This window comes from Mytilus trossulus, chromosome 11 (assembly GCF_036588685.1).
Source record: "Mytilus trossulus isolate FHL-02 chromosome 11, PNRI_Mtr1.1.1.hap1, whole genome shotgun sequence".
Taxonomy (NCBI): Eukaryota; Metazoa; Mollusca; class Bivalvia; order Mytilida; family Mytilidae; genus Mytilus; species Mytilus trossulus.
Genome location: NC_086383.1, coordinates 20,265,619 through 20,337,707, shown reverse-complemented (window position 1 = coordinate 20,337,707; position 72,089 = coordinate 20,265,619). Strand labels below are relative to the sequence as shown.

General features: G+C 32.5%; 5 protein-coding genes across 6 annotated transcripts; 2 read left to right on the top strand and 3 right to left on the bottom strand.

Moving 5' to 3' along the window:
* Window positions 1–3,040: 3,040 nt before the first annotated feature.
* LOC134689822 (uncharacterized) lies at window positions 3,041–5,515 on the top strand. The gene has a single exon (XM_063549788.1). It carries the CDS (start codon window positions 3,041–3,043, stop codon window positions 5,513–5,515), a length of 2,475 nt encoding a protein of 824 aa, XP_063405858.1.
* A 6,962-nt stretch (window positions 5,516–12,477) lies between these two features.
* Window positions 12,478–22,062, bottom strand: LOC134690834 (cholecystokinin receptor type A-like). Of its 2 annotated transcripts, XM_063550939.1 has the most exons (3): window positions 21,812–22,062; window positions 14,485–14,541; window positions 12,478–14,174 (listed from the first exon to the last, which is right to left on the bottom strand). In XM_063550939.1, the coding sequence occupies exon 3, from the start codon at window positions 14,146–14,148 to the stop codon at window positions 12,715–12,717; it is 1,434 nt and encodes a 477-aa protein (XP_063407009.1). In that variant the 5' UTR covers window positions 14,149–14,174; window positions 14,485–14,541; window positions 21,812–22,062; the 3' UTR covers window positions 12,478–12,714. The 2 variants fall into 2 exon arrangements, with proteins under 2 accessions (XP_063407009.1, XP_063407008.1); XM_063550938.1 differs by lacking the exon at window positions 14,485–14,541.
* Window positions 19,476–21,338, bottom strand: LOC134689821 (uncharacterized). The gene is made up of 2 exons (XM_063549787.1): window positions 20,805–21,338; window positions 19,476–20,573 (listed from the first exon to the last, which is right to left on the bottom strand). Exons 1-2 carry the CDS (start codon window positions 20,916–20,918, stop codon window positions 19,476–19,478), a joined length of 1,212 nt encoding a protein of 403 aa, XP_063405857.1. The 5' UTR covers window positions 20,919–21,338.
* Window positions 22,063–31,715: 9,653 nt separating the features above from the next.
* Window positions 31,716–48,275, top strand: LOC134690832 (tyrosyl-DNA phosphodiesterase 2-like). Its single transcript, XM_063550937.1, has 6 exons — window positions 31,716–31,944; window positions 33,055–33,206; window positions 37,199–37,318; window positions 39,006–39,216; window positions 46,118–46,288; window positions 47,979–48,275. Exons 1-6 carry the CDS (start codon window positions 31,801–31,803, stop codon window positions 48,270–48,272), a joined length of 1,092 nt encoding a protein of 363 aa, XP_063407007.1. The 5' UTR covers window positions 31,716–31,800; the 3' UTR covers window positions 48,273–48,275.
* A 5,177-nt stretch (window positions 48,276–53,452) lies between these two features.
* LOC134689820 (uncharacterized) lies at window positions 53,453–56,601 on the bottom strand. Its single transcript, XM_063549785.1, has 2 exons — window positions 56,467–56,601; window positions 53,453–54,190 (listed from the first exon to the last, which is right to left on the bottom strand). The coding sequence occupies exons 1-2, from the start codon at window positions 56,599–56,601 to the stop codon at window positions 53,453–53,455; spliced, it is 873 nt and encodes a 290-aa protein (XP_063405855.1).
* Window positions 56,602–72,089: the final 15,488 nt, after the last annotated feature.

The following is a 72,089-nucleotide window of genomic DNA, read 5'->3' as shown; positions in this document are numbered from 1 at the left end:
TAACTATAAGAACCATTTGATTAATTTAAAAAGAATGCCCTTTTTCGTATTAAAGTAGGTTTTCTAGTCGAATTTGTGAAAAAATCATGTTTGTTTACATTTTTTATGTCATTGAAATGTCGAGAAGCAATCTGCCTTTTGTTGTTTTGTAATAACTATGTACTTTTAAAACTGGATATTCCCACATACCGATCATAATGTTGAACCATTTTGACAGACAGTTTAATTGTGTCGTAAATTTGTCTGTGTAATTAATTAAATTAGAATATGTATTGACCTTTCATATGTCTTCTCGATTAAATGTCTTTCACGATCCGTTACCAGAACTTTCACGATCGTCGCTCAATACTTGACCGCCGTTAAATATTCTTTCACGCTCATTTCTCTCGATAAACCGAATGACACCCGTGTTATAACTGCGATCATAAGCGATCATAAGCCGACAGAGCAAAATAAGCTTAAAAATATTGGTAGTTCATCGAGCTCTTTTTCGAGATATTTGATCTTTAAGATATGACAAGAAAAGGCTGACATTTACCTTTTATTGTATTGGTATTACTTAATTTGGTCTCAATTCAACTTGAAAGAAAGAGAAAGTTAAAAGTTTACGGCTGGCAATAATCTGCTTAAACTTTGCCGGGTCAGGCGCGGATCCAGCCATTTTAAAGGGGGGTTCCAGCTATATGCTCCCATTCCAACCCCCGGACCCCCCCCCCTGGATCCGCCAATGCGGCCGTTAAATAACCTTTTATGAGCTTTTGTGTGATGTCGGAATTATCAATTAACAGTTGAGTGCAATTTAGACAGTGCTTTACTGGGTCATGAACAATGATTCATAACAGAAGACTGTACAAGAACAAGTATGCTATTCATAGGTGCAATAGGTACCCATAGGAAAACCAACAACATGTCGATAAAATATATATATTGCCGAAACGTACATAAATATCAAAAAGGTGAAAATTATCAGGAGAGCCGTGGCCAGTATGGTGGTAAGACTACTAACACAAACGAGTTACTGGTTCGATCCCCGTTCCGGAGAGAAAATGGTCAGGGACTGATTTTTCAGCTCTCCTTTGACACCATTTGCGAGTATGGTCTTGAGAAACGATGACTGTCCTTCGGAAGGGGACGATGAATGATTGACCCGTGTTAAGAGAGAGCCATGATATCCCAGTCTTGCACGTTATTTAAAGACACCCTTGTAGATTTTGAAAAGAGACGTTTAATGCCGCTACCTGCAAAGTGGAAAGGGATTAATATTTGTTGCCAATTTGTCATAAATCTAATAATTTTTTCTTTGTTTGCAAAGGTAGTTTGACTAACGCGCAAGTAAAATATAGCCACTAAAATGAAATACTGAGTTTTCCAGTGCGTATTACTGTGTGTTTGTTTTTTCTACATTGGCTAGAGGTATAGAGGGATGGTTGTTTAACCCCACCGCTTTTTTTGCTCCTATCCTAAGTCAGGAGCTTCTGGCCATTATTAGTCTTGTATGATATTGAATTTTAGTTCATTATATTTTTCGGAGTTTAGTGTTGACGTCTATCGGCACTGAACTAGTACACGGTTTTGTTGAGGGGAAGAAGGTAAATACGCATACATGTATTTTTTGTTCAGGTCAGCACTATCCAACGGAGTGCTCTGAAGTAACAGACGCAAACGCTAGAAATCAAATAGTAAAACAGAAACAGCTATGTTTTAACTGTTTAGGGTCACACCGGGTGGCCGCATGTAAGTCTACAAAACGGTGTAAAAATTGTAATGGAATGCATCATACAAGCATATGTAAAGGGAAAGAGGTCATTACAGATACGAAGCAGGAGCCGAAAATACAGCAGACAGCTATCAACGTGGTTGAAACATCAGACACAACTAGTGTATTGCATGCATCACAAGTAAGTCCCGACATTCTCCTAAAAACAGCAACTGCACCAGTTATATATAACGACGTAAAAACAGAATGTAACATCTTATTTGACGAAGGAGCGCAACGTTCCTTTATCACTCAGAAATTAGCCGATAAACTTGAAATTAAAACAACGGGGAAAGTCAGCATTCAACTGTCTGCGTTCGGAGATTTATCTCAGAAAGTTCGTAACTTGGAAACTGCAACAATACAATTACAGACCGACACGGGAGAAAATGTGCGTATAAACACACTCATTGTGCCGGAAATTGCCGTCCCGATTCATAACAGTATTTCACATACTACAAGGAGCCTGCCACATTTGAGAGGACTTAAACTTGCACATTCTGTACACAGTGGAGAGCGTTTTGAGATCGACCTACTAATAGGAGCGGATTATTACTGGGAAATTATTGAGGACAAAATCATAAGAGGAAAAGGACCCACCGCTGTACAGTCAAAGATAGGATATCTGTTATCAGGACCAACTATTGGAAATATCAGCCAGCATTCAAGATCTACAGTTCTTTTAAACGTCATTTCATCCCATCAATTGGAGGAGACAGAGATCGAAAAGTTCTTGGAAGATCGTACATTACATTGGAGGATTTACAAACAATAGTCACCGAAATTGAAGCCGTGTTGAACGATCGGCCTTTAACGTATGTATCCACCGACATAGAGGATCAGGAACCTTTGACACCATCGCACCTGCTTTATGGGAGAAGGATTACAACTACACCGTATCCACGACAAGACATCGACGAAAATACAAGTTTCATAGACAGAAGCGACATTTCTAAGCGTGCTGAACTACAAACTTTCGTAATTGACCAATTTTGGTCGCGATGGAAATCAGAATATCTTACGTCGCTACGTGAATACCACACCCGAACAGGAGATAACGACCAGACAATTAAAGTGGGAGATGTTGTTCAAATCCATGTAGACAATATTCTGTCAAGCGTTGAGACTTATGACGAAGCCATTGCATATTTCAAGGATGCGAGAAATGTCATGTCAAAGGGAGGATTCAATTTGCGATCTTGGAGCTCAAATTGCAGTGATTTAACTGAAATTGCAAAAACCGAAAATTTAGCCGAAAAGAACATAACGGTAAAAATACTAGGAATGATATGGAACACTGAAAAGGATACAATTTCTTTTCATAAAGTTAATGTAACAGATATAAAGGAACCAAACATTACAAAACGTGAAATACTGAGTCAATCATCTCGAATCTACGATCCTATGGGATTACTTTCGCCAGTGTCCGTTAGGGCCAAAATCTTAATGCAAGACCTCTGGAAAGACAAATTTGAGTGGGATGAACCACTACCGTTAACCGTACAACAACAGTGGATGGAATTAGCTAGAGACTTAGAATTTTCAACAAACACAGAGTTAACGAGACAGATTTTAACTAAGAGTACAGATGAATCAACACAGTTACATGTTTTCGTTGATGCCAGCCAGAGAGCCTACGGATCAGCTGTTTATATTACAAATCGACATCAGTCAACAATAGTATTTGCTAAGAGCCGTGTTGCACCTATAAAGACTTTGACATTACCACAATTAGAACTAATGGCCGCTGTGATAGGAGCTAGAATTGCAGCACACGTAAAATCAGCTCTATCAATAAACAAAGTCACGTATTGGTCGGACAGTCAAATAGTTTTACACTGGTTAACAACGACTAAACATTTGAAAAAATTCCTTCATAACAGAATTACAGAAATTAAATGTTTAACACAGGATTCAGAGTGGAAATATTGTCCAACGAATGACAACCCTGCAGACCTATTGACAAGAGGGATCAGCGCTTCACAACTAGCAGATGCTAAACTGTGGTTTAATGGACCGGAATGGATCAATTGTTCAAAATCTTGGCCGCAGTGGACACCTAATACATGCATTCTTTTAACGAATATAGATCAAGAGGAGAAAGGTACAAATACAATTGAAGGGAATAATACACATGGCATTCATTGCATACTGGATATTATGAGATACAGTACATTAACAAAGATACTACGTGTTAGTTCGTGGATTTACCGATTCATAGCGAATTGCCGCAAATCACGCTCACAGAGAATACAGAGCAAATTTATCACATGCGAGGAACTACAAGATACAACAGAAAAATGGATAATAAGTGCTCAGAGTATTTCATTTGATAAAGAAATCAGGACTTTGAAGTCGCAATCGAACACACCCAATACTTTAATTCGACAATTACGACTATATATAGATGAGAAAGAAATTATTCGTTGCCGCGGGAGAATTCATAATGCTCCAATTAGTGAAAATTCAAGATTTCCGTGTTTATTACCAAATAATTATCATTTCACTGAATTGCTTATATCGGAAGTTCATAAGAATTTAAAACATTCAGGAGTATTAGCCACAGTCACCGAGATTCGCCAAAATTATTGGATACCTAAAATACGTCAACAAGTGAAAAAAGTTCTTCGTAAATGCGTTACTTGTCGTAAAGTAACCGGAAAACCGTACAGTGCGCCAGATCCTCCACCTCTACCAAAGACAAGACTAATGGAAGCACCACCGTTTACCGTCACAGGTGTTGATTTTACTGGAGCGTTATATGTTAAAGACAATAACGGACAAGGGAGCAAAGTATTCATATGCTTATTTACATGTGCGTCAACCCGCGCAGTGCATTTAGAGGTCGTCACAGATCTTAAAGAAAGATCTTTTTTACAAGCGTTCAGAAGATTTACAAGCCGCAAGTCTTTGCCGAGAGTGATGATATCTGACAATGCGTCAACATACATGGCCGCATCCGAGACTTTAGAGAGACTAACCAAATCTGAAACCTTAAATGATGCGTTATCCGTCTGTGGAACGACTTGGAAATTCATAATAAAACGAGCTCCCTGGTATGGTGGTTGGTGGGAGCGTTTAATAGGACTAACAAAAATGTGCTTACGAAAAGTTCTTGGAAGATCGTACATTACATTGGAGGATTTACAAACAATAGTCACCGAAATTGAAGCCGTGTTGAACGATCGGCCTTTAACGTATGTATCCACCGACATAGAGGATCAGGAACCTTTGACACCATCGCACCTGCTTTATGGGAGAAGGATTACAACTACACCGTATCCACGACAAGACATCGACGAAAATACAAGTTTCATAGACAGAAGCGACATTTCTAAGCGTGCTGAACTACAAACTTTCGTAATTGACCAATTTTGGTCGCGATGGAAATCAGAATATCTTACGTCGCTACGTGAATACCACACCCGAACAGGAGATAACGACCAGACAATTAAAGTGGGAGATGTTGTTCAAATCCATGAAGACAAGTATCCAAGAAACAAATGGACAATTGGAGTCGTTGATTCTTTAATAACTGGAAATGATGGACTTACAAGAGCAGCCGAAGTGAGAACAAAATCCGGACGGTTTTCTCGACCGATCGTCAAATTATATCCCTTAGAGATATGTGACAATATTCACCCAAAGGAAACACGTGAAACTCAACAACCGGGAACTAGTAACATACAAAGACGATTACCGTTTCGTGAAGCCGCCGTGTGTGCCAAAAAAAACATCCACGAATGGACCAAGAAATAAACTTTAATTGTGTTTATTTAAGGTTAAGGAAGATTATTTTATTTGAGATGGACATTAATTTTAAATATTTATTTATCTATATTGTGAATTTACATTTTTTAATATTTTCATATAAAATTTTCACTTTTGTCGGCCCCCAGAATGTCGGAAAATACGCGAAGTACTAACATTACGTTATGGTAACGTTGTTACCATAACGCTATACTGTGTGACGTTATATTATAGGCATTAGCTATCACAACGATTAAACGTATAGAAAACACAACGCATGATTTACTTAGATTATTCAACAGGGCCAGCTAAAGACGGTAACGCCTCTGGGGACGAGAATTTCTCGCTGTATTGAAGACCCATTGATGCCTTCAACTTGTTTTTTTCTGCTTTTTAGTCGGGTTGTTGTCTCTTTCAGACATCGGTTCATCCCCATTTCCATTTTCAATTTTATCATAACATTCAATACCACAGATCATTATGATGATTATGAACGAATTTTGCACAAGTTCGCTATTATAAAATTACGGCAAATGACCGGGAACTTACGAGAGGAACAAAGCCGATGATATATATATATATATAGTGTTAACGCAGAATTTGTGTTTACAAGGAGATAATCATAATAGATGACGATCTTTCGTTTAGCATGCAACTGAAATTAAAGACACACATAGACAATAATGCAAAACCTTTTTTTTAAGAACTCTTCTCATATGATACAATTCACATCAGTAGATATTTTAAGGAATCTGATGTTTGCTGCTCAGTTTCAAAATAAATACAAAATGTACCTTTCCATAACACTAGTAATTATTGATAGGTAATTAATTGAAGAATCTAAAAAGCAAACAAGAACTATCTTTAAAAAAGATATCCGACGTATTTTAATTTGAGTATATGTTTAAAACTATCATTTCGATAACCTTCAGAAGCACAATGACTTAATAATGCAGGACCTCTTTAATAAAATCTCCATCTGAATGTAGCTACAAGAAATTCTTTTTAAGTCTGGTTATAATATATACGAATATTGTGATGACACCTAAAAATTGTATTTGTCAAAAAATCCAGTGCAAATAACAAGAGACAAACATACATTTACTACTGTTTACATTAAACTTAATTCATGGTTAACAAAGCTAGAAGCTATATTGGTAGTATAAGTAGTATCTTTGTGTTTACATTCACCAAAACCCCGCGGAAATCTCACATGCGTAGGTGCGTTCTAAAAGTCATGTACGTTGGTACAAGAAAGTTTACATTAAAAATTATATAATTGTCCCGAATAAACAGCTGTCATGGGTGCAAAGAGCTATTGGAGAAACAATTATTTTAACAAAAATATAAATCTTTGTAAGATCTAGTTCAAATATTTATAGTTTTTCACTTGCTTTCCATCACGATATAATTTTCGAGACGTTTTTTCAAACACAACCATATTTCCCACCATGACAGCATTTTGTCCAATCAAAGAAAGGATTTTCGAGCAATCGTATTCTGTTGCCATAGTTAAGCGTCTTTAAGTTCAAAGGATACAAACCGAAACTATACCGACTACGTCGGAAAAATATATAGGGGTCAATATGCTTGTTTTTGAGATATTAGCTATTGGAATAGTGGCGGGAAAATATTCTTTCTGGATTTTTCATAGCTTTATCATTGTCCAGATAAATTTCTCAAAAACTATTAAAAAATGAATAAGATTATATTTTATAAGACTTTTTCAAATGCCGGCTTATAATCATACCGTGACGTAAAAGATTTATAAAAAGAAAAATGGTGGTCCATGGACACATTTTTTTAAGGCATTCAAATGGATAAAACCAAAAGATTTCGAAAATCAGACAAAAATTCCAAAACATGACAATCAAACATCCTTAATAATCTAGCCATCTCGTGTCAAAATGACATTCGCATTTCAGCGGATAGACTATCGCACTTCGACGTAGACATCATTTATTTCTCTTTTCATACTTATAACTTTAAATTTCTCTGTTTTTGCGGAATATTAATTGAGTACTTACATCTCCGACAATTTTGCTATAACTCCCGCCATTATATGAGAATGCAGAATAAATCTTCAGTTGACTACTGCAATATGCAGAAATATTAATTGTTACCGGGGTGTTGTTATATATATATATGGAGTTAAAATACAGCTGGAAGCCGAGTGCTGATGAGTAGAGGTTTGGCCTCTAGATCTACTGACCCGCCAACCGGAAGATGTAATGGTACAGGGTCGAAACATCTGGTAAAGGTTGGAACAATCTGAAGACATCAAAGCACCGGCAGAGAGCGACAGCGATTCAGAGATGAAGGAAGATGTACAGTCAAGAGAATATGACAGCAGAAAAGCAGAATACCACCATCTGTTAGTAATGACCAGCCGTTTATCAAATCATAAATTAGAAAAAATAAACTACAGATTATGTAATTATTGAAGTTCTAAGAAAAAAGGACTTACTAAAGTGAATACACAAGGTAGGAAAGTAATGATATTTAATACCTGTCAATGCGCAATAAAGTAAAATTGGGAATGTGTCAAAGAGACAATAACCCAACCATACAACTTTGAGTTTAATGATTGAGACGTTACGCGCGATCTTCGTGCCTGTAAGCGTAACAGACGTTATCGCTAAACTCGGACGTTTTTATGGTTCAGACCACAGGTATTTGGGGAATGGACCCCTCTTTTTTTTGGACCTCACTAAAATAAAATTTTGGCGTTTTTTTTATTCATTTACAATTTTCTACAATGTATAAACATATATCAAGTCTCAACAATCCATTGCTAGTTGATTACAATATTTTTTTTACTAAAAAATATTTTTAGTAAAATAGTTAACAATAATGGGTTGTCTGATTCATCTGAAAATTTCAGGGCAGATAGATCTTGACCTGATAAACAATTTAACTCCATGTCAGATTTGCTCCAAATGCTTTGGTTTTTGAGTTATAAGCCAACAACTGCATTTTACCCCTATGTTCTATTTTTAGCCATGGCAGCCATCTTGGTTGGTTGGCCGGGTAAAAAAACACAAATTTTAAACTAGATACATCAATGATGATTGTGGTCAAGTTTGGTTTAATTTGGTCCAGTTGATTCAGAGGAAAATTTTTTTGTAAAAGTTAACTAAGATTTACGAAAAATGGTTAAAAATTGACTATAAAGGGCAATAACTCCTAAAGAGGTCAACTGACCATTTGGTCATGTTGACTTATTTGTAAATCTTACGTTGCTGAACATTATTGCTGTTTACAGTTTATCTCCATCTATAATAATATTCAAGATAATAACCAAAAACAGTAATATTTCCTTAAAATTACCAATTTAGGGGCAGCAACCCAACAATGGGTTGTCTGATTCATCTGAAAATTTCAGGGCAGATAGATCTTGACCTGATAAACAATTTAACACCGTGTCAGATTTGCTCTTAATGCTTTGGTCTTGAGTAAAAGCCAAAAACTGCATTTTACCCCTATGTTCTATTTTTAGCCATGGCGGCCATCTTGGTTGGTTGGCCGGGTCAAAAAACACAAATTTTAAACTAGATACATCAATGATGATTATGGCTAAGTTTAGTTTAATTTGGCCCAGTAGTTTCAGAGAAGAAGATTTTTGTAAAAGTTAACGACAGACGACGGACGCCAAGTGATGAGAAAAGCTCACTAGGCCCTTCGGGTCCGCTGAGCTAAAAATGCACAAAAAAATTGGCACTATTAAGGCTACCTCAAATTTAACTAAGTTTGTTGTCTTAATTTTTCATCCATACATAAAATTTTGTGAAAGTGTTAGTTATTTTCCCAAAATTGGAAAAATTCCCCCTTTTTTAAGCATAAAAATTCATAACACGGAAATGTAAAATCTGAAATTTATAAAAATTGAAAGGGAGCTTACATCAATAGATATAAATAATTCACTAAAGGTTCACGGACATTGGTGAAAGCCTTTTTGAGTCACTGTCCGAAGTGTTGAAAATCCCCCCTTTTTTATTAATAAAGCCCCATAAATCCAAAACTTAAAATCTGAAATAAAAAAAAACGAAAGGGAGCTTACATCAATAGATCTAAACAATTCACTTAAGTTTCATGGAAATTGGTGAAAGTGTTTTTGAGTTATTGTCCGAAGTGTGTACGACGGACGGATGGACGGACGGACAGGCGGACAACGGTATACCATAATACGTCCCGTCCCGGGCGTATAAAAATGAGAAACATCAAAATATTCTGATAAGAAATTGTTCCAATTGAAAAAACGACACATCATACAGCATGTCACAATTCGAAGTATAAAACAGTATACTGTTTGCATGTTTCGCACAATATCGTATTCTTTTATTGGTATTTTAAATATTAAAAAAATAGGTCCTGTGAAAATCTTGTTGAAACCTTTCCTTTATCCATATCTGATTATCTGTTTTAAAATCTATATTTGTAATCTATACGTATGATTGCTTGATATATAATTACTCCGTCCATACACTTTTTAATTAAAATATATATTTCAATAAAGTTGCACATTCACGGTATGATTGATTTCATTGAGAAAAAAAATCTGTATTTTCCAGCAGTAGCAGTGCCTTGTGGTGTCCTATCATTAACTGTCTTGTCACGTAAAATCTTGTTGAATTCTTTTCTATATAATAACTCCAGCCATACACTTTTTAAAATATATACCGAAAAGTTGCACATTGTATAATTGATTTCGTTGATATACTTTTCTGTATTTTTCAATTATATTTTGTAGCAGTGGTATCTTTGCGTTGACCTATCACAGCGGTTTCATTAACATTTCCAGCATTGAGATTTATGGACAAAACGTGCAGAATAAAGGATAAAAATTATAAAGAATACAAAAATATAAAAAAAAATAGGTCAAAAGACAAAGATTAGAATAGTGAATAATTAAACTCATCATAGATACCAGGATTAAATTTTATATTTACGCCAGACTTGCGTTTCGTCTACCAAAGACTCATTAGTGACGCTCGAATCAAAAAAATGTTTTCAATTCAATTCAATTCTTTATTAACCAAATTTTTTACAACATATAGGTATAAAATAAAGTACGAAGTTGAAGAGCATTTAGGACCAAAAATTCTTAAAAGTTTTGCCAAATACAGCTAAATTTTTAATTTTGCATTTATTATGAGAAAAACACTTTTTGTATAGGAACAATCAAACATGAATTCTAATTTTGTCCGCTGTTTATTGATTATTTTTGCTGTATCAGTGTTTAATAAAAAGTGACTAAAAATTCCTAAAAGTTTTGCCAAATACAGCTAATGTAATGTATTCCTGAGTTAGATAAGCCTTAGAATATTGGATTGCTAAAATAAAAAGAACAGAGAATAGCAGCAAAACAGGGGCGAATCCAGCCATTTTAAAAGGGTGGTTCCTAACCCAGGACATAAGGGTGGTGGTGTTCCAACTACATGTCCCCATTCAAATGGATTGTTCGTCCAAGACAAGGGGAATTTCGCCAACCCCCGGACCTCCCGGGATCCGCCCGGCACTGCAAAATTTATAAAGAATAGAGAGAAAAAACTTTCAAAACATTAAGAACACAGTAATAGAAGACCAAAATTCCTCTTCAAATATTTCGGCTAAAAAGTGTGACGAAAGTTTTTGACATTTAATATTAATCAGTGCTTATATGAGAAGTAAACGATTAGGTCCGAGTACACAGTTATCGTCCCTTGATTTTACGAATATAGTCCCTAGTGTGGACAGTGTACGTGTTACTTGTCAAATTTTTTTTCATACCCCTTCCAAATTTTTTTCTTTATTTTTTATGCCTCAAGTAGCAAGAAGGGGGATAAAATTACACTATATAAAAAATTGGTTCATGAATTATAATGTAAAGTAGAGATTTGGTCCAGTTAAAAAAGATCAAAAATTAGCATTTCGGAAGCTGTCAAAAACTTCCTAGACCCCCTTTTCATAAAATTGTCCATATTTTGAGTTAGAGCTGATGAAGTTTTCTATAATTTTGATATAATTTGTCCCAAAAGTAGTACAGCACACTGTAAAAATATTATTGAGAAAGCGCAGGTGGGATTTTTTTATTTCCATTTATTGTCTAAAAGAAATGCACTACAAAATAACTGTACTCGGAGTCTCGGACCATTATGAGATCATTAGGACGAACACCAAACATTGATTCTCCGCAACCAGGAACACATATATATATTAGATATACTGTTCCAAGCCGCAACAGATCAATAATAATGATAATATTTAAAACACACACGTGCACACACACACACAATTAAATGACAAATCCTCTGCCCTTTTGATGGAGTTACTAAATTATTTCCTCTGCAAGTTTTAATCACGGCACCAATAAAATAGTGTGAAGTTTCTCCCATCAGAAATATTTTAACCAATACATATAATCATAGAAGTAATAATACCTAGGTTTTCAGTTCTTATCATCTATTGCAAAACTTTGAACTGACTAGTCTCTTTGACGACATCTTTTTTTCTGGTGAGGCTATTTATGAGGGCTATACAAGTAATCAGATAATCAAATATGTTTTACCAATATAATCTCATGTGTCTTTCTATGTTGTGATGTTATGCTATTGTTTCAGAAAAAGGGAGAAGGTTTGGATGCATTAAAACGTGTAATCTCGCTGCAAATGTTTGCACCTGTCCTATTAAGTCAGGAATATGATATACAGTAGTTGTCGTTTGTTTATGTAATTTATACGTGTTTCTCGTTTCTGTTTTTTTTTATATAGATTAGACCGTTGGTTTTCCTGTTTGAATGTTTTTACACAGTAATTTTGAGGCCCTTTATAGATTGCTGTTCGGTGTGATCCAAGTCTCCGTGGTGAAGGCTGTACATTGACCTATAATGGTTTACTTTTTTTGGATGAAGAGTTGTCTCATTGGCACTCACACCACATCTTCCTATATCTATCATAATCATTATCCATTTTTTAAAAGAATATAAACAAATAATTAGAAATACAGTCTTAATTTATCGAATAATCAAATAATCATGAAATCTTTTGTCTGGTAATTAAACATGTCAAATAATCACTTTAAAAACGACCAAGTAGTCACATAATCAAACACTCCATGACGAGGCTCAATGGTAAAAACGACCAAGTAGTCACATAACCAAACACTCCATGACGAGGCTCAATGGTAAAAACGACCAAGTAGTCACATAACCAAACACTCCATGACGAGGCTCAATGGTTTATGCATAACACCTTGTTAAAAATGTTTTTAAGTATGATTTTACTACGACTCTTAAAAGACTGATTGAGAAAGCTGTATATAATCGGATTGATTGCACTGCTTAGAAAATAAGATCTCAAGAAAAGTTGATACACGGTCTTTTGAATGTCTGTCAATTTAGAATAATATCCAACACCTTCCAAATTCCTCAACAAAGCCACAATGCAATACGGTGCAAATGTCACCATGAAAGCCAGTGTTACTATGAATAGCATAAAAGTAGTCCGGCTTGCTTTATAGGTCCTTCCATGAACGTTTGTTTCATTGGCAAATGAGCTGCCTAAGCGCAATGATTTACAGCTACGCCTAGAGTACGCAGTGGATGTACTTGATGATTTCTTCCTTCCGGCTATCTTTATTGGTTTAATTATTCTTTTGTTCAGAGCGGGGCTCTGTTGTCCATATTCATTGCCATCTTCGGCGATATGATCTAAGAATACGTCATCGTACTTAGTTTTGTCGGATGCAGTATTTGTAAGTGAAACGTTTTCATTTTGGTTTCCTTCATTTGACAGAACTATCGTTTTCGATTCGATCGATTGTTCCTGTGAACGATTAGAACTGTTATTTCTGATAATTGTTGAAAATGTACGTTTATTGCTGACAACTTTTCCACTAATTAGTCCATAAAAAGTTATAAATAGAATATCAAAAAGCAAGTGAATCACAGTTAAGCAAACGATTGTTACAAATGGATAATTTGTTTCTGCATATTCATTGACAATCAAACACGTACTAGCTGTTACCCCAGCGGTTAAAGGGAGTGTATATGTCCCATAAAGAACAAGTACGGGAGATGATAGTGCTAAGGCGATAAGAACGGAAACAACCACTATTATTTTAGCATGCAATGTTGTGATCGTAATGTTTAGAGAACGTAGTCTTATTCCAACAAATCGGGACACCGCAATCGCTAGCAGAACGAACGATGTTGATATCGTACAAAACATAGAAATAAATCTGGAAATTTTACATAACCATGGATAATCAAATGTTAAGAAATTACGCAGTAAAAATAGTTCCATTGGCATTGCTAGTAAACAGCTGATCAAATCAAAACATGCTAGAGAAATAATGAAGATGTCTGTCGTTTTCAATTTTGAAGATTTATTTCTTCCTCGGAAGCTTCTTGTCGTTCTTTGGCATCTTTTCTGATAAAATAAATAAATATAGCAAACGAGTAAGTTTCCAGAAATTCCAATAATCATTAATAGAAGAATATAAATAAACGACAACAAAAGATTGTTTTGAAAAACTAAATTGTTGTATGTATCTAAGGTAAGAAAAGACACATTTTCTGTTTCATTTCTTATATATTCGGAAATATTCCGTCCAATTATTCCAACGATGTTTGTACTCGTTTCCCAAGTGACATTCAAATGCATTGTGCAATCTGCTTGAGTTATGAAATCTGTAAAAAAAAATATTTAATAAATTATTGCCAAAATATATTAATTTCAGATTTTTCTCTACATATTAATATCTGCAGCAGAAATTTTCTGTACAACTTTCTATGTAATGACGCCTTCCGCCATTGTTACTTTGAAAACAATTTGTTAATTTATTCTGATTTTATTAAATTCTGGTTACTTTGAATACGTTTTGGCAAGATGGTCCTTTTACATATCATGCATATACATGTCTTTTCATAAGATCAAATGCACGGCATCTTAATCGAAATAAATATGTAACAACAAATAATCTTCGGATCTAATTCATACCTGCCAACTTTTCAAAATGCCCATGGTGGTTTTGCGTTCAAGATGGCTGTTATATTCCTAAAAAAACAATCAAGGGGGCCTTCAAATACATTTTAATGTTGTTTTTTTGGCTTCTTCATACTTTTATAAGCCTAAATTCATTGTAAAATAAGTGTTTTGTTTAAATTTTGGACAAAATTGCTCTTTCAAAATTTAAATTTGGGAGCCTCCATGGGGGAAATCCCCCGCAAATAGTGACAGTTGGCAGGTATGCTAATTGGTTGCTTTTGGCTGTCGCCAAGGAATTGCAATTTCTTGCTGTGGCTGATATTTGATTTGTTTGAATGAGCTGGGACACACGACAAAACGGACAGGGAATTACATATAGATAGTCTGACGGTATTGGAATTAACTAAAATTGAATCAGTGAATTCAAACTAATTATTGACATATCCAAGGGGGGTCCGGGGGTTTGAAACCCTTTTTTTTGGCCGATCAATGCATTTGAATGGGGACATATAGTTGCAACCCCCTCCCCCATGTCCTGGGTTAGGAACTCCCTTTTTAAACTGGCTGGATCCGCCCCTGCTGGTGGTGTTTATATATAAGTATACAATGTATATAATGTATATAGACATCGAGGGCTTACCAGACAGTCAAGGTACAGTTAAACACCACCAGTTAGCTAGAATTCACGTTCGCGAATAGGTTCTAACATGATAGTACGTACAGTGACCTATAGTTGTTATATTTTATGTCGCTGGGACCCTGGTGAAGAATTGTATCAATATCAATTATATCATACATGTATCTTGTTATTTTTATATTCATTAAAATTTGCATTCGAGGACCATTCGCACTCTTTTTTTTTTAAATATTCATTCCTAAAATGTATATATATAGATATATATGTTATCAGTTGAAGATATCAAATTTTATGCATGTTTAAGACATTTACAGCATACTAGTCTTTATTCAAACCTGTACTCAGGGTTTTGTAATATCCCTAGTCATATTTTGAGTGAAAATCCCTGAACAAAATCACTGAAACTGTTAGTGATTTTACAAAATCAATAATTATTACAGGGATTTTACAAAATCCCTGATTTAATAAATTCACTGTAACATATATATATTCTTTTCGTGGAAAGTCACACAATATATTAAACTAAGGTGTTTTAAAAAAGATATACGAGTATAACTGGCGAACTTCCGTTGTCCCTTTTCTATTTCCTGGAAAATCACATTATCTTTTGAGATCTTTTTAAACATTTTACCTGGTGAACAATAGAAACTGATCCACTTCCACTTAACGAAGGATTGTATCTGATTGTTTTCAATGAACCTGATACCACGGATACGCTTATTTCTAATATATATGGTTTAGCCATTTTGTTTTGAAATAATTTAGTGTATAGATGTTAAACTCTTTACATTAACCATATACAAAACTATGTATACGCTTATTTATTATATAAATGATTAAGCCATTTTGTTTTGAAAGAATTTCACATACAGATGCTAATTAATATCCATGATTCTCGGAAAAGGGGGGGGGGGGGGGGTGAGGGGGAGTTTATTGATACTAGTATACCTGATCCAAAACTGGTAAATATGTACCCCGCTTAAGTACGTATACACTATTCATTTTTCAATTTTCAAAATTCAATAATGAATAATGAAATTATAGTTAATTTTTCACTATTCAACGTTTAATGATTAATGATGAATAATGGAATTATTAGAGTTTACATTACAGTATTCAAGTTGAAAAGTGAATAATGAAATAGTTTATATTACAGTCAGACAGTATTAAAGTTAAAAAGTGAATAATAAAATCGAAAATTATTTTTTTAGGATTTGACTGTGACACTATATGTATACCGTGCCTATTTCTGAATTCGTCATGTTGATAATATTAAACAAATATTCAAATTAATATCATAAAAAATAATCAAAACACTCTTTGAAATTTTTTTCTTTATTATTTACCAAGTTTATGAGGAAAAACGAGTGGGTTTCCCCCTAACTACTTTAAACAGTTATTCCCTGTTTTAATGTATGGACGACCTGAATACCAAAACATAAGAATTAAAATACTATATACATTGTCTATCGTATTTTCACAAGACCTTTGCTATTCCTCATTCCTGGTTATAGCTTTAACTTGTCGATTGTGCCGAGATGCCCATTAGAGGTGTTAGAGAGGACCTAAATGCCAAAATACGCGTCCAAATTAAGAAATATAGCTGCGACCCTTCAGCCCCTAATTACAGATATTCGAAAGATTATGAAAAGAGGAACAAGGTATATATAGTCAATATGTTTCTCAGCGCAGAGTTTCGGAGGACGAAATACCGTGAACATTAAGAAATAGGTTATTCTGAATAATGGAATGAACTGCTGCGACCCGTCAGTCCTTTATTACAGAAACATGTATATACTATTTGGAAGCTGATTGATTTTAATGACAGACGAACAAAATGGTTATAAACAATTTGTGCCGCAATGCCCAAAAGGAAAAAATGGTTATAAACAATATATGCCGCAATGCCCAGTAGAGGAAAAAATGGTTATAAACAATATGTGCCGCAATGCCCATTAGATGCAAAAATTGTTAAAAACAATGTGTGCCGCAATGCCCATTAGATGAAGAAAAATGTTATAAATAGTATGTGCCGCAATGCCCCTTATAGAGGGGTAACGGAGATCCTAAATGCCAAAATACGCGTGAAAATTAATAAATAACCAATTTTGAATAACGGAATGGATAGTTTGAATAATGGAATGGACAGCCGCGACCCTTCCTCCCCTATTTAAAGATAAACATTACACATCAATCTAAAGCTTATGAAAAGAGGAACAGATCGTATATACTAGTAGTCAATATGTGAAGAAATACATGTAACTTATTTTGAATAAAGGAACGAACTGCTGTGAACCGTTAGTCCCTAATTGCAGAAAACTTTATACTTTTATTTGAAAGCTTATTGATAAAGGAACAATTAGAAAATGGTTATAAAGTAAAACAACATGTGCCACGATGTCCATTAGAGGGGTTACGGAAGACCTAAATATCAAAATACGAGTGAAAATTAAGAAATAGCCAATCAGTTTGAATAACGGAATGAATATTTTGAATAATGGAATGGACTGCTGCGACCCTTCATCACGTTTAAATTACAGACAAACCTTATGCATCATTCGAAAGTTTTCAAAAGAAGAACAAAAGATATATATATCAATATGTTCCGCAGTGCCCATTATAGAGGTTAATGACAAATTGATAAATACGGGATATAATGTTACAGTAAATTTTCCTTTTTAAATTTCATTATTCACTTTTCAACTTGCAATACTGAAATATAAACTATTTCATTATTTATTATTCATCAAGTAGAGACCCCCTTCCGAGAGAAAAACACCGAATTAGAGGGTATCGACTTTGGACAGGCGCATATATATGTTAAACATGTTTATAACCACAGCCTTTCAAGGTCACGTGAAGATCATAAGTCACAATTGTAGGTGACCATAAAGACCGATAATACTCTTTGTGGATTCTTTGGTAAATTTGAAGAGTCTAAATTGCTTCAATTCTATTCTCGATCTTGAATGTTTCTCATGCGTCTTGATTACATACGATTTAAAGCCGATTGCATTGAGTGTGTAGGCAAATGTAATGTTTTTGGTTAGCTTGCTTGCTTACGAAACGTGAAGTCATTATAAGGTAAGATATACTACCCTCCTTTTGAAGTAGCCTAGCCCTACATACAAATATATTGGTTATCTGTCGGACTAGTCTTCTCTTAAAGGAGGATAGTTTACCTCACCTTATAATGACTTCACTGTTCAGCTAGCAAGCAAGCAAGCTAACAAAAGCTATTACCTTTGCCTATACACACCCAATGCAATCGACTGTAAACATAATAACATTATCGATACTATATTAAACCGGAAAACTTCCGAGGGTTCGTTGAAAAAAATGCCAAATAAACATAAATAATTAAACCACATGTTTCTCCCAGTCATACGTACTATTTAGATAGGAAGTAAACACTCGAATACTTACGTGCTTTTTAAGTATAGGGACTTGATTACAGGGTCAGATTAAACATGTATATAGCTCGTTATAATATCTTCTCCGTCTTTGACAAAATAATCCAGTTTTATTAAACGGTATAATTATACATCTTTTGGTTAATGCCCGTAGTTTATTTATGGGCAATTCTGACCTGTAATCAAGTCCTATGGTCTTTACATTTTAAGAGCAAAGATATGATAATGCTTATCCTTCAACATTGATCTCTTAACATCTATTTTGATTAGTCAACTTAAAAATGAGTCATCCATATGATACTGTTTTATGTCTCCAGCAGTGCTGCGTTTTGTAAATCACTAATGTCACAACAATCTTGCTAATGTTGCCTTGGTCATATTAACTCCTCACTGCACAAAACATGCATGTATATATATTATAGTTAAACTGAAGTCATTATCTTGTTTATATAGCTGAATGTAGTTTTTTGTCAAAACATATATGATAAGATTAATAAAAGTCTTTTAATATTCGAAGTATCATAGATTGGTATACTGAATACATCTGGTGCTTATATCGGCAATGGACATTTGAGCGCATTGACAGGACATTTGAGCGAAAAAAAAAGGACGTTTGAGCGCCAAAGTATAGGACATTTGAGCGCCTAAATTTTAGGACATTTGAGCGAAAATAAGAATAAGCGTAGGACATTTGAGCGAAAACAAGTCTTGGATAGAGAATTGTCTTATTGGCAATCATACCACATTTTCTTACGAATATAGTTCATTAAATGAGGAGTTTACCAACAAAAAGATTAAAACATATTTTAATTGTAAAAAACAAAGCACTAAAAACAAAGCACAGTCATAAAACAGGAGTTTACCAACAAAAAGATTAAAACATCTTTTAATTGTAAACAAAGCACTAAAAACAAAGCACTGTCATAAAACATAAAACTCGGCAACGGCATTATTTACAAGTCTGTTCGGGCTTGGAACTTATATCCCAGGCTTCTGACATAAAAATCCCTCGTAATTTCCTGCTGGCAGTATTTCGAATGCAAATCCCGGAGATTCTGTTCCTTCTCCTTTTCTGTTCGGCTCTGCGGTGCATCAATGTTCAAACTCCGAATTTTTATGTAAGTCACAGATTGCAATTTGATAATAGTGTCAAGGAAAGTATAAATTGATGGATGACTGTGATAGAACTGCTCGTTATAATGGGCATGAAATGATTCGGGCCCATTGTTAGTACGTTTTAACGAGGATGGAACTTCGGCCCAGAGATGAGGGGGAAATAACGATTCATCTGTTATATAAGTATCAGTCAGGTAATCTGCAAATTCTATACAAGGCTTGTCGTTAGGTACAACGGCCATAAAATCTTCTACGAAACAGTCCTTCATAACTTTCATTACCCGTTCTTCAAAATCGACGTGTACTGCTTTCGGTTGAAGTGTGTGACCTTGATCGGAACATAGCTTGACAATTGAGGAAAAGCAATTCACGTAAATTTCTTCAGACTTTCCAGGAAGTAAGCAGAATACAAGAGGGACATAATTTCCTTTGTTATAGCCATGAATAGTATATAACTGTTTAAAGAACTTTGGGCAATATTTGTAAGTACCATCCATAAAAATTTCCGGCACACTGCATAAACATTCAAGATTGGTTGGACACGTAAGAATAATTATACCAGTTTGTTCATCATTAAACTGCACAAAATTTTCAAATTTATTTGACTGAATATTAATCTTCTTTAATGATTGGTGTGTTTCCTCTCTAGATTTAGGAAGTGCAGGGTGAGATTTACGCCTCTTTCTATATATAGCCTTTGAAACGCTGCCAATGTCTTCAGACTTTAGATTTGCTTCATCCATGTTCTGTAACTCTGTACGGATAATTTTTGAAGGACGTTGAGCAATATCATCATCCGCTTTTCTTTTTGATCGTACCCGCAGCAAGTGACGTTCATTGTCACGATCACTGGTATCATGGTTATGAGTATTTTTCTGTTGAATTATAACGGTTCCGGTACAATCCGTCCTCAGTCTTGCTTTGCAACCTTTTGCCTGAAAAATATTGAAAGGACAAATACAATTGAAGTGTTTAAATGCTTTTTCATTTGCTATATGTGGTAGCTTATATTCAAATGTGTTAAAAAAATTAATCTAAAGGAGGTATAAGATAGACATATAATGATATAGATATAAATCAAAATTAAAAGAAGTTATGGAAGTTGAAGCGTAACAGACGAACAAGTAGTTTACATTAACATTAAATTTGTAAAAAAAGGTACTTACTGTACATCTCCAGGATATTTCTTCTCCTTTTAGTGTTTTGTCCACTCTATATCGGAAACTGTCACAAACAAGGCTTCTTTTTCCCTTATTAGTCTCGGTCAAAATAATATCCATTTTAACACGTACATGTATTATTAGTATTAAGATTTCAAGTGCCAAGGGACATTTCACTTAATAGATATATATATAAGAATTTTAGAACAAAGAAAATTTGCATAGCCAATGAATTATAGTAGAATTGATTGGTAAATAGAGATCAACTTAGGATTTCACTTACATAAACCAGCCAGAACCGGTCGAATTACTCGGGTGTGAAATAAAATAAAAAATATTTATAACTAAATCTTACTTTTTTTTCTTACTTTTAAAAAAAAATCTTAATTCGTGTAAAATTATCAGGGAAAATTTCGCTCAAATGTCCTGTCTGAAAACTCAGGTAAGGTTAATATCCCGGCGCTCAAATGTCCTATGAAGTCGGCGCTCAAATGACCCTATGTGCTTTTTTCTTTTTCGCTCAAATGTCCTATGCCCGCTCACCCATACCACGAAAAAAACATGAGCCCCCCAAACCCCCTACGGCACTGTGATTTGATTTTGGCAAATACCATATATTGTTTTATTGGTTGTCACAAAATTGTATCATAATCAGCCTGATCTAGAATAAATTCTTTATTGTTCAACTTTTATTAATCATGATTAATACTAAACGGAAAATGAGTTTCAAATATAATAATTGAAGTTTGAGATACTTCTTAAATATACTTTCGTCATTTAGTTGTTTATAAATAGTAGTCTAAGATCTCGAATAAACTTTCGGTTTTATTTCAATATTTTATTATTTTTCTAGTCGTTTTATTTTAAAATACTGCTAGAGACATTTATAAATATAAAACATAACTTGTAAAAGGCAGAACATCTGATTTAAAATGTGTTTTGTTAATATGTGATCATCCAAACCACAAAAAAAAGAAAATAATAAAGAAAAACAAATGACCAAACTTGCTTACCACACTAATGTATATGCCATTTTCACTCTGAGAAATGATAGTTTCATGTTTAAAATTCCTGATGGTTCAGTACGAAGTATAGTTAAAATGGTTTTCCCGTGGTTAAACATTATGCAACCGATACACACAGGATATATAATTATAGAGTATGATACTAAATACTAGTGACTTAAGTCTATATAATATATCATCATAAATACATTATGTCAATGTGTGTAAACATGTGTGTAAATAAAATAAACAAAAATATAAGGTGTGCTTCTACTGGAGCATGTAATATTTCACTTTTAAGAAGAAACGTTTGATTATGAATCATTGTGAAAATTTGACTTTTCCACTCCTTTTATTTTTTATTGCCGGTTTAATCGACATAGCCAATGAAAAAAATATGAAATATACGTATAAGATTATATTTATAGAAATGTAACATGATAATAGATTAATAAGTTATGATTTTGATAACAAAAGATAACCTTTAAATTTGAATTACCTGTTGTCATCTGTGTCAAAAGTGAGGATACCTGTTGTATTGTAGATTCTGCTAGATGTTCATTTCAATGTTTTATTTTAGTTTTGGCTATTATAAAGTTTTGATCTATTATAAAGTTTTGGTCTATTATAAAGTTTGGGTCTATTATAAAGTTTTGGTCTATTATAAAGTTTGGGTCTATTATAAAGTTTTGGTCTATTATAAAGTTTGGGTCTTTTATAAAGTTTTGGCTATTATAAAGTTTTGATCTATGAGAAAGTTTTGATCTATGAGAAAGTTTTGATCTATGAGAAAGTTTTGATCTATGAGAAAGTTTTGATCTATGAGAAAGTTTTGGTCTATGAGAAAGTTTTGGTCTTTTATAACGTTTTGGCTATTATAAAGTTTTGGTCTATTATAAAGTTTTGGTCTATTATAAAGTTTTGATATATGAGAAAGTTTTGATCTATGAGAAAGTTTTGGTCTTATAACGTTTTGGCTATTATAAAGTTTTGGTCTATTATAAAGTTTTGGTCTATTATAAAGTTTTGATATATGAGAAAGTTTTGATCTATGAGAAAGTTTTGGTCTTTTATAACGTTTTGGCTATTATAAAGTTTTGGTCTATTATAAAGTTTTGGTCTATTATATAACGTTTTGGCTATTATAAAGTTTTGGTCTATGAGAAAGTTTTGGTCTTATAACGTTTTGGCTATTATAAAGTTTTGGTCTATTATAAAGTTTTGGTCTATTATATAACGTTTTGGCTATTATAAAGTTTTGGTCTATGAGACAGTTTTGGTCTTATAACGTTTTGGCTATTATAAAGTTTTGGTCTATTATATAACGTTTTGGCTATTATAAAGTTTTGATATATGAGAAAGTTTTGGTCTTTTATAACGTTTTGGCTATTATAAAGTTTTGGTCTATTATAAAGTTTTGGTCTATTATATAACGTTTTGGCTATTATAAAGTTTTGGTCTATGAGACAGTTTTGGTCTAGTATAAAGTTTTGGCTATTATAAAGTTTTAGTCTATTATAAAGTTTTAGTCTATTATGAAGTTTTGATATATGAGAAAGTTTTGATCTATGAGAAAGTTTTGGTCTTTTATAACGTTTTGGCTATTATAAAGTTTTGGTCTATTATAAAGTTTTGGTCTATTATATAACGTTTTGGCTATTATAAAGTTTTGGTCTATGAGAAAGTTTTGGTCTTATAACGTTTTGGCTATTATAAAGTTTTGGTCTATTATAAAGTTTTGGCTATTATAAAGTTTTGGTCTATTATAAAGTTTTGGTCTATGAGAAAGTTTTGGTCTAGTATAAAGTTTTGGCTATTAAACGTTTTGGCTATTATAAAGTTTTGGTCTATTATAAAGTTTTGGCTATTATAACGTTTTGGCTATTATAAAGTTTTGATCTATGAGAAAGTTTTGGTCTTTTATAACGTTTTGGCTATTATAAAGTTTTGGTCTATTATAAAGTTTTGGTCTATTATATAACGTTTTGGCTATTATAAAGTTTTGATATATGAGAAAGTTTTGATCTATGAGAAAGTTTTGGTCTTTTATAACGTTGTGGCTATTATAAAGTTTTGGTCTTATAACGTTTTGGCTATTATAAAGTTTTGATATATGAGAAAGTTTTGATCTATGAGAAAGTTTTGGTCTTTTATAACGTTGTGGCTATTATAAAGTTTTGGTCTATTAAAAAGTTTTGGTCTATTATATAACGTTTTGGCTATTATAAAGTTTTGGTCTATTATAAAGTTTTGGTCTATGAGAAAGTTTTGGTCTTTTATAACGTTGTGGCTATTATAAAGTTTTGGTCTATTAAAAAGTTTTGGTCTATTATATAACGTTTTGGCTATTAAAAAGTTTTGATATATGAGAAAGTTTTGATCTATGAGAAAGTTTTGGTCTTTTATAACGTTGTGGCTATTATAAAGTTTTGGTCTATTAAAAAGTTTTGGTCTATTATATAACGTTTTGGCTATTATAAAGTTTTGATATATGAGAAAGTTTTGATCTATGAGAAAGTTTTGGTCTTTTATAACGTTGTGGCTATTATAAAGTTTTGGTCTATTAAAAAGTTTTGGTCTATTATATAACGTTTTGGCTATTATAAAGTTTTGGTCTATTATAAAGTTTTGGTCTATGAGAAAGTTTTGGTCTTTTATAACGTTGTGGCTATTATAAAGTTTTGGTCTATTAAAAAGTTTTGGTCTATTATATAACGTTTTGGCTATTATAAAGTTTTGATATATGAGAAAGTTTTGATCTATGAGAAAGTTTTGGTCTTTTATAACGTTGTGGCTATTATAAAGTTTTGGTCTATTAAAAAGTTTTGGTCTATTATATAACGTTTTGGCTATTATAAAGTTTTGATATATGAGAAAGTTTTGATCTATGAGAAAGTTTTGGTCTTTTATAACGTTTTGGCTATTATAAAGTTTTGGTCTATTAAAAAGTTTTGGTCTATTATATAACGTTTTGGCTATTATAAAGTTTTGATATATGAGAAAGTTTTGATCTATGAGAAAGTTTTGGTCTTTTATAACGTTTTGGCTATTATAAAGTTTTGGTCTATTATAAAGTTTTGGTCTATTATATAACGTTTTGGCTATTATAAAGTTTTGGTCTATGAGAAAGTTTTGGTCTTATAACGTTTTGGCTATTATAAAGTTTTGGTCTATTATAAAGTTTTGGCTATTATAAAGTTTTGGTCTATTATAAAGTTTTGGTCTATGAGAAAGTTTTGGTCTTTTATAACGTTTTGGCTATTATAAAGTTTTGGTCTATTATAAAGTTTTGGTCTATTATATAACGTTTTGGCTATTATAAAGTTTTGGTCTATGAGAAAGTTTTTGTCTTATAACGTTTTGGCTATTATAAAGTTTTGGTCTATTATAAAGTTTTGGCTAGTATAAAGTTTTGGTCTATTATAAAGTTTTGGTATATTATAAGTTTTGGTCTATTATAAAGTTTTGGCTATTATAAAGTTTTGGCTATTATAAAGTTTTGGTCTATTATAAAGTTTTGGCTATTATAAAGTTTTGGTCTATTATAAAGTTTTGGTCTATGAGAAAGTTTTGGTCTAGTATAAAGTTTTGGCTATTATAAAGTTTTGGTCCATTAAAAAGTTTTGGTCTATTATAAAGTTTTGGTCTATTATAAAGTTTTGGTCTATTATAAAGTTTTGGTCTATAATAAAGTTTTGATCTATTTATCTCGATTCTTGATTAATTATGCTCATTATTCTCCGCTTTATTCTCTGTTAGTTATATTTGTAAGCACCCCTTTATTCATTTTATATTGGTTTTTTTTTCCCGTTTAGATCCTCATGCAAAACCCCGCAACAACTTATTACTATTAACCGAAAGAGACTTTTTCTAGCTTTAAAAATAGTTAGAATTTTTATTAAAAATGATTAATATAGTTTATTTAGATATTTTAAGACCCCAAACTACGTAGACTTTACAAAAAAAATCGGTACAAGAAAGACTGCGAGTGATTTAAAACAATATGAAACCAGAGGCAGATTAAGGGGGGGCCAGGGGGCCCTCCCCCCCCCCTTTTGGAAAAAAAATGGTTGCTTATATGGGGAATCACTGAAGCGTGACTGGAGCGGGCCCCCTCTTAGGTCAGTCAGTGGCCTGAGGCCCCCACTTATGAAAATTTCTGGATTCGCCACTAGAAACGGTAAAATCTTTTAATTAAAGCGGTCACGTGTAGCAGGGCGAAGGCATTTTAATATGTTTATCCTTTGGTTCGTGCCATTTTCCTGTGATTTGAAGAGCAAATGCAAAATTTCTAAAGTCATTCAGTTTACGCTATACTACCAAATATAAAACAAATACGACATAAATCATTTCAACACCTATCAACTAAATCCGAACCGGGTAAATTAAAACTGCTTAAACCCTTTCAACTCTGATACTTGTTTAAACCAACTGTTTGGAACTACAGACTGAAATCTCAATATATTGAACGTTTGGTTGAAACCTAAATTTATACGAAACCTTGTAAATATATATATATATATATCACTGCCGGAACAACAGGGTAGCACTTAGGCATGGTTTATCACCAAACATTAACTGCAAATGTGAGAGATGTGTAACTATTTTAACCACAAAAATCACCAGCTCTGTTTGGAGAAATTTGAACCGAACCAACTGTCTCCTATCATATCTATATTCTGTCAGCAGGATTTCGAAAAATTCATTTCGTATTTTAGCGTTTTCGCTTTCGTGTTTTCGCTTTCATGTTTTCGTGTTTTCGCGTTTTATGCTTTCTCAATTTCTCGTTTTCCAGATTTCTTGATTTCCCAATTTTTGGATTTCCATTTCTCAATTTCCCTATTTCTCGATTTCCCTATTTCTGGATTTCCCTATTTCTCGATTTCCCGATTTCCCGATTTCTCAACTTCTTGATTTCGCTTTCTCGATTTCCCGAACTTTGACTACAGTACTGATTACGTGTAGCTGTCCTTGTATAGGTAAAGCGTCTTAAAGCAACCAACGATAAAGAGATGCATGATTTTCAATGATAAAAAAATCCAATGGGAAAATTCATAGAGAAATCGGAAAATACATAACTTTAGAAATATCATTACATTCGCAACACTAACTAACCAAGGTGACTGGTCGTAGGGACATTATTGAGGTCAATATTTGTTCATATCGTAAAACTTAAACATTTTAAGAGTAACCTAAATATATATAAAAATTTCAACTTTTTTTTTAATTTGAAGTTTCATAAGACTTTCATGTTCTTTAATTAATTGCCTCCAACTCCTCAGATGTACTTGAATTGATTTCCGGTTTGTTTTCTTAATGTAAATGGACTTTTTTTAAGGAGTACTTAAATTTTATAGGGTGAATCCCCAATCGGATTATATTGACGAGAAAATTCCCAATTTGAATTCCAAGAAAACATATATATTAATTAGTTACACTGTTAGTTGCATTAGTTCAATGTAATCTGTCGTCATTCATGCACGATAAAACCTGATCACACCATAATATTATTATGCGTGTATTCTATATTATTACAGCAAAACATAGAATACATTCATATATCATTACATTAAGCACATTATCATATAATTCAACTTAGTACAGTAATATACTAGGTGCATTCTTATATCACTACATGCATTCTTATAGTAATACACTATTTACTTTCTTATAGTTAAACTCTGAAATGATTCGTATAGTAATACACTATATACATTCTTATAGCATAACACTAGATACATTATTGAGGCCCCTCATGGGGGGTCCTAGTAATCACATAATCACCATTTTTTTGCCAATATAATCACATAATCATTAAATATTTGCTTATCTTTAGTAATCAAATAATCATAAACTAAAAATACAGTCCTAGGTAATCAAATAATCATGAAATATTTGGCTTAATAATCAAATAATCATTAAAAAAACGGCCAAGTAATCACATAATCAAAAACCCCATGAGGGCCCTCATTATTTTAGATATACGCTAAGTTCATTCTTACAGCCGATGATAGGAATAGGTCAAGTTTTATAGCATAGCACCAGGTCCATTCTTTTAGCATATAACTTGGTCCATTCTTATAGCATAGCACTAGGTCCATTCTTTTAGCATAACACTATGTCCATTCTTATAGCATGGCATTAGGTACATTTTATAGCATATCATACGATTTATGTTTATAGCATATAGCATTAATTTTATGAACAGTCTTATAGCATAGCACTATAGATACATTATATGTTATATTAATACATTAAGTAGGTAACACTAGGTACATTTTCATTATAATTTACCTGTATATAAAATTATTGCAAATGTTTAATGTTTTTCTGAAATTGTTTTAAAACATTTCACAGCGGTATAATACTTTTACTTTTATTATTCATCCCTTATTATTATAAATTTTGTATTTACATTGTATCATGAATCAAATTTATTCGTTCTGCTTATTATCATTTGTGTTACTATGTCTTTTGGTTGAGTTAAGCCAATTCAATGATATGTAATAGTGTGTCGTTCTATGTTGTGATGTTAAACTATTGGTTCAGATAAGGGTGAATGTTTGGTATCACTTAAAACGTTTATCCCGCTGCAATTTTTAGCACCTGTCCTAAGTCAGGAATCTAATTTTCAGTAGTTTTCATTTGTTGGAGTTGTTTAAAGTGTTTCTCGAATCTTTTTTTATTAGAAAGTTTTTTTTTTCCCCTGTTTGAATCGTTTTACAGTAGTATTTTCTTTTGGGAGAGGCATTATAGCTTGCTGTTCGTTGTGAGACAAGGCTCCGTGTTGAAAACCGTACTTTGACCTATAATGGATTACTTTTATAAATTGTGACTTGGATTGAGAGCATTATTAACATTCGTATAGCATCGTATTATGATTGTTCTTATAGATAACATTGCATCATTCTGACATTCTATACCTATATGGAGTTTTTTTTCTCTCTCTCAGAACAACAGGTCCTTCTTTTGAAGAAGCCATCCGGACGATACCAAGTTTCAATTAAATTTGCTTCAAGGCATAACTTAATAATATGTAAGGTCTTTATATTTCTGATGCAAACTTTCATTTGCTGAAAGTTTTTTAATTCGTTTGATATCTACCATGTCTATCATGTGTTGTTGTCAATTGAGGTAATCGCTGTACTTATACATTTTTCCATATTTCGCTGGTTTTAGGCAAAAACAATCCTTTCTTTCGGTCTTTTGTCACTAATAATATGGTAACATATAAAGACATACATAATATGTATGTACCTGTCCCAAGTCAGGAGCCTGTAATTCAGTGGTTGTCGTTTGTTTATGTGTTACATATTTTTTTTCGTTATTTTTTTTACATAAATAAGGCCGTTAGTTTCTCGTTTGAATTGTTTTACATTGTCTTATCGGGGCCTTTTAAAGCTGACTAGGGCTTTGCTCATTGTTGAAGGTCGTACGATGACATATAGTTGTTAATGTTTGTGTCATTTTGGTCTTTCGTGGATAGTTGTCTCATTGGCAATCATACCACATCTTCTTTTTTTTTTATAAAGATGGTGTTATACAACCGTGTTGCCAAATATCTCAATACTGATATATTTCATATTGATATATAACTATTACCATCTTATATTATAGTACCGCAGGGGCGGATGCAGGAATTTTCGAAAGGGGGGTGCTAACCCAGGGCAAAGGGGGGGTGAAAAACATATGTCCCGATACAAATGCATTGATCGGCAAAAATAAAGGGGGGGGGGGTGCGCAGCCCCGGAACCCCCCCCCCCTCTGGATCCGCCACTGTACCGTTGTGCAAATCTTTAGACTTATATATATATTTATTCCTTTACCATCGAAGCATTGTTTATTCTAGACGATCATGCAAACATGTATATGTACATATTACATTAGTCCAAATAATTATGACGTCTTGAAAGGCTATTATAATTTTTTTCTTTGACGCCTTACATCAACGTCGAAGTAAGGCGTCAAAGAAAAAAATTATAATAGCCTTTCAAGACGTCATAATTATTTGGACTAATATTACATTTGCCTGTTGGTCTTTTTTAAAGACTTCGTATATATCTGTCGTGTACAAGTTACGATTGTGTTTGTCAGATATAATAATATAGCATATATACTATTGTACATGTTATAAAATGTGAAATGCAAAAAAAATGTCAGTTATAAATAAACTTATCATAGATACCAGAACTAAATTTATGTATACGCCAGACGCGCGTTTCGTCTACAAAAGACTCACCAGTGACGCTCGAATCCAAAAAAGTTATAAAAAAGGGCAAAAAAAAAGTACGAATTTGAAGAGCAATTGAGATCCAAAATTCCTAAAAGTGTTGCAAAATACATGTACTAATTATTGCTTAAATTGGTTTGAACTTGACAATGGACACAATCTTAAATAAAGATGTATTTCTGATATTATCATTTCATTTTTTATGATCAATTATGTAAGTGTGTATTATCCTTTTTGATACAGTTATTGACTAGATGAATAGGTTTTTTTTTATTATTACTAATACCTTTTGCAACACACATTGCAACACACACACATTTTTCAGTATTCTAAACTGATGAGTTATAATAGCAAGTTTCTACTTTGAAGGATATTCAGTGTACAATATCTGCATGTGTCAGTGCCATTGGAGAAAAGTATGCCAATATATATAATTGCGTCACATTACTATAGGCCATGATCATATGGACTGTTAATAACACATATAAGTCCATTTATTTCATATCGGTTAAAAATAAGCTTCTCTTATTGGATAAAAAGAGGCCACATGACATTCATTAATCTTCAGTAATTAATTCCAGCGGTCACTAACAGAACAAAAGTTTTAAACGGACCGGAAAACCGGTCATTAACAATAACTTTTACATGATATGGACCGGTGGGGCGTGGTTTGTCTGTTTGAGTGACGTAACGTAATAAAACGCAATCGCGATTCAGACAGTTTTATCAGTGAGTCTGCAGACTTTGATCAAGTACTAAAAGAAATGAGTTCGTCTCAAACCAATACATGTGCAAAACAATTACTAAAAAAAAGAGTCCATGAGCAACAGAAATGATCATAGCATTAATATTCAAAATGTGTCTGGAGGAGTCTTTAATTTCTATGTTTCAAAAGACTAAATTTATACATGTACTATGGATTTATTCCAGTTGAACATTTTCCTGTTTTCATTTTATATTGCAGTTGTTGTTGAATTGTTAACCATATAATGTTTTTGTTACTTATAAAGTTATAGAAAATTTCATTTTGTATTTCATATACTGAAAATTGCACTCAAATGAATGGCATTGACTTATAGTCATTTAAAACTATGACCGGTCTTCACTCTTTCTTATATAAATACATACACATGAGGTTACTTTGAATTTATGAATTATTTTGAAAACATGGTTTCTCAATGAAATAAACATAATAGTTCTAGAAAAACTGGTCATTATCGTGATATATGGACAGCCCGTAGGACAGTGGTATTGACTGCGACAGCGATAATGACCTCGCCTTCGGCTCAGTCATTATCACTATCTTAGTCAATACCACTGTCCTGTGGGCAGTCCATATATCACGATAATGACCAGTTTTTCAAGAACTATTATATAAATAATGCCTGACATCCCAGAACCCGGCGAACGTAAGCTCTGTAAACACTACAGGTTAACAAATTGCTGAAACGTTGTGATCTTTGATCACTGTGGTCTTTAGTGACTGTATAAACAGTATACAAATTCTTGTTTTCAGTTATAAGTAAATTTATTTGCAAATTTTGTACAAGTTAAAACCATAAAAAGATATAGTTATGTCCCTTAATTGATTGAAAATTAAAAAAATGTATATTTAGCATGGTATGTAATCATGACGTCGACTATTTTCCGAGAAGTTTAACTAGGGCGGTCCGGGATTGGTTTCATTTTTCGTTTAAACTAGGGGAGGTAATCTGAAATAAAACTGCGGGAAATCGGAAATAATTAGAAATAATCACACAATTTTGAAATGAGTGATTCTGATTCAGTTGATGAATCTAAGATACCAAGCAGAGAAGAATGTGAAAACAGATGTCAAAAGTTTGCAGAAATAACAGGCACTGATTCTGCTTTGGCCATGTTTTACCTACAAGACAGAGATTGGGAGTTAGATGTCAGTATAACTGTATAAACAGTATATAAACAGATAAACAGATAAATATAATTTATACTGATATATACATCCAAAAATACTTTTTTTACTGACAGTAGTGTGAAGTAATACCAGTGAGGCATCTAGAAATTTTCTTAACGGGGTAGGGGAGGCACAGACTGCCTCAGAGTGTCCCTATTGAAATGGCATGTTGATTGAAAATCCTCTAAATCCGCTTTCTGAATACAATGTAACGTTAACTTGTCTACTGAAAAACGGAAAGAACTTCTTCCACTTTTAAAATATTCAATCATCTTGTTCCACTTTCAATATAAACTTAACCGCACTTTAAGCATGTTAAGTATTAACAAATGATTAATGAAAATTACTTCATGATACATTGTAATCACGCTGAATATCATGAATATACATGATATAGTCCTGCCACCTTGGTTTAAAGTAAACGGGTAAAGTTTGACTCACAGCTATATTGTACAGAGTTAGTTTGTTTTTTCGACTAATGATAGATATTAGAAGATGTGATATCCATTGGCCAATCCAGGGGGGGATGTTCCGGGGGTTGGAACCGCCTTTTTTGGGCGATCAATGTATTTGAATGGGGACATGTAGTTGGAACCCCCTTTGTCCTAGGTTAGGACCCCCTACCCCTTTTTGAAATGTCTGGATCTGTCCCTGATATGAGTGCCAATGAGGCAACTCTCCATCCAAGTAACAATTTTTAAAAGTAAACCATTATAGCCTTAGGTGAAGGTACAGTCTTCAACACAGAGCCTTGGCTCACACCAAACATTAAGATATCAAGGGTCACAAAAATGATCAGGGTAGAATTTGAATATAATGAGAACTTACTATCGTAAATTCAGAAATTATTAGGTGCTGCATGCATTTATTATTATTGCGATTATATCATTTTTGACAAAAATGAGATTTTAATTAATTTTTCAATATTGAGAAAAATCCGGTTTAATTAAATTAATATAAAAAAATTTAAATGCAAACCATATGTACAATATATTAATATCAAAATGTTCCCATCAAGTTTGAACTATTGAGATATTGATGCATTTTTAAATAATTTCTGAATTGACAGTTTAGATTTATTGTTTTCAGAGGTCTGTCAATGCATACTTTGAAGAAACAGGAGAAAATATTGGATCTGCTCCACTGAAGAAGAAAATCAAAATAGATGGCCTAAGCTTCAGTGGTAGATCTGATGTCAACAACTCTAGCAGTTCAACTTCTTCTGTTATTAAAACTGAGTGGTATATATAACTAAGCGGATATCATTTTATTTTTTCGATCCATTTTTATACATAGGTTGATATACAACTTACAATGTATTAATATCAAAATGTTCCCATCATCTAAATGAATAGAGAATATCATATGGCTTTTTCAATATCCCATCCAAATCAACGGGAGATACCATTATAATTCTACTTGAAGGATTATTTTGGTTGAATGTTAATTTATACACAAAGGTTCCTGGTTCCTGGTTCGATTCCCGTTTGGGATGAAAATTTCTGGAACTCAATTTTCGGCTCTCCCTTGACACCATTTGCGAGTATGGTCTTGAGGAAACGATGATAGTCCGTCAGACGGGGACGATAAATGGCTGACCCGTGTTAAGAGAGAGCCATATCTCTTGCACGTTAAAGACACCCTTGTAGATTTCGAAAAAGAGTAGGCTAATGCCGCTACAAGGCAGTACTCGCACCCGCAAAGTGGAAAGGGATTAATATAAGTTGTAAAAACTTGTTTCCCAATCCACTATAAACAAATATGTTTAAACTAAACTAAACTAATACATGTGTGTGATATTGAGAAAGCCAAATTTCATATACACTTTACCTTACATACATTTGAATTTGTTCATCTTAAGCTCAAGTTGATGTTTTTTTTATGTGACATGACTTTATACAGATTAGGGGTTTTAAAAAAACTTTTCAACAGTGACTGCTATGAATGTCTTGACGTCATTATAAACCATGTTAATAGGTGAAAGGTGTGATAAAGCCTTTGCAACCGTGCTGATATCAATATCATCACAGGTGATATCTGGCTAATATAGCAAGATAACTAACTGTTGACTGTTTTACACGCACAATTTATCTGTATTTACTATAAAGTGTTAACATGTAATAAATCAAATCAAATCAAATAATTTTATTGGTGTAAATTCCTATACAGAAATGATACCAGCCGACATTTACAAAATACAGATACAAATACAAAAATAAACAAACCAACAGACAAAAGCAAAAAAAACCAAAACAACATATTTTCTCAATGATAAGAGATACATATTTTATATTTACATTGCGTGGAGGTGTTATTCATACAAAATTATTAATTCAAGCTATTAACAATTAGCTTTAATACTATAAAAGTTCTTAACAACATTATGTTTGCTTTAAATGAATGTTCAAATCATACATATCGCTTATTCCAGCTACACTTACAGTACTAATGTAATATAATATATATGCAGAGGGTAGAAAGGCAGGCATTTTTTTAAAATTGTCAGATGTTTTATTTAAGTCTTCATGCCTTTCGGTCATATTTAAAAAAAAAATCACATCATGACAATAATTGATAAGTAGGCAGATATTTCCTGTGTATGTACTTGTCGTAATGCCAGTGTAGTTGATTATTGTATAAGCACTCCTGAACTTTTGAAAACGTTTAAGGACTTTGAAGTTTTAGATTCAAGTAAGTTATTGTCAGATGTTCATAACCCACTCTCTATTACTTTTTTCTGTGATAAAAACTTGGCAATTGCCCATGCGGAAAATGTCGATTATTTTAGTAACAAGAATACGTTTACGAAGATAAAAAGATGGAATTCTGAAAAGATAAAAGATTTTCAAAATAATATTGATGTAGAAAAAATAGCAGAACTTGAATACAAACTTACAAATACTGATTTAACTGTAGTGAATAAGAACATCATTAATTCACTTATAGATGGTCTGTGTAATATTTTTGTCAAGTCTGGGCAGACAACTTTTGGTACTTATACTGTAAAACAGAATAAGAAAAGGGGAGATTTTGGAAATAAGAATAAACCCTGGTTTGATGAGGAATGTAAATTTGCACGTCAAAATTACAGGAAATTAAAAAGACGTTTCAAGTCCAAAAATCATTCTAAAAACCATTCAGACATGTTAAATGCCGAAAAAGCGTATAAAAAAACATTCTCGATAGCAAATTTAGAAACTTTAGAAAAGATCTTTCAGATAAAATTCAAAATTTGCGTGGCAAAAATCCGAAAGAATATTGGAAAATTTTAAATCAGAATAAAAGAAAGAAACAACCCGATATTGACATTGGAAAATTACACGATTTTTTCAAAAATTTAAACACTGCACCGGAAGATGAAAAAAATGTGCAACTTCCAGAGATCAATCCCATGCAATGTGAACAGATGATTTTTCAGAAGAGTTTACCTTAATACAAGAAAATCAAAGTGGTTTTCGGCAAAAATATTCTACTACAGATAATATTTTTACCTTGTATTCTTTTTTTGAATTATTGAAATGTAGGAAAAAGAAATTATATTGTGCCTTTATAGATTTTGAGAAGGCTTTTGACACTGTATGGCGAGATGGTTTGTTTTATAAAATGTTGTTAAATAATATAAATGGTAAGATGTATAAGGTTATAACTAATATGTACTGTGATACTAAATCTCGTATATCATACAATAATTGTAATTCAGAATACTTTGCTTGTGACAACGGCGTACGACAAGGAGAAAACTTATCACCTTTCCTATTTTCTTTATTTTTAAACGATTTAGAAGATTTCTTGGTTAGTAAAAATATTACAGGACTAAAAACCTTATTAGAAGACCTTGAAAGAGAATTAGAAATACATCTAAAACTTTTTATCATATTATACGCAGATGACACGGTGCTGTTGGCCGAAACAGCACAGGATTTGCAGACGCAACTCAATGCCTTTCATGACTATTGTAAGGTTTGGAAACTGAAAGTAAATGTTGACAAAACTAAAACCCTAGTATTTGGTTTTGGACGTTAGCCAAAAAATCTCCAATTTACTTATAATGGCATAAGCATTGAGTTAGTAAAGCAGTTTAACTATTTGGGTATTGTTTTTACTAAAACAGGAAACTTTAATATGACTAAAAAATATTTATCCGATAAGGCCTTAAAAGCCATGTACGAAGTCCTGAAAATAGGAAGGATGTATCAGCTTTCTGTTAAATGTCAGCTTGACCTTTTTGACAAAATGATCAAGCCCATTCTATTGTATGGGTGCGAAATATCGGGCTTTGGTAATAATGATATCCTGGAAAAGATTCATTTAAAATTTTGTAAAATTCTTTTAAACTTGAAATCCTCAACGCCAAATTATATGGTTTACGGGGAACTAGGTCGTCATCCGATCGAAATAGATATTAAAGTTCGAACAGTACTATTCTGGGCAAATTTGATATCCGGTAAACAAGCAAAGTTTTCCTTCATATTATATCAACTTTCTCGTCATATGAACAAGCACCATAATGTCCAGATAAAATGGATCCTGTTTATACAAAAAATATTTCAAGATTGTGGTTTCTCATACATATGGGAGTCACAAAATGTTGTTAATAAAGAATGGTTAAAAACTGTTATAAAGCAGAGATTGCTAGATCAATATATTCAGAACTGGAATTCCCTCATTCAAAATTCACCAAAAGGTATTAACTACAAAATTTTTAAGAAAAACTTGGAATTCAAAGAATATTTTAATATTTTGGACTTCAAAGACGCTATTGTTTTTTGTCGATTTAGAACGACTAATACTAAGCTGCCGATTGAAACAGGAAGATGGCAAAACGTGATCAGAGAAAACTGCTTTTGCAGTCTATGTAACAATCGACAAATAGGCGACGAATATCATTTTATATTTGAATGCAATTTTTTCCATCAAAAACGCAAAGAGTTTTTAACTGAATATTTTACAAAACGGCAAAATACAGTTAAATTCTCTGAACTTATGTCAAGTACAAGAAAACCAGTTCTGAAGAAGCTTTGTTCTTTTATAAAAAATATAAATACTAGTGTTTGTACTCCTGGCTTGTAACTTTTGTAACCTCTCTCGCTTGTTTTGTACATATTGTAAATATTTATTGTTGTATTTGTTATCTCTGTACCGATGTAATGCATTGGCTTTATGAGAATAAAGATATATACTGTCAGGGAAAACAAACATATTTTTTTTTTATGGCCTGATAGATATATTACAGGAAGCCTGATGTTACTAATCCTCAACCAAACAGAATAAAACTGATGTCCTGGAACATTGATGGTCTCTGTGAGAAGGCAAAGGTCAAGAGAACACAGACAGTCTGTGACATCATCAATAAGTAAGGAACTACTGTATATTCAGCTGGCCTCTTATCAAACATGTCCAGTTCAGTGAAAATGGACGTCACAACATATAAATGAACTAAGTATTAAAAAAAACATACAAGACTAACAAAGGCTAGAGGCTCCTGACCAGGGACAAGTGAAAAAATGAACCATTGCTATACCATAAATATTTCCATATAATTAGGAAAATTAATTTACAAATTGACTAGAATGTTAGAGATACATCTACCTACAATATACACAAAATAAAAAGGCTCAAGTCAATTACTGCTGGTGTTGGGTAATATGTTGAAAAACAATGGGGTGTCTGTTAAAAAAAGTTGATAACAATGAATAAGCACATGTACATTTTAGCTTATTATAAAGCGAGAACATTATTTTGCAGATAGGTTTGTACATGTAGACACAGAACAGTTCCAGTTTTCAATTGTATGATAATTGTGTGGAAATGATAGTGATCATGATGATGCTTGTATCCATTCCAATATGATTATTTCTAGGTCATTAGCCAAGGTTATAAAATATAAGTCTTGTTTTCAATCTCAAACATACATGTGTGTATATATATATATATATATATATACAACTCGTCTAAACATCTACCCAACAATGTTAGATCTGTAAATTTGCGAAAAATGTTTGGTTCTTCCCTCGGCTGGGTTTCGAACCCATGCTGCTGTGATATCGTGACACCAAATCGCCTGCACTGCAGCCGTCCCGCTAGACCATATATCTAGAATACTAAAATTACGAGGTCCAATTTGTCAGCCGTCATCACGTAAAAACGACGAATCAAAGAATTCAACTTTATATATAACTAATATAGTACAAAGGTGTAGATTAAAAATTACACTACTCCAGGCCCTTTTGTTTTCCACGTAATTAATATTGCCAATAATTAAGAAGTTCCGGGTCGAGTCCGATACCGATACCATGAATAGTATATTCACCTTTTACCTATTACCTTATCTGTACGTTCCGCATCTGACAGGCGCACCAACAAACGGTGAATATGCTATATACACGGGTCATAATCACTAAACTAAATTGTCAAATTGTTACCTATTGTAGTATTTTAATCAGTAAGACTTTCTAAGATAACAATACGAATACTAAAAATCTGGACTAAAAATAAGGCGTATAGGTACAGTTTTCAATTTGGTAGCCGGCATGACGTAAAACAGCGAACCAAAGAATTCAACTTTATTTATAACTAATATAGGACAATGCTGTTGATTAAAAAATACTCCATTCCAGGACCTTTTGTTTTCCAAATAATTAATATTACCAATAATTGATAAGTTCCAGTTCGACGGGTTCAAACAGAGAGATTTGAAAGCAGAGTAAGTGATAAGTTCCAGTTCGACGGGTTCAAACAGAGAGATTTGAAAGCAGAGTAAGTGATAAGTTCCAGTTCGACGGGTTCAAACAGAAAGATTTGAAAGCAGAGAAAACTGTGTATCTTATAATCGGCATGACTTTATCAGATGACAATACTAATACTAAAATAAGGCTTGCTCATAGTTATATACTTCAATTCAGTCACGTACCCGCGATATCACGGGTGTGTTCTAGTATATATATATATATATGCATTATCAAAATCTTCATAATGGGCTTGAATACCTGAAACTGTTCTTAAATATCACCTTTTTTTTTTTAACTTTTGTATCTTTGTAGAGAAAATCCTCATGCAGTATTTCTGCAAGAAGTAGTCTCAGAAACTTTAGAGGTACTAACAACTAAATGTCCAACCTACCACATCATAGAGGCAGCCAATCAGGAGTACTTTACAGCTGTCATGTTAAAAGTGGGCGTGGCTGAAATGACAGAGTCAAAAGTTATCCCCTTTACATCAAGTTTAATGTTGAGAACACTGCAAAAGATTGAAGTAAGTTTATTGAGAAAAGCACAAGGTTCATTGTAGGCCAGATATATGACTTTGAACTTCAACTTCATCACACAATTTCAAAAATGCAGTTATGTATTTCTTAAAGGAATTTATTTAAAGAGCCTTACTACTACCATAATGCTGGTTATTTTTCATAGCGTTTGAAAACGATATTGGCTATGTAAATATATTTGGAAATCATATTGATGCTACTGTGGATTCATTATTATTCGCTGGATACTAATTTTCATGGATTTCGTGGGTACAGGTAAACCACAAAGGAGTAGGTCCGGTCCGGTAAGTGTCCTTTTTGGCCCCAAAATATAGCAGTTTTACAAAATTGTTAAAATGTAAACTTTTAGTTATTTATTGGATAGTAGAATGGTTCTGCTACATAAATATTGGCTGTTTTTGGCAATACAATGCACATATATTGAGTACTAGCACCATTAAGTCATGCTAAATTACTGAAATCATCAAAATTCAGGCATTTTATTTTAATATTAGACGGTTTCCGTGTAAAACGAAAGTGGCCACATTCGTGTTCATCCAAAATATTAAAATGGAAGTTGTATTTGATGATAATACATAACATATATAAAGATTGAGGATGAACACGGATGCGGCCACTTTCATTTTTGACAAAAACCATCTGAAAAGTGACATTTTTTCGCATATTTGGTAGATTTTTCATATTTTAGCTTGAATCGAATCGTTTTTTAAGACTAAATGAGTTAAAATCTTTAACAAAAAATAATTGAAACAAATGAAATAGACACTTAAGTGTTTAAAAAGTGGTCAAAATCTTTCGTCAGATGAAACTGAAATTTGAGGCCAAAATCGATCCTTACCGGACCTACTCCTTTAAATGTCAGGGATGATTTCAGGTGTTTTCAAATGGGTCCCTTGAACAATAAATTTGGAATTTTTATCCCAATTTGGAATTTTTTATGCATAAAATCAAAGACGAAATCATATCATTTTCCTGTAAAAACAGAAAATGTAAATTAAGTTTAACCTCTACACTGATTTAAGAAGTTGCAACATTTTGAATAATTATTGATAGTTTATAAGATATCTTATATAATCTATAAGATATATGTTATATAAATTATTAGATATCTCTTATATTTTATGAAATTATTTTAAAAATTGTAAATTTCATAAACTTTATAAGATATCTTATATAATCTGTAAAATATTTCATATAATATCTTATAAACTATACAAGATGTCTTATAAAGTGTATAAGATATCTTGAAATTAAATTAAAAGCAAAATGGCTTGCCATATAAACCAATGAAAAAAAATCATCCATTTGGTATTTTTTCAGGTCATCTTTATAGGTTTACCTTGATTAAAATGAATTTCAAATTGAACTGGTCCATTGTCGTATTCAGAAAGACAATTACAAAAGTTTATATACTTAAAAGATAAGATATTTAAAGCAATTGACCAGTGAACTTTAAAATTATTAAGAAATATAGCAGATTTCATAAATAAATGAAAGAAAATTTGAAATTAACTTAAAACGATTTATGCATGCGCCAGCAAGTAATTCTCAAAAAGTTGATGGTATTCTAAAGAAGAAGAAAGGATCATTTCATAACTTTTGAACCAGTTCCATATTAAATGGTGACATATCGTATTTCATGAATGGTCTAATCATCTACATTATTTTTCAAAAACGCTCAAACTTTTGTCTTTTGATGAAAAAGAGCAAAACATAAAATAATTTATTTTCATCAAATTATCCAACCATGCAGCTCTTCTGGGCGATCTGCTTTTATGAGATCGGCGCCAATTAAAATGGATTTATCAATATTTTATCAAAATTTGAATTTGCTCTTAGCCGAGGTCTGCTTTCCCACCAATTTTGACAAACATGTTTTTGATCAAACTGCTGGGCGATCTACTTTTACGAGATCAAATAAATAATCCCATAATATTGTAATCAATTGAATCCGGCTGCTATAATTGTTTACCACATGTTGACATAATCATAGATATCTATAACATAATCAAATCGTCCACTGAAGTCAAAATATAGGACACTTCATAAACATCTATACTTTGCCTATATTTTTCAACCTTTAACAAATAAAGTCCTAAACTTTTTCGAAAATATTTTTTGGGGTCGCTGTCTGATTTCAGGGCCGCCAAGCGGCCCTAAACTATATAGTGGAATCATCCCTGAATGTTCAACAAATATCTAATTTTCTATAGGCTTGTGTGCAGACTACGACAAGACCACGAAATTAAATATCCATGAACATGTATGTTTTCCTTAATCCACGAAAATTGGTACCCACGAAAATAAATCAGTCCACAGTATGTTGCTATTTTTAAATATATAGTAACTTCGAGTCAATATGTCACAATAGTGGAAAAATACAATATATATTGGAAAACATTTTCCTATATAAAGTCACAGAAGTGCGTTGTTATGATTTTTAAGCAGTTAAGCTGCTTTATGCGAGCATAAAGATTTATGTTCTACCCAATAAATGCTGAAATATGTGCCACTTTTATTATCTGGCTGGCTATCATGTTATTTATAACTAATTGGACACTTTATTCATACTTTTTATTCTGGAATATAAAAAATATTACCAGAAAAACGTTAATTGGTCGTCGATTTTCCAAAAAGTTTTGAAGTTGCACATAGGAAGTAGTGCTCGATAGAAATCCTTCTATAGTTTATTATCACCTGTGCTGTTGGCTAAGATGTCAAAGATCAATTGTATGAAATATTTGATCGCCGAAAAATCTATAAAGATGAGTCGTTTACATTTCATATATGGCAAAAGTCGTAGGAATATTGTTGGTCATCGATACGTATTACATACGTCAGTAGTCTATTAATCAGCTGATATAAGTTGGTGGCAATTTCAAATTACATAGAAAACGAAATTTACGTACCTTTTAAATTGGGAGAATTCTGATGATACATACATACATGTGAACATCCTAACGGGAGTACAAAACTCCCATTTTCAGGGGTCCCCTCCCGTCCTTCCGTCGAAGAGGAAAAACTCCCGTGCAGAAACAATTTCATGAATGAAAATTTTCAGTCGCCATTTTTACTATTTTGTTTACAAAATATTTCATTGAGATCGTAAAAACCTGAGATTTTTAAGTCGTAAAAACCCGAGGTTTATCGAACGTATTCGGTGTAACCTGATTACGCAACATGAGGAGATTTTAATCCTTGCTAAAGGCTAATTTTTAAGTGATAATAGTTTGATTGAACAATCAAAAGGTGTTGGATTATCAATTACTCTATGTGGCTTCTGTATGGAACACGCCAAGGATGATTAAATTGACAACTAATATTGTTTGGCGAAAGGTGCTTTATTATAGTAATGCATATATAGTTATACCAAGCATGGTATCAATAAGCTACAAAATGTGAATATGAAGCACCTGAACCCCAATGTGTGTAATAATAAAAGTAATTAGAAAAAATGAACAATAAAAAGAAAAAGAAAAAAAAAATGTTTTATATCAATTACATAATAAAAGTGGCCTGGAACATGCTCTTTGGCTTAAAACCACATGGTAATATAAACCCAGATGAAGTATCAAAGGGAAGCAATTTTTACAAGGTGTTATCAATTATGTACAATGAGAGTTGCCTCCCATTGTACGCAATTGACAACTAATATTGTTTGGCGAAAGGTGCTTTATTATAGTAATGCATATATAGTTATACCAAGCATGGTATCAATAAGCTACAAAATGTTAATATGAAGCACCTGAACCCAAACGAAGTCGCCAAACATGGGGGTTAATAATATATACATAAAAAAAAAAAAAAAACAAAAAAAAAAAAAACAACAACAACATCAAATCAAGAATATAAAAATACACCGGCGAAAATACCATAACACTAACTACCAATCAAATAATTCGTAGCTGACGTAACCCGATACATATCAACACTAGCTTGTTTAATGTAAGTCTGAAAACAATCAGATCTCCAGTCTCCGTGATGTTTCAATAAAATCTCAGGAATGCCAGCCTTGGTGGCTAATGTAGCCCCTCCGTGTCTCAGCGAATGAAAAGAATAAACTGAAGGGTCTAAACCAACAAGAACAATTAACTCTCTAAAACGGTTCAACAAAACGGATCTAGATAAAGGCAATAATTTACCATGAACAATTAAAGCAAAAACGGGAGCATTCTTATCACCAGGTATTAAAGACACAAGATGCTTATAAGCTCGAGCAGGACATATTGATGGCTCAACTGAGCAACACAAAGAAACCTGATGGGTGTAATCATTATTTTGTCTAGTCTTTGACCATTTCAATAAAAGGAGGATACCCTTTTCACTAACAACAACATTATCTTTGATCAATTGTTCACGGGAATTAAAAGATGTAGAGCTTCTGCTTACCAGGTTTGACGCTCTAAGCATACTAAAAAAAGCAAAAGTTAGAAAACACCATAAACAAGCATATAAATAATCATAAATATTCAACAACCTAACAATATCAATTAAATGTGTAGGTAAAAATGGTCATTTTGACACAGCCACATGCTGATTCTTATGACTCAATCCTCTTAAAGTCAATTTGAATTCTGTAGATAAAAAAGGTTCCACAGTAAAATCAAAAAGTTGACCCCAGGTCTTAATGCCAGAAATATAATTCTTAACAGATGAAAAACTGCTTAAACTCTTGGATAGAAAACATGCAAAAAAATGTTTTATATCAATTACATAATAAAAGTGGCCTGGAACATGCTCTTTGGCTTAAAACCACATGGTAATATAAACCCGGATGAAGTATCAAAGGGAAGCAATTCTTACAAGGTGTTATCAATTATGTACAATGAGAGTTGCCTCCCATTGTACGCAATACCGAGAAATACCGGCATTGATAGAAAATGGAATGTTGTTGTCTATTTATGTATCGGAAGTGTTTTGATGCAGAGAAAAACATTTATTGTAAATGAAAATACTGGAAAATGGAATGGTTTCAGCTCAATGTGAGCTGTTTGCTACACAAGCTGACTGAAAAATTATATAAACAAAATCAGTATGTGTACAACATGCCAAAACGACAGTTATTTCCGTCTTCAAAGACACCAGGTTCAAAACATCAGAAATATTTGTCAAAGTTCAACAATGCCTGGAAAGCTGACTTCAAATGGTGGCAACCCAGTTCCAAGGCCCAAGACCAGGCATACTGCACCACTACTTGCAAAGAAGACTGCATATCCATTGTTATATTGTTAATTTATTATTTATTTATTATGTAATAAATGTATAGCATACATTGTATCCCTCTTATATCTCAAGCCAAAATTTCATTAGCCATTTCTTCTATTTTTATGGATAGTCGACCTTCTTATGGATAAAAACAAGTGCCTGTGGTGAACATAGTGAAAACGGGCAATGTGTCATAGAGACAATAACCAGATCTTAGAGCAGACAACAGTCGAAGGTTACCAATGTATCTTTATTGCAGGGAGAAAATCCTACACCCAAAGGATTGCTTTTGCTGGCCCCTTAACATAATAACAAAAATGTAAACTATTTCAACTATTCACTTGTTTCAGTGGAACTTTTAAACCAGAGGAAGAACACAGTAACTACAATGAAGTTTATAAGGTCCGGAGAACTTTTCGGCTAGTTAGTTCTTTCTGCCTGGAACTTTCCAACGTCGCAACAAAACAGCATTTACAATAACTTGGACATCATACTAAAATCAGAAGTATACACAAGAAATTAATCAAATTTAAAAAAAATGTACAAAACAATTATGAAAAATTAATATGACAACAGCTACAATCACCACATTAGTGGGTCCTCACTATGGACAAGTACATACATAATGTGGCAGCTTAAACATCTTAACTGGCACAAAACTCTCCCCTAACATAGGACAGTGTATGTGTATAATCTCAGACATTGAATCTTTATAAATATAAATTGGAAATAACTTTTGAAAGTGGAAGGATTGCATAACATAAAAATTACTGTACAAGCATTATTTGGTACTTCAGAAATAGCTGTGAACAATGCCTGAGATAAATATTTTGACTAATTCTTTACACGATTCATCTGAACGTGGCCAAGTTTGCCTTTGGGTTTTTGATTAACTGCCTATAGCACCCTTTGGTGCTTTGATTTTTAGAAGGTCAACTATATCAATGGGGCTTAATTTCACAGAGGCACAAATGTAATTATGATTTTTGAACATTCACCAAAATTTAGTTTTGGACCACTTAAAAAGTTTTCTATGTTTGAATGGTGTATATATAGATATAAAGTAGTATGATTTTCATGGATACAATTCTCCTCAAAAAACCAAATGAGGTAAAGTTCAACAGCCTTTAACACTGAGAAAACCCTATTTTACACAGACTGGCATAGATAAGCCCAAAATGCCCCCCCCTAAAAAAACCCAATTTAAATGAGAAAACGAACAGCCTGATTTATGTACAAAACAAACATGATATACAGCAACAAAGGACAACAGCTGAACTTCAGACTTCTGACCTGGGATAGGCACATACAATATTATAGGGGTTATACAAGTTTGGCCCAAGCTTCAACCTAAACTAATTTGGGGTTGCTCAGTCTTTATTTTTATGTCCAACTTTGGGGCATTATGTTTTCTAGTCTGTTTGTCTGTCCATTCGTTCATCTGTCCTTCTTCAGGTTAAAGTTTTTGGTCAAGGTAGTTTTTAATGAGGTTGAAGTGCAATCAACTTGATACCTAGTACTCTTGTTCCCTGTAATATGATCTTTCTGATTGTAATGCCAAATACATGAAATAAGAATTTTGACTGTCCACTGAACATATATAGAAAATGATATTGTGTGTGGGGCATCCATGTACTTTGGACACACTTTTGTTTATCTATATCTTCAGTCTCTCTTTTACAGTGTACCATTAAAGGTGTAAGATTCCTGTTGATGACATCACATTTAGAGAGTACAAAGGACCATGCCACTGAGAGAAAACAGCAGTTAAAAATAGCTTTACAACATATGGTCAGTGCTAACTCTGATCAGACCGTCATCTTTGGTGGTGACCTTAATCTCAGAGATAAAGAGGTATATAAAGATACTATTTTATGTTATACTTAAAAATAAAAAAACTATGAATTCAGAAATTATTGCATGCATTTATTATCGTGATTTTGTCACATGTGTCAGTTAAGGTGAAATTGCTAATATTTTTTTTTACATTTTAGAAAAAACCTGTTTAATTCATATAAAGGTGTATTACCACCATTGATTTTTCCTCAAAAGTCTTTGTTAAATTTGCACTTTTCAAAAAAATGTAATTTATCTTTGTTTCAAATAAAGAAAAACTTGGCATGAGTAAAGTTTTATCCTGTCCAGTACTAAAAAAAAATAAATCACATAACATTTCATTGCATTTAAGAAAATAACCATCTCTGGAAGTTAACCAATCAAATTTCTTCCCTTATTTTATCTGTGTACAAGGTTTAGTCACCATGTAACCTCAAGATTACAAAATACTCTATAATAATTCCAAATAAAAAAATAATGGTGCTTTACATACCTAAGACATAATGTTTATGACACAGAAATCTTTTACTGCAATAAAATGTAGGATTAATTACCTACAACTGTCAAATTCAATGGAATATTTTTTTAACCTATTTTGTATACAACCAGATGTGACGTACCATGATTTGGTGGTATTACACCTAAAAAATTTCAAAATGCAAGTTTAAATTATAACTTTAAATCACTCACATTTTTCACAATAATAAAATCATAACAATCATTTCGGAAACTATTGTATTATATTCTGTAATACTTAAAAATAAAGATATTATATGCTGTAATTCATGGAAAGAGGCATTTGTATCACTAGCTTGTTAACTCCAAGGTTGACTAGGATTGTTAGTTTTATTACTGAAGGTTGTTGGTTCTGTCTGGGCACTCCAGCTACCTCAAGTAATAAAAACTGACTGCTACGAAATAACACAACTGAAAGTGGCATTAAACATCAATCAAAAAAGACTTGGACTTAAAATTTCTATCTAGATATAGTACTTTCACATGTTTGAAACCTAGGCCTAAACTAATATATTGTTTGTTTCCCCAATCCCCACCATGCCAAGCCAGGTGTGGGTAGGTTGGTAGGTATAAGATTTTATTTTTCCAAAAAGATTGAACGTTATCGGACGATCTAGCAAGCCTGAAAATCCAAAAATAAATAAAATAGTTTTGACAATAAAATTTTATGAGTAGCACTATTTTTGAAGGGTCAGTCGGGATTGGGGAAACAAACAATATTTTATTTTTTGCCCAAGAAATTGACTACAGGTAATCAAATTTACACACAAATCCACAGAATTTTAATCTCACGCAAATTTGTGTTTCTATAGGAAGTTACAGTACATGTATTAAAAAATATAGATTCCACCACTACATCCAGTGTAACAATATTTCTCCACTCACAGTTAAATTTTGATATTTAAAGCAGGAGGCTTGACCATCCTAGTCAATTAAGATTGATATCGAGTGCACCTGTCATGTGCATGGTGTAGGGAATGACTTTTGGGTATACATATCATGCTTGCAGGGTTCACTTAAATTTTAACTCATTTACATATATGGATTATTGCAAATGTTCGGTTTATGTGATACTTGTAGTAAAACTGTTAAAGACTTTAAATTTCATCATTATCAGTAAAGCAGAAAAGCTTTTGTGGTCTTGTTAATGTTTCAATAATAAATTCAATGTCAAAAATTTGTTTTTTTTCAGCTGCAAGAGCTCAAGGGCCTTCCAGAGGGAGTTTCTGACATGTGGCAAGTAACTGGAAGTAGAAAGGAAGCTGAATTCACATGGGATATGACAAGAAATACTAACCTAGAATGGGCAGGAAGGTTCAAGCCTCGTTGTCGTTTTGATCGTATATACACTAGACATTGTAAACCAAAATCTGTTATTGTTCCTCAATATTTTGAACTTGTTGGATTGGAAAAAATACCAAGTTGTGGACTTTTTCCTAGTGACCATTGGGGCCTTTTGGCTCATTTTGATAAAATTGAGAAATAAATTCATGTATATTGTTTTCAAAAAATATTAATGAAGTATAAAAAACTTAATTCAAATAGTTTGGGGTAGGGGGGTCAAAATTGCTGCAAGTTTTGTTTGGTTGACATTGATTTTTAGCTCACCTGGCCCAAAGGGCCAAGTGAGCTTTTGCCACACTTTGCGTCCGGCTTCCAGTGTCTGGCGTCGTACTGCGTCGTTAACTTTTACAAAAATCTTCTTCTCTGAAACTACTTGGCCACAATTATGTGTCCGGTGACCCAGCCATCCAACCAAGATGGCCGCCATGGCTAAAATAGAACATAGGGGTAAAATGTAGTTTTGGGCTTATAACTCAAAAACCAAAGCATTTAGAGCAAATCTGACATGAAGTAAAATTATTTATCAGGTCAAGATCTATCTGCCCTGATATTTTCAGATGAATCAGACAACCAGTTGTTGGGTTTCTGCCCCTAAATTGGTAATTTTAAGGAAATGTTGCTGTTTTTGGTTATTATCTTGAATATTATTATAGATAGAGATAAACTGTATAAAGCAATAATGTCTGCAAAGTAAGATCTACAAATAAGTCAACATTACCGAAATGGTCAGTTGACTCTTTTAGGAGTTATTGCCCTTTATAGTCAATTTTTAACCATTTTTCCTAAATCTTAGTAATCTTTTACAAAAATCTTCTCCTCTGAAACTACTGGGCCAAGTTCATTATAGATAGAGATAATTGCAAGCAGCAAAAATCATGAGAATGTTCAGTAAAGTAAGATGAACAAACACTTCATCACCAAAACACAATTTTGTAATGAATCCATCTGCGTCCTTTGTTTAATATTCACATAGACCAAGGTGAGTGACACAGGCTCTTTAGAGCCTCTAGTTTATATATTATTATTGGTCGATCATTTTTTGCCAAATTAAGTTAAGAGGGGGATGGGGGGGAAGGGGGTCAGTGAAAAAACTAAATGAATTAAGGTTTTTTATTGTACATTAAACTTTTGATGTCGTCCCTTACAGTAATAAATTAATACTGGGCAAACTACTGTCAGTTTAACCTGTAATCTTTATTCTCACCAAGGTAAAATTTTTGCAATCACTTTGTGTCCGCTGTTTGCCTGCAAGCTTTTCTTTAAAAATAGTCTCCTCTGAAATTGCTCATTTGATTGAAATTAAAAGTGTAGGAATAGATTAACCATGAATTCAATTGTTCAATGATTTACACTTTTTCTTTGAACTTCATGTATTTGTATGAAGAGTTTGGCAAAACCATGAAATCAAATTCCCACGAAGTTTTCCTCAATCAACGAAAATTAAAATTAATATCAATGGAGAAAAAAACGAATCCACAGTATGAGAATTTTTTTAATTTTTTTGCATTTTCCTGCCAATGTTCCAAAAACAATTGTAAGTTGCAAACATGACAAGAATGAGGAGATGTATCTGACCTGAAAGTTGAAAAAAAAATCGAACTACTTGTATTGGAGTAATTGCATTTGAAATAAATTCATTTGCCATTATTCAGCTGTTTTGGACTGTTATCATGAAAACTTAAGTAGGTGTATCTAACTTGAAAATTGCAGAATCAAGAATATGTCCCCAGTACATGGATGACCCATCTGCACTATAATTTTCTATGTTCAGTGGACGGTGAAAATGTAGGGAAATCTCTAATTTGGCATTAAAATAAGAAAGATTATATCATAGGGAACATGTGTACTAAGTTTCAAGTTCATTGGACTTCAACTTCATCCAAAACTACCTCGACCTAAAACGTTAGCCTGAAGCGGGACGAATGGACAGACGGACGAATCAACGAACAGACGGATGGACACTCAGACCAGAAACCATAATGCCCATAAATGGGTCTTAAAAATGTGTTACTGTTGTACTAAATTATAATCTTGATACCTTTTATCTACTAGTATTTACATCACTGGGTCGATGCCACTGCAGGTGGACGTTTCGTCCCCGAGGGTATCATCAACCCAGTAGTCAACATTTCAGTGTTGACATGAATATCAATAATGTGGTAATTGTTTTTATAAATTTCCTGTTAAAAAACTTTGAATTTATTTGAAAAACTAAGGATTTTCTTATCCCAGGCATAGATTACCTTAGTCGTATTTGGCTAAAAATTTTGGAATTTTGGACTTAATGCTCTTCAACTTTGCACTTGTTTGGCTCTAAAAATATTTTGATATGAGCGTCACTGATGAGTCTTATGTAGACGAAACGCGCGTATGGTGTACTAAATTATAATCCTGGTACCTTTGATAACTATATTCACCTGCTTCAGAGTTTTTGCGCCTGACATAATCATGTTTAGCAGTTGTTGACTGTCATTGTCACCAAATATAGCATGCATGCATATATGAAGGTTAAAAGTGTAAATTGCAAAACTGATCAGCAACACAAAGAGTGACTATAGTATATGCATATAAAAGTTTGAATTAATAAAGTGGCGATTTTTTTTTATTCTAATTGATTTTTTTTTATTCATGGATTAACAGGCATTTACATAAATTATCTGTGATGGCACATATAGCAAGCTAGAAAAATAAGCATGATCAAGCAAAAAAGAGTAAACAAAAATAACTAATAATACGATATGATATAACGGAATATGGATGAAGTATAACACTTTCATCAAAAAATATATAGTGATAATAGAAATTACATTTCAGTTACATCTATATAAAATAATTCATTATTAAATTAATTAATAATTTTATCCCAGGGGTTCCAGTACATGTTATAATCTTTCACACTCATATTTTCTGAGGAAATATGTTTTTCTAAAATAAAATTTTCTTTGATATAGTTCATATATAAGTCCCTCTATATGAGGTTTTTCCGCTCGGAACTTTGATCTGTATATAAAATACTCAACTAGTAAAATGACTTTATTTTTTATAAAATATAATATACTATATTAAGTGGAATTTCAATATGTGTTGTTTCAAAAATCCAGGCATTCAGATGGTGCCAAATGTTTGCTACAAAAAGTGGCGATTTTTTAATCAGATCGGCAATACAGCCAAAAATGTGGATCTACGGTTGATATAATCACGATTTGGCACTAATACAGAAAACAGTTTTTTTCTTCAGTTAATGCACCAATAGAGCTATTTCATAATAATAAAGATTCACAAGATCTAAGGTAATATTATAAATGAATTATTTTGCCTAATTTAAAAAAAAAATCGAACATTTTGCCTTATGTTTGTTTTTTGAATATATTTGGTCTCCTTTTAAAATATTTGATTTCTAAATCATATATGAGTTCTTTAACATTTTGCCTCGTGTATGTTTTTGAATATATTTGGTCTCCTTTTGAAATATTTGAGTTCTAAAAATTGTGGTAATCTATGAAAAAACTAAAAGGTTTAAACCAAATATAATTACAATGGACTAAATGCATAATAGTACACTGCATAATTTTTAGGAAGCCAATGTTATCACCTCAAATTTATGACAACATAGTTTGTTTAAGTCCCCCCACTGACAAAGTTGAGGGGGACTTAGGTTGCATGCCGTCTGTCTGTCTTGCAAATCAGTTTTCCACACTCTTTCTTCATGCTTGAAGATATTAATTTGATAATTGGTGTATTGTTTGATTATGACAAGTTACAGATCAAGTTCAAATTTTGTTCTGGTCTGATGATTTTATGCATTTAATTAGTTAGTTTTCTGCATTTTTTTTCATTATTGTTAAGAATTATGAATTAAAAGCCATAATAATCACGCATGTGGTAGGTGCTTTCTTCTTCAATCTTAATTGACTAGGAGTGTCTGTTTTCCTACTGAGGTCAAGTGGTTCTCCCCAGGCACTCAAGCCTCCTCCACAAAATAGAACTATAACAACCTTAACTTGTCCAAAACTGTTGAAAGTGGCGTTTGACACCAATCAATCATGTAATGAAACAAAAGATGATGAACAGACTTGTTGAAAGTATTAACGTTTTTGATCATTTTTGCTTACTTTTCACTTAAATCTCCCCTAAATGAATTTTTCAATTAACACCATTAAGGTTCAACAGCTACACTTTTATCAATATAAAAAAGATGTAATATGATTGCCAATAAGACAACTCTCCACATGAGACCAAATGACACAAAAGTACAACTATAGGTCGCCGTACGGCCTTCAACAATGCACAAAGCCCATACCGCACAGAAAGCTATAAAAGGACCCGAAATGACAAATGTCAAACGAGAAAACTAACTGCTTGTTTACACTAATTCCATAGTGGATTTTCCACACTATTATAGTCCTATCCCCATACTCGATTATAGTTATCATAAAAGGATCAAAAGAGAAAACAAATTTCATAGAAGATACTATTAAATTTATTGCTGATTTAATCTGTGTGTCTTACGCTTATGTACAATGCACTTTAAGAATATGCCTTATGTTATGAAGTTTCTGTCTGTTATATGTCTATTTTCCTTGACCTCATTTTCATGGTTTTGTGATGTGTGTACCTTGCAAGTTCCTCATGCTTGTTAGACAGTTTTCACTTGACCTCAACCTCATTTCATTGATTGGTGAAAAAGATTTAGTTTTCGTGGTTTAGTCTATATCTCAGATACTATTAACAATAGGTCTACTATATTTGGTGTATGAAATATTTGTAAGATGTATATACATTGTATGTATGTGTGTTCAATATCATCATGCTATGACCTCATTTTCTTCATTCTGTTCATTGGTCAATCTTAAGTTTTCCTGGTTAAGTTCGTTTCTTAGATACTATATGCATTAGGTCAACTAATTTAAAGCTTGTTATGATTGTAAGGTGAAGATGTCAGTCTGGCAAGTTTAGTACGACCTTGACCGGATTGTCAGGGTTCATTGATCAATGTACAGCTTTCTTGGTTACGTGTGTTTCTTAAATATGAGCTATAATAAAGTACATTTGGTGTAAGTTGTTTATGTATTCTCATTTTGATTTATCTGATCTTGACCTCATTTTCCTGGATCATATTAAGTTTATGTGAAAGTTGTAATAAAGCTTTATATTTATGTAATCAACATAAAATTAATGGCTAGTAAAGAAAGCGAGACATTTCACAGTGTTAAACTTTTGTTTTTTCAAAGGCTTTGTAAATTTAACGAAAATATCACAATTTAAATTTTAAACAACAGATTGCTCATTTAATAATACAAAATTTGGTACCCTTCACCATGTTCACATCTTCCACTCTGTGATCATTGATACCTGTGACGACTGTCGCTGATAAACCAGAGCACTTTCGAGTTCTTGCACACGTTCCTTCAGTTGATGATTTTGTGTTTGTAAGGTTGTGCTTTCTCTTGATAGAGATTGTATCTGTTTGGTTTTTACTTTCAATGATGATTCTAGTTTTTTGTTAGCTTCTTTTTGTTTTTCGAGGGCTTTTTTCGTTTTAGTGATTTCCTTTTCATACTTTTGATCTAAGACTATAATATTTGATTTGTTCTTTTTCTTCTTCTCCTCATGTAGTGCCCATTTCATTTCAGTAAGACTGTTTTGTAAACAATGAACTTTACGGTCTATAAGTTGTGAAAGTGACAGGCACGTCATTATTGGATCATGATCACGTAACGATATTCCTAGAGATCGATAACATCTGCTATGCAGAATACGCACACTGTCGGATATTTGATTAACTAAATATTCAGGATGTGTTTCTAATGGCAACACAGAGCTTTGGTCATAAAGACCATGAACCAATCGACATAATTGGTTGTTATAGACATCCAACAATTTTGTATTGATATCTTTGGGTATTTCTCTTTTCGCCTTTTCATGTTCTGTATCAAGTTTTTCTGCAATCCAAGGATAGTCTTGGCGTAATTTGTTAACAAATTGTCGAAAACAAGATGGTCCTCTACGTGGTAAAACCTCTAATAGTTTGGAAGCCTTTGCTCTCCTGGTTGTTTCTTGCTGTAAGTAAAACATATATTTTACAAAAATGTTAATTGTGAAGTATACGATATTTTTTTATATGAAATAGAGATTGATATAAATAAATTAGTTCACAAGCAGAATTTGAAAATAAGTAAAAACACAAAAATACCGAACTCCGAGGAAAATTCAAAAAGGAAAATCCAAAATCAAAAGGCAAAATCAAAAGTGCAAACACATCAAACGAATGGATAACAACTGTCATATTCCTGACTTGGTACAGGAATTTTCTAATGTAGAAAATGGTGGATTGAACCTGGTTTTATAGCTAGCTAAACCTCTCACTTGTATGACAGTCGCATCAAATTCCACAGATTGAAATTGAACACAGTATGATATGACCAAGGTAAAGATTGGGCCATTATGAAGTGGTTAGCGCATCGGACTACTAACACAAAGGTTCATGGTTCGATCCAAGTTCCAGGGAGAAAATTTCAGGGAATTAATTTTCACTGCCATCTTCCTTTGGTATTCACCGAAGTAAATGGTTGGGGAAAGTTGGTGTTACTGCTGGGTAAACCCCGCACTTATATGCAATTTGGACCCTTTTAATATAGTCAGGAATATGAAAGTGTTATCCCTTCTTTTGATGTGATTGAGCGTTTGTTTTTGTCATTTAATTAGGGACTTTCGTTTTTGAATTTCCCCCGGAGTTCAGTATTGTTTTGATTTTACGTTTAACAGTACCGTGTAAATAAAAAAAAATTATATTACGTTGTTCATAATGATTCTGCAGGTACAGTTAAACTTTCAAAAGAAATTTGAAGATTTATCTAAAGTGCATATAAATGTAATATAACAAATATATAGATTTAGTCTTTCAATGCAAACATATACTAGTAATTGTATTAAGGATATTTTTTTTTGCATTTCTGAGTAACCTCGAATTCAAATGTTCAAAAAAAAACAAGTAAAAGGCTTGTGGGCAGACTTTTGCAAATATACTCAATCAAACAATCGCTAAATTTCGATTTTTTGTAAATCTACGATAATTGGTATCATACAAAAGGTAAAATCATAAACAAACTGAAAATTCAACACGGAAAGTCCCTAATCAAATGACAAAATCAATAGCTCAAACACATCAAACGAATGGACAACAACTGTCATATTCTTGACATGTTGACTTTGCACAAGCATTTTCTTCTATAGAAAATAGGGCATTAAATCCGATTGTATAGCTAGCTAAACCTCTCACTTGTATGACAGTCGTATACAATTTCATTATATTGACAACAATGTGTTAACAAAACAAACAGACACAATATGAATACAGCGGTGTACATTGTGTTATAATCTTACAAACAAATATGTAACATAGAAGCACAAATATATGAAACTCCATAATATCAATTAAATAATGTAATAACAAAACGAAGAAGAACCAGACAATACTATTACTTAAATTATTTGTAGGATCACAATGTTATCACGTGTGTTTAATAATCCGTTTTACAAGCCAACAAGATCAACAGATATTTTTTATTATATTTCTGTTGTAAATGATTTAAATGCATACTTCAATGTTATTTATCTACAGATCAACTGTTAAATTATCGATAAGAACCTCGGGTTAATTATATTATTTCAAAATAGTATTAATACTAATTGTAGTTGACTACTTATTATAAGTCTGATCATCCTAGATTGTGTTGGCAAATTCTATTAATGACTTTACGGTCGGTTCTACCCCTCATACAGTTAAATCTTTTTCTGCAATTAATTTCTTTTGCAATTAATACAATGATTTCAATCAAATCACTATTAAGATGACGTTTTTCCTTCGCAGATTGCAAACATTTGAATACCTTTTTTTCGGTAAAATTAATCAAAATATACCAGCCAAAGAATGTGTGTTATTATTTTAAACTTTACTTCTCATAAATTCTTAAAAAACATTTTTCCGTCTTAGGATTTATTCAAAAGCTCTTAAGACAATACGATGCTCCTAGTATTTGAATTTATTTAACCTCTTTCAACATGAACAACAGCAATTTGTTATACTGTGGAATCTTTTTTTTTCGTTGGATACCAATTTTCGTAAATTTCGTGAGTACAGGAAAAACACGAAATTAAATGTTTAAAGAATGACAATTTTCTGTAGACATGTATACAGGTTTCGACAAAATCACGAAAATAATAATCCACGAAGTTTTCCATAACCCGCGGAAATTGGTACCCATGAAAATAAATGATTCCACTGTAATGCGAGGTTATACACCTATATGTACATTATGAGAAGAATTATTTCTAACCTCTATCTCTTCGCTTTGAGCTTGAGTAATAATGTTGTCTATGTACATTCTGAGAAGAAATTGTTTGTCAATGTCTACGTCTCGCAGTATGTCTGGATGACATTGGTCCAGTGCTCTCATTTGATTAGGATCCATTGCTAAAGAAATGAAAACAATCAATTATCGTGCATTAGAAATTAAATCTTAACAAAAGAGCTACACATATTAGTCACACCATAAATGATATGTTTCATGATTGCAAGTCTTCAGATTTTGTAAATTGCCAGCCCTAACTGATGTATACTGTTAATTTAGAAATTGATTATAGTGAGGTTTTTATTGATACAATTTAGTGTGTCGCATTAATAAAAACTGCCAGTCTGATATCGGAAATATGTATCACATTATTTACTTCACAGTAGGTCCATTATTGAAAAATCACAGTAACGAATGCACGCAATTATATCTAGATTTACAGTACTTTAAAATGTATAAATTATTTTAAGTTTTTATGATGTTTGGTGGAGAAACTATAACTTTCAAAATATATTTATGTTCTCCAGATTAATTCACAGTGCTATGGTAATAGAATAATCGAAGAGAATAAGACTAAGTCTCAATTCCCGTCGCGACATGATGTACTGTTTCTAATTTAATGTTGGTTACATACAAATATATCAAAATGAACGGTGTTTTCCCGTATGCAAAGAACAAATGTCTTAAAATTTCAAAACAATCAACACCTAACCTGTTTGTAAATAAAACTTCCAAATTGAATCCGGTTGTATCAATACATTGTTTTTGTGGTAACTTTCTTTGTGCACATAGTAATCGTATAATAAAATCTTTGTTTTATCAATTATAAGTGTATATTGAATATGTGCGTCTATAGAACTTCCATTATTAGTCATTAATTTGATAAAATCTTTGTTTTATCTACTATAAATTTATATTGAGCATGTGCGTATATAGAACTTCCATTATAGTTATTAATGTGATAAAGTCTTTAATCTTTATTATCTTGATCAAGATATCAAACTGATAAAATTGCTATTAGATTGTCATTGGTTCTAATATAAAAAGTAGTTTTAAAGGCCACTAACCTGTACATATAGAGAATCAGGACACTTCATAATATTATTAGGAATGTTGGTCCTCAATGCTGTTCTACTTTATTTGGCCTTTTAAACATTTTTTTATTCGAGCGTCACTGATGAGTGTTATGTAGACGAAAATCGCGTCTGGCGTAAATATAAAATTTCAATCCTGGTATCTATGATGTGTTTGTTTTGGAAGTACACTGATTGATACGTAAGAATGAGAAAGAAAACATGATTTATTCATGAGGTGTTTTTTGCTCTGAACGAAATTTATTTATCTAGAACTATTATACTGTGAATTTATTAATTTTCGTGAGTACTAGTTTTCGTGGATTAACGAAAACTTACATGTTGGTGGAAATTTGATTTCGTTGTTTTGCTGAAATCTGCATACATCCCGAAAGAAAATTTGGTTTTTGTTGAACATTTTAGTTCGTTGTTCACCTGTTCTCATGAAAATTGTTATCCAGCAAATAATGATGAATCCATAGTATCTGGCTTTAAAATCATTTTTATCTAACTTAATCGAGTTCCTCGATTTAAGCTAAGACAATACCAACTGTTTGTATTTAATTTGTGCTGCCACACCACTATCTCAGGTTAGATAAGACTTCAATGCTAACAATTGTTATAAGCCATTTAGTCTTGATTTGTTTGTCTCATGTCAGGAGCATGCATTTCGTTGGTTGTCGTTAATTCACGACTGTCTGTCAGATCGTTTTTTTCTTGAACTGTTTTATTATAGATAAGACCGTTATTATTCTACATTTTTGATTTCGTTGCCTTTTGAAGCTCACTATTCCGAAGCATTTTTTTCATTGTTGAAGGCCTTATAGTACATATTATTGCATATCTTCACTTTATTCGAGCTCTAGTGAATATTGTTCTCATTGGCAATTATTCCACACAATATACTATGTTTTCGTTTATCTGAGAATAGATTTTTTTTTTTTAACACATTCCAGAAATTATATTGTATCAAAGGCATATTTTTTGGTTACAAAACTCAAAATATCATTAATACTACAGGAGTTTTGTTTTAGTAATAGAATTTTTAAAACATGCAATCCGAATATTGTAGTATTTTCGTTTAACGAATGCCAAATTGTCTATAGACTTGTATGCAGATTTCGGCAAAATCACGAAATTAAAAATAAAAATTAATCCACAAAATCGTTACCCGAGAAAATAAATGAAACTCAAGTATAGACTTGAAAGTTACATACGTTTAATGATATATGGATGTACATGAGGACGGAAACACCAAATTGAATGTACCTAATTAAAAGTAGTAAAATGAAAAAAGCTAAATATCTTTTATATTTGAAAGATATAACTCGAGGTACAAATAATCTGATGGTTCCAAAATCAAACACTTAGCTATTTAAGACAAGTTTTAATTATACTGAATTAGTGTTATATAATGGCTTATATATAAATAGTAAAATGTAAAACACAATTTATTTTTTAAATGTATTTTTCACTGCATATACTTTTTTAACTGTTTTATCTGCAATATAATAATGCTACATTGAACTATGTGATTGTAAATTAACCCAAGCTATTTGTATATGCTTTCGATGTTAATGTATTTTGAAGATCTCAGGAAAGGTAAAATCACAAAAATATTGAACTTAGAGGAAAATCAATTCGGAAAGTCCATAATCACATGGCAAAATCGAATACTAGTAGCAAGACGCTTCTAAAACGAATGGACAAGAACTGTCATATTCCTGACTTGGTACAAGCATTTTCAAATGTAGGAAATGGAAAGATCAGAGAATGGTATCTAGCTTTGTAAACCGTCTTAATTTAAGTGTGTACTAAATCGGTATACAGGTCTGATGAGATAACTGCTTTTTGTAATGGGATTCATGTTGGTAATTGCAGCTCCAATATGTATAATTCTCTATACTAATTGATGAAGACAAAGAAAATATTTCCGGAACTGAAACGATCACTGGTCGACGTTTTAAGTGTACTATATGGCTTTACAGACAGTTGTGTTGTTACCAATGTCACCATTTAACGGTGTTAATGTATCCCAATTTGAACGATTCGCTCGTGTATGTAACAATGCAATGGTATGATACGTTACGCTTTACAAATGGTATTTGTCTTGAGTTTTGTATGATGATGAATCTTTTAATCAATGTAATGGAGGTCTTGACATGTAATTTCATTGACTGATAGTAATCCTTTGTTACCTTTAGTTTTTATTGTTACCTCATACAACAATGGACTTGGACCCCTTTTAAACTGATTTCTGTACACATAGATGTTTTTTTTCACATTTGCTATAGGCATTGGGTAGTCAAGACCTCACACAACATTTTTAACCCCGCAGCATTGTTGCGCCTTTCTCTATTGATGAAACCTATGGCATTTGTAACTAATTAACATCTCACTTGTTTTGTGCATATGCAAATATTTGTTAGTTGTATCTATGTACCGATGTATATAAACTGTTAATTTTGAAGGCTTATGATTTTTCGAGTCATTTTCATGTTTCGGAGTTTAAAGTGGCTTCCGTTTTAATCTAAACAAGCAAACATTTTTTAACGGGCCGGCTGAAACCCGATGGCGGATTCAGTATTTTCTCGTTGTGTAGAAGTCTATTATGGTACTCAAAAGGGTCATACAAATTATTTCTTTATTCATTTAATATTATTCCTCAATCACCTTTTTCGAACCTGCAACTTTTGTTCATCTGAAATAATCATGTTTTGCAGTTTTTAGATATAGGAAGATGTGGTGGGAGTTCCAATGAGACAACTCTCCATCCAAATAACAATTTAAAAAGTAAACCATTATAGGTTAAAGTACGGCCTGTTATTGTGAAAAATAATGAATAAAGTTTAAAAGTGTAAATTGCAAAAATGATCACCAACACAAAGAGTTACTAAAGTATGTGCAAATAAAAGTCCTAAGTATCAAACTGTCGATTTTTTAAAACAAGGTGATGGATACGGGCACAGGTGTGCCTCTGCTTATAATAATTACTACTGATTGGTATGATTAAGATTTGGAATTTAACAGAAAAGGGGGTGTTTTGTTACTTACTGCACAAATAGAGCTATGACCAAATTATAAACATTCACAAAATCTAAGGTAATTATTACATGTATTATGAATGAGTTGTTTTGTATAATTTTCCAATTTACCGAACAGTTTGCCACATGTTTGTTATTAAATACATAGGTTTGTTATTAAATAATAGGTCTCCCTTTACCATATGAGTTCTGACATTTGTGATAACCGGTCATAACAACTTACAGGTTTGAATCCAAACAACTTACAGATTTAAATCCAAATATAATCACATTGTAGCAAATGCAAAGCATAATCAATATTGTTACACTGCATCCTTTTTTGGAATCCAATGTCATCACTTCAAATTTTAAGATAACACAGATCTTATTCAGAATTCTGCATTAAAGGCATATTATAAAACAATAGATGTTTAATTGACTTGCTGAAAGTATTAAACACCATTTAAATCATTTACACTAACTTTTCACTTTTGATTTGGCCTTAATGAATTTGTAATGGACATCAGTACGGTCCAACAGCCGCTCTTTCATTTATATCATAGTGGTATTTAGCTGAAATCACCTTAGATCTGTCTCCAATTAACCATGACGCCAAGCATCAATCACTTAAAAAAAAAAATTTGTGATGTCAAATTTTGCGGGAACTTGTGGACTCCCCACACAAAGTACAAAAAAAAAAGAATAAAAAGAAATCATTGCAAACTTCCTACTTGTCAAAAACTCACGATTTAAGAATTAATTACTGAATTTTAGATCTTTATTCCCCATACTCGATTGCTCTGAAAAAAAGGGATAAAAGACAAAAAACAAAGTCTCATGTCTAATGCACAGTTAGAATTTAAGAAGAGGAAAAAAAACATACAAGCAAGAACACTGCAAAAAAAAAAGAAAAAAAAAGAAGTAAAATCACAAAAATACTGAATGTTGAGGAAAATTCAAAACTGAAAGTCCCTAAACAAATGGCGAAATCCAAAGCTCAAACACATCAAACGAATGGATAACAACTGTCATATTTCTGATTTGGTCTGTCTATTAGAGTTCGGTATTTTTGTTGTTTTACTTTTTAGCATACTATGGAATTTGATTGGACACACAAACAAGAACACCGAAATAAAAGGCGAATAATGTTGAATATGTAAAAGAAAGGCGAAAAATACCAGAGGGACAGACATTCAAACTAATAAGTCGAAAACAAACTGACAGCGCCATAGCAAAAAAAAAAAACAACGAACAAAAGTACACAAAACACAACAAAGAAAACTAAAGATCGAGCAACACGAACTCCCCCAAAAACTGAGGGTGATCTCAGGTGCGCCGGAAGAGAAAGCAGATCCTGCTCCACATGTGGCACCCGCCGTGTTGCTTATGTTAGTACAAATCCGGCAATAAGTCTAATTTGGTAGGTCACATTCGGAAAAAGGGGACCGGATTGTAGTTGCGATATTAGGAACATATCCGCTATCATCCGTGAAACGGATATTCCATAACTGTCAACCAACTCGTGATACCGTCCGTGAAACTCAACATCACCAATTAGATTTATTGGTTTGATAGCTTCATTGTGAGCAGCAACATTCTATTAAGGAAATCATGATAGGAAATACGGAAATATAAGCCCTGGAATATCGAATCAACTGGGAGATATATACTCCGTATGCAGGCGCTGCTGGAATGTTGCTACATAGAAATGGAAAGTTCACAATTGGGAAACTGAAATCATCTCTTTTAAAGTAAAGTTTTGTTTTCAACCAACCCTCATAATCAATTTCTAGATGTAAGTCAAGATATGAGGCAGACTTAGCTGTAGTTCGATGGAATGGATAATATAGTTATCAAAAGTACCAGGATTATAATTTTATACGCCAGACGCGCGTTTCGTCTACATAAGACTCATCAGTGAAAAAGTTAAAAAGCCAAACAAATACAAAGTTGAAGAGCATTGAGGACCAAAAAAATTCCAAAAAGTTGTGCCAATATGACATTCAAATACAAAATAAATCTCACATAAGAAAAGACATCACAAAGAAATACCCGTAACTTTCCTTTGCAGTGTTTGTGGTCAGAACATCGCGCATATAAATATATTAAGGGAACACACCAAAGGCATTCACGAAGAGACAGTTTTTTCTTTGTACTTGTGGAAAAGCTTTGCTTGGAGGTCAAGCCTACAATTCCATACGCATGATAAGTTGCCATGCAAAGTACTTCAAATAATATGTATTTATTTTTATATAAATTTTTATTCGGTTATTTAAACATTGTCATTGACATTTATGCTATACGTTTCGTTATAAAATTTTGAAACTGGCGTAATAATTTCTATATATTTCATACATGTTACATAAAATAAATCATTGTGTACAAGATGCTATTTTTTTTTATACAGCACTACCATTGAGGCAGATTCCTAGTCTTTCATCATTTGCGAAAAATAATTCATCTAGTAATTTAATTTGATCTTGGTTGCGGGTCCAGATTAGCAAATATAATGATTTTCAGGAAACTCCGATTTTCTGTCTATCTGATTTGTTAAGTTGTATTTTTTGGTTTTAGAACAGAGTTTTGATAGGTTTTGTTTAATTTGTTCACAAGGTTTATAAGATTCCAAATTACACAAAACAACTTTTTAAGGCTTTAAATTTTGTTAAAACACCTGACCCTTTTTGCGGGATGTTTTTTGCTTTCTAGAAATGTTTTTGTACTTGTTATTTGAATTTTATCATATATCTTACGATTCCTGTTCCTCAATTGATCATCCCCCTGTTTTAAGGCTGTTCGCTGCTCAATTTCAAAATAAATAACTTTTCATAAAACTAGTATGTAATGATTAGGAATAAATTGAGGAAAATATAGGGGTCAATGTGCTTGCTTTCATGATATTAGCCATTGAAATTTTGGCGGGAAAATGTTCTCTCTTGATTTTTCATAGCTTTATCATTGACCAGTTAAAGTTCTCAAATACTATTAATAAAATAAATAAAAATTTATAAGACTTTTACAAATGACTTCATGGAGAATGTTTTTAAGGCATTCAAATGGATAAAACCAGAGGATTCTGAAATCTGAAAAAAGTGCCAAAACATGACAAGCAGACATCCTTAAGTTGGGTTTCTGTTACTTATTTAGTCTTTTGTAAATAAAGGCAACAGTAGTATACCGCTGTTCAAAACTCATAAATCTATGGACAAAAAACTAAATCGGGGTAACAAACTAAAACCGAGCGAAACGCATTAAATATAAGAGGAGAACAACGACACAACACCGAAACGCAACACACACAGAAACGGATCAAGCAACAGACAAAACAACACGAGAATAACAAATATAACATCAAAACCAAATACATGAATTTGGGATAGACAAGTACTGTGCCACGTCTTATCTCAATATCTCAAAAATAAGAGAAAACACAAACGACTCAACGTTAAAATGCAACACACACAGAAACGAACAATATTATAACAATGGCCATCTTCCTGACTTGGTACAGGACACTTTTAAAGGGGAATGAAAGTGGTGGGTTGAACCTGGTTTTATGGCATGCCAAACCTCGCACTTTAATGGCAAAGTTAAATATAACATTGAAATGACAACATAATATTACAGGATTACAATACAAATAAAAAGGAGAACATATAAGGCAAAGAAAAGCATGATTAATAGATAACAAAAAGCATCAGGTTTAAAATTCAATACACCAAAAAACGCGTCTTGTCCACACAAGAATCACCAGTGACGCCCAGATATAAAAGATTGTATGTCTTTTGTAAACATTGTATGTCTTTTGTCTTTTTTCCTTTTTGGTATTGTGTTTATGTGTCTTTATTTGTATAATGTTTTCTTTCTATCCCAATTGGTATCATCTCTCTGTTTCTCTATCTTTCTTTTTAAGTTAAGTCGGCTTCATATCTTGACTTACATGTAGAAATTGACAATGAGGGTCGGTTGAAGACAAAACTTTACGACAAAAGAGATGATTTCAGCTTTCCAATTGTGAACTTTCCATTTCTAAGTAGCAACATTCCAGCAGCACCTGCATACGGGGTATATATCTCCCAATTGATACGATATTCCCGTGCTTGCATTTCCTATCATGATTTTCTTGATAGAGGGTTACTGCTCACAAGGAAGCTATTAAACCAAGAGTTCCAAATGGTGAAGTTGAAATCATCCCTTCGTAAATTTTACGGACGCCATCACGAGTTGGTTGACCGTTATGGAATAACCGTTTCACAAATGATATCGGATATGTTCCTTACGTCGTAACTACAATCCCCTTCCCTTTCATGAATTTGACCTACCGAATTAGACAATTTACCGGATTTGTAATCACATAAGCAACACGACGGGTGCCGCATGTGGAGCAGGATCTGCTTACCCTTCCGGAGCACCTGAGATCACCCCTAGTTTTTGGTGGGGTTCGTGTTGTTTATTCTTTAGTTTTCTATGTTGTGTCATGTGTACTATTGTTTTTTTGTTTGTCTTTTTCATTTTTAGCCATGGCGTTGTCAGTTTGTTTTAGATTTACGAGTTTGACTGTCCCTTTGGTATCTTTCGTCCCTCTTTTTTCATATAAAAGCATACATAATCCAGACTATTTAACGTCAGATGTGCATTTATTTGATCTTGAAAGCTATAATTTAACTTTGAGGAATTAATTAATTTTAGATACCAAAGCATAACTAAATCCGCTGTGGATTGTTTGCAGGTGCTTGAAACTTCAGTTTATGCAGTTTTGCTGATAACAATAAGATAATATTAACATACTATAGAAGATTTTGTTATGCAATTGTAATTTTGAATGCAGTAAAACGATTCAACGTTTGTTATTAGCAATTCCCTAAAATGTATATTTACAATTCAGTTACAACCAATACAATGAATTGTCACGGTCATACTGCTTTAGCATATATCCTAATTTAAATTCGTTGTTTCTTTTTATAAATACTATAAAAATGTAATTGAAACTCAATTATGTTATACTCGATTGTTCGACTTGAATGTGATATACAGAAGAGGTTTCTACAAAGCGATTATCACCGTTTTAAAAAGTACATTGCAGTAAGATAACGTATAATAAAGTCGTCAGAGCATTATTATTTCCAGTAAAGGAGGTCTGTCGCGCCACTGACGACATAATATTACAAATTCCATCTTATCATTTCACCATTTATCAGTGCTACACTAGAAAGACTTTAATTAACTTCTACAGTTATGGTCTCTATCCCAATATTTTCATAATCTGTTTGAAAAAAGAGTTTGGAAGCGAAATGTTTAGATGTTCACTCATAGAGTATTTTCTGTAAAGAATCAGGTCTATAACATGACCGATGAAGCACGAATTTTGAACTTCTTAGGGTTAGATAATTATAAGTTTCATAACGAGTGAGAATCAGGTCTATAACGTGACCGAGGGATTACGAATTTTTTGCTGTTTATGGGTTAGGATTTCCAATTTGGTGATGTCTAAGGTTTAGTTAATTATAAGTTTCATAACGAGTGAGAATTGGATATCGCTTGGTATTAACTCGAATTATTGAATGTCAATATAATTATATTCTTGCCGTATGCGAGTTTATTTTTACTGTTTAATCTGAATAACGAGAGTTGATATCACACGATATCCATTTCTCACTAGTTGCTAAACCCATTTTTGTTATAGCAAACATTATCTTTGTGTAAATAGTAGTGTTGTCAAATTGAACCTACATGACCTAGTCAATACACCCTCATTTTCCAGTAGCATTTCAAATGTCCGATCCCTCCAAGCCAGTCGACCCCTATTACAGGGGCACTCTCTTGATTAATTATTAATTTGTTCTCATCCTGAACATGCGTGAAATATTTTCTACTAGACGTTACGATTTATCAAGATGCTTATATAATATGTTTTTTTTAAAGATTATCGTCATATACCCGTTGCTCATAGTTATCAAAGGTACCAGGATTATAATTCAGTACGCCAGACGCGCGTTTCGTCTACCTAAGACTCATGAGTGACGCTCATATCAAAATATTTATAAAACCAAACAAGTACAAAGTTGAAGAGCATTGAGGATCCAAAATTCCAAAAAGTGGTGCCAAATACAGCTAAGGTAATCTATGCCTGGGATAAGAAAATCCTTATTTTTTCGTAAAATTCAAAGTTTTGTTAAACATTCTATATAGTTCATGTCTACATAGTACTGGAACGATCACAATACTATGAACCTTGATTTTGTATGCATAGATTTATTTAGAAGATTAATTGAATCATCAATTGTCTAATGCATATAAGTTTGACGTCATATAAATGAATTTGTTTCCATACCAAAGTAGTAAACATTACATTAAGATTATTTCACAAATACTGACATTTTCTTTTGTGGCGATATTGCGATATTTTTTTCTGGAAATGTAGAAATGGAGTCAATTCACGTAGATCAACTTTTCGAAAAAGTTAACGCTTTATAAAAGAATAAAGTCATACTAGAGTCATGACTAAAAGAAAATGAACAAGATAAAACGAACAAAAATAAACAAGACACTGCACGTAAAACTATACAGTCTGACAGAACGAATCAAAAGCCGAACGAGAACACAGGTGATCCGACAGGGCATAGAATCCTTGATATACTTTTGTTTGAATACGCCGATGATGCAAATCTAATGATTAATTTTAGACATCACATAATAGCGCTTGTCTAACCCTCGGTCATTACCAAAATAACAACCCATCTATTATTGTAAATTAGAATTCGAAATAACTAATTATAAGTAATTTTTTTATCTTTATTAGCATCCACATTTTCATCCAACCGGGACTGTTTTAATGGACCTTCTATATATATATGTTTATAATCCAGTTTCAACTTTAAACATGTAACCCTGAGGTTTTAGAAAAGGTCAGAACATGTGTGTTCCAGTTTTCACAGGGTTTGTCTTTCTCATGTTTCTCTAGTTTTAATAAAGATTTGTCCAGTGTTTGACTTTTTCTCTTTTTGTTTGTCTTTGGTGCTTCGGTTTTCGTCTCTTTCTTTGACCTGTTTGACCTGGTAAAGAAGGTCGATTGACAACATCCTTGTTACGTTTAGAAGACGTGTTTTAGCAAACTATTGGCCTTCCAATTTTTACAACTGAATAAAATTTTCGCTGGTGTTCGTAGTGCTCTGTTAGCGTTTGTCTTGATGTGTTCATGTCGCTCTGTCTTTAGTTTTCAATGTAGTGTTTTATGGCCTTGTTTGTCTCGATGATTGTGTTTTGCCTTGGCATTGTCAGTTTTTCTTCGACTTCTGAGTTCTGCATGACCCTTTCTAATCTTTCACCTCTTTTTTAGACTAGAAATTTAAACAACATCGTTATTCTTAACAATTATATACATATATGGAGTTATTATCCTTCAGAACGATAGGTATTTCGTTTGAAGAATCAACCCAGACAATACCAAGTTTCAAAGAAATTTGCTTTAAGGCATAACATAATGACTTGTGTGAGGTCATTATTTTCCTTGATTAAAATGCAACTATATTTCACTTAAACATTTAATTCATTTGAAAGGTACCGTGTGTTGTTGCCAATGTAATTGAGGTTTTACTATTCAATTTACATCTTTGATAGTTATAAGGCAGAAACAATTCTTTCCTCCGTTTATTAAACTGAAATACCAAAAATCGTCGTTGACATACATTTTAAATTTCGAAAGAAATAATGTGACTTTTCGTTAATTTATCGCTTCAATAAGGGGGTATTATGTGAGATTAGTCTAATATTGCAAAATATTCATAACACTTAAAAACAATCAAGATTAAACACAATAGTTTGTAGGATATAGAATATCTTATTGATTCACACTTTATTATTAATCATACTTTGACATATGGATATTCGTTGTTTGTGTTACATATCACAGTATATGTATCACGATGTCGTGATCTCTTCGTGACAGTTCACAACTTATCAATCTATATATGCCTTTTATTCTTTCAAATGATAAAATGACCACCTATTTTTATTTTCTATCGAATAACAGCCACGTACTTTATCATGTGGTGGGCGTATCATATTTAATCCTGATTCTCATTTAAAAAAATGTATTGCCAGACAAAATAGAGAAAGCAATTATTCTGAATAGTAAATTTAAAAGAATTTGCCTGTCCGCGATATAAATGTCATAAAAAAATAAGAAAAAATACAGCATCACCTTTCCTGAACTAAGTTGATATAATAAATTACTTGCAAAGTGACTTGTATTTTTCATACAGCGTAACAATTCATTTTTGTCTTGCCATAAAGTTTATGCAATTACAGTACTATTTGTATTGTAACTGGATAATGATTTCCAAAGTTTATATATCTAGATCAATTAGTGTGTTTTATTCCACATTATAAATGAACCGTAGGGCGTATTAAAACCTGAATACACCAGAAAAGAATATCCCATTTTAGTGTGGACTGTAATATAGGATGCAAATCATGAAAATCTTTGCAGAAAATAAAATTTTTATAAGCGTTTCACATTGAATATATACTGTAATATTTTAATGTTTTGTTAATATTGACGTCTAGTTAATTCGGCTTTATAACTGTTTAGTTGTGTACAGAGAAAAGTAATGACGCCAGGCTAATTTGACAAAATGGCTAGTTTTATGACCTGCAGTTAAATTTGAACTGTCAGATGTGAGTAAGACAAGTAACAAAATCTTAAGGTGTTGGGTAATAAAATTAGTTATGCCTATTTGTTTGTCTAAAGATGAAGTAATTAAATGTCTCGTTTACACGTACCTTTAATTCGAATTGAATTCGAATCGAATGCGAATCGAATTCGCTAATCGCGTTCACACACTCTTCTTTTTTAATTCGAATTGTTTCGAATTGTCTAATTCGAATTAACTAATTCGCATTAGAAATACGTTTTTGTTAATCCGAATTAAAAGTTTAAAAGTAAAAAGTTAACGTTGTTAGGACAGTAAAGCGAATTTGACGCGCATTTCAATTCGAATTAGAATTGACGTAAGGACGTTAAACGTTTCGAATGCGAAATAAACTAATTCGAATTAGTTAATGCGAATCGAATTCGAATTACGTGTGAACTCAGCATAACTCTATGATAAAGGTCAGTTAGTCAAGAAACTGGCAGATTGTGTATCAGCTGTGATACTGGAAAGATGTATATTCCTTGAAGTCTTGAATCAGTTAGATTCTGGAGGACTTGTACTTTCAAAGTTTATATGTTTAAACTTTGTGGCAAAATTTGTCAATGTGTCTGAAGTAATGTACATTAATTTTGTTATTAACCGTATTATTTAGTTACTGGGTATTTACTCCAGGATATATTGTCGTGCCATAGATGGCTATGTCCGTCCGTTTGTTTCGGTGTTGACCTCCCCTCAATCACGTAACAATATTGTGTAAATAATGTAAATGATGGAGAATAAGTAAGGTAAAAACAAAACAGAAGAGCAGAACCGTCAAACCAGATATACGTAACAATATAATTTTTTTTTTACGAATTAGACAAAAGCAGTTCCGGAATATACGAAACCGAAGAATCCAAATAACAACTTCTATAAAACAGTATATGATTATATTGACAATAATTCATTTGGCACAACTGCATTATGTTAAATTATTGAATATGGCAAATATCAATCGATAAGATCCGGAAAGTCTCCTGTTTTTGGTGGGGTTCGTGTTGCTCAGTCCTTAGTTTTCTATGTTGTGTTTTATGTACTATTGTTTGTTTGTCTGTTTGTCTTTTTATTTTTTTAGCCATGGCGTTGCGGGTATATTTTCAACTTATGAATTTGAATGTCCCTTTGGTTTCTTCTGCCTCTCTTTAACAATTCGCTCGTTGATGTAGTAACGCTTCTCATTGAAAAAAAGCACTGCTCATGAAATCAGGAACCCAGTGCAATGCGTGTGATTACTGCTGTAATTGCGGAATAGTGATATCTTTAACAGCGTTTATGTCCATTTATCGGTAAAACTAAAACAATTTGATAAATAAAAGATGCACAGAGATATCGATCACAAAGAAACATCTGCCTTAGTTTTGGAAAATGCCACGCGACGAATGTATTAAAATTAAAATTGTAGACCACAGACTGCATTTGACTGCCAAAAATCCCTGAATTATGGCTATACCGTATAGCGGGTTATTTTCGCGGTTGTAAAATTTCGAGATTTTCATTAAATAAGGTATACGAAATATTTTAGCGGTTATTATTTTGACGGATTCAAATTTTTTATCAATACCTTTGCATGTACACTTTTAATGTGGCGGAATTTATTTTGGCGATTTTGTTCTATCCGCGAAAATAAACGAAAATTTACAAAACGCGAAAATAACCCGCTATACGGTATTTGTCGTTGAGTTATTGTATAATTGATGTATACTGTACATCCCCTGAATTATATAACACATGTATTACATAAAAATAAGAAGATGTGGTATGATTGCAAAAGACAAAGCTCTCCACAAGAGTGCATCCACACAGCACGAGTAATGCTCTATAAATTAGTCCATTAATCAGTGGGATAAGGACAAAATTGAAACAAAATAATTTTACTCTGGATGCTATATTTAAGACTTTGAAAAAGGTTATTGATATTTGCAAACTTTAACTTTAGGTTGCATCTGAATGTAAATTAAGGCAACAGTAGTATACTGCTGTTCAATTGTCATAATTCGACCAAGCGAAAACAAATCCGGGTAACAAACTAAAACCGAGAGAAACACATCAACTATAAGAGGAAAACAACGGAATAACAGAAGAAGCACTGAACTGCAACAAAAGCAAACGCTAAAATACTGTATTGTGAGCTAAACAGAATCATAAAAACAGACAACAAAAATTAAATCCATTAATTAGTAAAAACAAGAGTGAAATCATATCATATGCTTTTGCCTAAACATAATACAATGTACATTGTAAACGTAATAGGCATGAGCATGCGACGGAATATAGATACTGAAAATAAATACGAATGCGATAATGTTTGAATGATGTCGGGAAACCCGTTTGCCGTCTGTAAAAGTCGTGGACGTTAGAAAGTTTTGTTTACATGCATGATGATGAAAGTGTTGTCAAATTTTGGATAAATTTCAAAAAGATTTGAAAAACAAATTATCAGCATTATCAATGCCTACAAGAACCCAAATTTATAAGCATTTGTAAAATACAAATATATATAAAAAAGGAAAGAAAAACGTATTTTCAGATGGTTGTATTTCTTAATCATAAGGAAGCTTTTGAAAAATTTCCAGGAAGGTTTCATGAAGATATTGATTCCTAAATTAATCTTTGAATTTTTACAGGTAAGTTTTTATCTTTAAATGCCCGTTCTTTTGATTTGTCTCCCTGCCACATGAAATTTGCGACTCGCTAAAAGTACATACGACCTTTTTCGCCGCGAAATGTTGCTAATGTTTTTGAGGAGAATTTGTGGTCAACTCGACTGTTATACTTTTGCGCATATAACATGTTTCAGGACCAAGTTTGAAGATTTAATT

Bases quoted from the DNA above. Each gene is read 5' to 3' on its own strand.
- LOC134689822 (XM_063549788.1), top strand. From the start codon at position 3,041: ATGATATGGAACACTGAAAAGGATACAATTTCTTTTCATAAAGTTAAT.
- LOC134689820 (XM_063549785.1), bottom strand. From the start codon at position 56,601: ATGGATCCTAATCAAATGAGAGCACTGGACCAATGTCATCCAGACATA. The intron at 54,191-56,466 runs GTTAGAAATAAT...TTTTACTTACAG, and splicing joins CTCAAAGCGAAGAGATAGAG to CAAGAAACAACCAGGAGAGC.
- LOC134689821 (XM_063549787.1), bottom strand. From the start codon at position 20,918: ATGGATATTATTTTGACCGAGACTAATAAGGGAAAAAGAAGCCTTGTT. The intron at 20,574-20,804 runs GTAAGTACCTTT...AATATTTTTCAG, and splicing joins AAATATCCTGGAGATGTACA to GCAAAAGGTTGCAAAGCAAG.
- LOC134690832 (XM_063550937.1), top strand. From the start codon at position 31,801: ATGAGTGATTCTGATTCAGTTGATGAATCTAAGATACCAAGCAGAGAA. The intron at 37,319-39,005 runs GTAAGGAACTAC...GTATCTTTGTAG, and splicing joins GTCTGTGACATCATCAATAA to AGAAAATCCTCATGCAGTAT. The intron at 39,217-46,117 runs GTAAGTTTATTG...TCTCTTTTACAG, and splicing joins GAACACTGCAAAAGATTGAA to TGTACCATTAAAGGTGTAAG.
- LOC134690834 (XM_063550939.1), bottom strand. From the start codon at position 14,148: ATGCATTTGAATGTCACTTGGGAAACGAGTACAAACATCGTTGGAATA.